The following is a 60948-nucleotide window of genomic DNA, read 5'->3' on the forward strand; positions in this document are numbered from 1 at the left end:
TCATCCTCGAATTGGAAAGGGAACTTTGAAGATTTAATTAGGGGAACAAGGGGGTGCCGTAGGTCCGCTCTCACAAAGGTAATTTGAGATGTTTCTAAGATTTTCATAAGGATCATCCTCGAATTGGAAAGGGAACTTTGAAGATTTAATTTCTTCTTCCTTCGATGTTCGTGGTTTGGGAGAGGGCTCAATAGTCAAATCTTGGGATGTGGAAGGTAAAGGGTTGGATTCGGCTGATGTGGGGCTCTCATGGCACGACTTGGACTCCTACTGGGGCTTGTAATGATAGGTAAGAAAAGGAAAGTTTTCTAAGATGTGATCTATGTTTTTCCTTCCTTCTACTGAAGTTTTATGTGCAAACGAACCTCCAGCGGCAATGTTGAGATTGTCGGTCGGGTCCATATCTAAACATATGTAGAAGATGTGCAAAGATATATTATCGGGTATAGACCTGTCTGGGCTTGATGCTAAAAGGTGTGTGACTCTAGCCCATGCTGAACCTATGGAATCCTTCTCTAATTGTTCAAATGCAAGAATGTCACTTCGGATAGAGGCTTTGCGGGATAAAGAAGAGAACGAGTGACAAAAGTCATCTCGGAGCTCTTCCCAATCACCGTTCGTACTTCTCACGTTGTGAGTGTACCATTATTCTGCCTTCTCCATGAGAGAGAAAGGGAACAACTTTCACCTCAAGGTTTTCTGTGTCCTGCCTGGGATTACCAAGCACGAAAACAATTCCTTGAACTCTTGCAAATGATGTTGGGGATCTTCATTTTCTAATCTAGAAACGGTTAGTCCCGGAACATGGCAATAGCGACAGTATGGAGTTCGAAGCAAGAAGCTAGGGTAGGCTTAGGAGAGGGTGATGGCTCTAAGAACTCATTCTCGGGAGCAGAGAGTTGGTGGATAGAAAGGTGATGCAAGGAATAAGGTTAAAATAAATGACAGGATAAAAAGAAAAGGTACACAAGCAAACTAGGTTCAAAGACAACTACAACAACCGCTCCCTAGCAATGGCACCAGAAATGCTTGTTGGTATTTCTTAATGTTGGGGATTGCCCCGCGAAGGTGGCATCTTCCGAAGGTCCGCCGAAGGTTGTGGGCTGAAGGTTGACAATGAAAACTCATGAAAAACACATTTCTACCCTCTGTGAAATTGTAGGACAAACAAGGAAAAGAAACCTTCAGGGTAAACGACCCGAAGGTCGGAGAGATCAAGCCTCATCTCGTACCCTGAAGAGTGGAGCGAGAACCTTCGGGTGGCGATACGAAGGTCCAAGACCGAAGGTTTGAGATGGAAGCCTGATCATGCCACGAGGGTTCCTGGAGAAGCAGGGACCTGAGGTCGAGGATGAAGGTCTGCAGAAAGACATCGCAAAACACGTGATTCAGGTTGGAGTTTCAAACATTCCAACCGGGGAAAATTACCAAACACCCCCGCTGTAATTTTTGGACCTCCGGAAATAAACGGAGGGGCATTGTGGGAATGTTGTAATAAGGTTGGGAGTATTAATAGCCCCCTACCACGAAATTGTAAGGGGTTGAACTTTTCTGGAATTATAGTGCAATTACGATTATGCAATTGTTCCACTTGTTCTTCTACTGTTTTACCTTCGCCATTTCACTTCCTCTGTTTGGTGATCGCCAGCTAGATCCCAACAGGCGCGCCCACCCATGTTCTTAGCCCGAAAACCAGCCCACGATGGCTCCACCAAAGAAGAAGTCCACCAACCCAGGGACCTCGAACACCGAAGGTCTCAATCTCCATGACGTCGAGGTCCAATAAACCACGACAAATTGAACTGACCCTTGCTCAACTTGCTGAGCAAGAGAAATGTGAAAAGGCCCAGCGCTCCCTCCAAGCCAAGAAAGCAGCAGCAGCTCAGGGCAACCCCGAAGAATTCGAGGAAGGTTTGTTACATTTTACATATTACATTCTTCTTATTTCGTTCTTGATCGAGTCATTTTCAACATGCTCGAGGGCTGCGTCTCGGCCACCCAGCCAGCCCCCACTCGGAGTCCGACCAGTCGGACAAGAACAACCCGGTTCGCCTTTACTGAACACAGCCGAGTACGTCCAGGAACCACTCTGTGTCACCCTAACTAAATGCGCACATTGATGATCCGCTCTCAAGCGCTATCAAAAGGGCTCAGAGATCGCTTTCCACCTACTCAGCAAATTCAGAAAAGAAATCGGACTGTGGGCATAACATTAACATCAAATAAAATAAAAGCATTATTTACATAAATATTGTTTTTAGCTGGTCCACTCTGACCAACTTTCCTTGCAGCAAAATAAACAAAACAAACTCCTGGAAGATTGGCAGCCTACAGCTCGGCCACGATGCGCTCGGTGATCTCCAGGTCGGTGGCGTGGTTGGCCTCCCATTCTGCGTCAGAGTAGTCTTCGGGGACGCCGTCTCCCACCGGGTCCAGATCCGCTTCCGGGAGGTGGGTCTTCACCAGGCCCAGGGTATGCTGCACTGCATCCTTGGCAGCTCCCCTGATGCAGGCCTCCAGCCGGCCGCGGGATGCCTCTAGCCTCTCAGACAGGCTCTCGGCAGCAGCCACACCCTCGGGTTCGAACACCCCAAGCAGCGCCTCCAGCGGCCTGCTCAGGCGATCCAGTGTCGCCCGGCCCTGCGCCGCCTGCTCCTCCGCTTCTGCAAAAAGCACCTGGCTGGGTCATCCCAAGCCAAAGAAAACGATAGGCAGCACATAGTAGTATGATTTTCGGATCGTACCACGCCGAGCCTGCTGCTCCAGGCGAAGCTTCTCCTCGGTGGCGGCCACCTGCGCCTCAGCGACCTCCTGGAGCTTCTGCAGCTCCTCGTTGGCCTTGGTGCAGACCTCCAGCTCTAAACAAAAGCAAGTCAGAGACAAGATAGTGCGAAAAGGACTCGGTAGACATCGTTCCGTCTCCTTACCGCGTTTCTCCTTGCGCAGAGCATCCTCGGCGTTCACCTTGTCAGCCTCCAACTCGCGGTTCCACGCCTCCAGCTCGGCCACCCTGGCCTCGAGCCCTGCCACCCGACCGATGGCGGTGCTTCCCTCGGCCAGCTCCTGGGCGGCCTGCTTTGACAGCTCCACAAGAGCCTGAAGAACAACTACGCGTTACAAGATAACACCTGCAAGAACAAGTCAGCTTCACAAATGGAGCGAGGCAGGTGACTCACCTCAACCAGTCCCTGGGTGAGTTTGGCAGATGCCACGAGTTTGCCGGAGACCGTGCCGTCCCCCTCCTCATCCTCGTCCTCGTCCTCCTCGGCCTCCTCCTTCGCCGACGGGGGCCTGACACCCTCGGTGGGCTCGGCTCGGGTCCTCTCCGCCTCGATGGCCGGGACCTCCGTGGTCCTGACCACCTAGATGGCTGGGACCTCTAGGGCCCCGACCTCAACATTCATCGCCCCTTCATCGTGGGGCAGATCCTGCATCTCCACGTCATGGGGAGGGGGGAGACCCTGTTGCTGGACTCCTCATCCTCCTCCTTCTTCTCCTCCTCCTCGCGGCGGGGGCGGCTCTTCGCCGGACTCGCCCGTGGTGAGGTCAGCTTTGCGACATCACCGAAGCCGCCCTCGTTGGACGACTCCTCCACCTTCCTCTTGGCGCCGCTGAGCGACACCCTCCTAACCAGCGACAAGGGCGCTAAGAACATCTCCAGGGAGCAGAAATCAAGAAAGAACATAATCAAGAATGAGAAACTTACCCGCCGCTACGACGCAGCGGGAACATCAGCTTCAATGGTGCAACCGGCGGAGTCCCAGAGCTGGCGCGTGGGGGCGTCACTTCCCCCCCGTAGTTGGCCCAGCACCTGGGCCACCTCCTTCTCGACTTGGGGGCGGCCGATGCCGATCCCAGTTCAGCAGTGGCTGGGGGCGCCGATGCCCCCCGGACTTTGCTCGCCCCCTTCCGGGTCGAGCTCCTCAGCGTCTGCTGCACCGCCACCAACCCAACCCTCGACAACTGGATCTTCTTGATGGCATGGCGCGTCTTCCTCCTAAGGGCGGCCAATGGTGGCGGCCCCGAGGCTCCCGTGATCTCCAGCTCACTCCCCACGGAGGAGTCGGAGGAGAACTCGGCCTCCTCCTCCTATGGCTATAGCAGCTCGGCGGGGGCGGAGCATCCTTTCCAGGGTTCCCCTCAGGCAGAGGAGCGGGGGACCAGTACTCCAAGACCTTAGCCTACAGAAGATTCGAGTTGTTATACAACCAATGGGTGCGCTCGGAAAAATAGTGCAAAAACAGAGGAAACAACTCGGAATGCACAAAACAACTCGGAAAGTTCAAGAAGACTTACGGCATCGATTGGCCGCTTTAGGCAGTGGGCTTTCGGGCAGCCCTTGTCCCGGATCTGCCCTGCCATAATGCGGGCAACCCGGTTTGTGATCTCTTCCCGGGGGACCTTGCGATCCTGCCCCCGGGTTGTGTCCCGATGACCCCAGTACTCGAAGGCTGGGTGGACCCTCTCCTGGATCGGCTGTGTGAGCCGTCCACAGAAGGAGATGGCCACCGCGGCCCCCGTCAGACCTTGCGCCGACAAGTTGGCAATCTCCTTGAGGAGGTGCTCCACCTGCGTCATCTCCTCAGTGGTTGGCGGCTCCTCCCAGCACGCCTTGTATTCCGGCGCGCAGCCGGTGCGCGCCGGGAGGCAGGGCGCCGGGTTCGCCACAACGAACCATTCCCGCGCCCACCCCTTGTTGGTGTCGCGGAGCTCGAAGTCGGGGTAGACGCTCCCCAGACGTAGCGAGAAGGCGGCCCCGCCCACAATGTTCCGGCGAACGTTGGACGGGTGCCCCTTAAGGCGGTACAGAGCCCGCCACAGATTGAAATGGGGAGCGATCCCCAGGAACCCCTCACAGAGGTGGATGAAGATGGCGATTTGAGCAATGGAGTTGGGCTTAAGATGAGTTACCTCGAGCCATAGAAGTGAAGAAGCACGCGGAAGAAGGCCCCCGTGGGCAGCGCAAAGCCCTTCTAATAGAAGGACTTGAACACGACCACCTGGTTCGTGTCCTCCGACGGGAATTCCTCCCCGTAGCAGCACCGCCACCCGGAGATCTGCTTCTCCGGGAGGATGCCGCGCTCCACCATATCCTAGATGTTGTTCTCTTGGAGCGAGCATCTCTGCCAGGATGACAGCGGCGGCGGAGCCTCCCCGTAGCTCCCCGAAGCCAAAGACGCAGACACCGTGGGAGAGGAAATTGCGAGGAAGACGAAGACCGAGAGCTCTGGAAACTCGCCGAGTTAGCTAAGGTGGCGAAAAGCTCTGGAGCGCTCGGGAATAGGGTGGCCGCTCCGCGCCGCCTCCCCAGTTTAAATATTAGAGGCCCCGCAATGGGCAGATCCAAAATCAACGGCCGGATCAGATCGGGCCGGCGACCTCACGGCAGACGAGGCGGGAGAAATGGTAACTTTCTTTTTTACCGTTGCCTCTGATGACCCCGCTCCCTTGTCAGCCGCAACAGATCCGCACAGAGAATAACGGTTGGATTTTCACCTTAATGCGAATATGCTCCGAATATTCCTGGAAACTACCCGGCGTGTCTTCGTGACCCAGCCAGGGCCTCAGGGCCCGGACGCTGTGACGACTCGGCGCGTCCCCATGACTCCGCCAGTGACCCTGCTCGGGGGCTGGGCGCCACCTACGACCCAGCGTGTCTCCGTGACCCAGCCAGGGCCTCAGGGCTCGAACGCCGTGACGACTCGGCGTGTCTTCGTGACTCCGCCAGCAACCCTGCTCGGGGGCTGGGCGCCACCTACAACCCGGCGTGTCTCCGTGACCCAGCCAGGGCCTCAGGGCCCAGATGTCGTGATGACTCGGCGTGTCTTCATGACTCCACCAGCGTCCCTGCTCGGGGGCTGGGCACCACCTACGATCCGGCGTGTCTCCGTGACCCAGCCAGGGCCTCAGGGCCCAGACGCCGTGATGACTCGGTCCGTCTCCGTGACTCCGCCAGCGATCCTGCTCAGGGGCTGGGCGCCACCTACGACCCGCATGTCTCCGTGACCCAGCCAGGGCCTCAGGGCCCGGACGCTGTGACGACTCGGCGCGTCTCCGTGACTCTGCAAGCGACCCTGCTCGGGGGCTGGGTGCCACCTATGACCCGACGTGTCTCCGTGACATAGCCAGGGCCTCAGGGCCCGGACGCCGTGATGACTCGGCGCGTCTCCGTGACTCCGCAAGCGACCCTGCTCGGGGGCTGGGCGCCACCTACGACCCAACGTGTCTCCGTGACCCAGCCAGGGCCTCAGGGCCCGGACGCTATGACGACTCGGCGTGTCTCAGTGACTCTGCCAGCGACCCTGCTTAGGGGCTGGGTGCCACCTACAACCCGGCATGTCTCCGTGACCCAGTCGAGGCCTCAGGGCTCGGATGCCTTGACTGCGTGATGAGTCTCCGTGACTCAGCCAAGGCCTCAGGGCTCGGAAATTTGGATTACTCGGAAAGTCTCAATGACTTAACCCAGGGCTTTAGGATCAGGGTAACCGAGTCGGGTGGTTCAGCCACCGTGGCTACCTTAAGGTGGCTAAAGGCTGATACCTTCAGGAGGATCAGTATGACAGGGATATTGGCTAGACGTTCAAGCATTCGGACAGATAAGAGTTAAAGATCATTTCTTTGACCCTCGAAAAGCTTCTCCGAAACCTTCCGAGGCTCGGGGGCTATACCCAATGGGTACGCTCAGGGGCGCATCTTGTTCTGGGTCCACAACAACGACGGACATTCTTAATGAGCACCGAAGGACTTCATTCAAGTACGACAAGGTTCAACTCGGCCCTCAGGCACTCGGGGGCTTGACGGAGGTAGATCTACATACCTCCCTGCCGAGTGGGGTCCCCGAACCCGGGAGACTACCCTGCTCGGTGACTCGGCTACGACTACTCGGCGTGCAGGACTCGGCTTTGCGCAGATGGGATCCCCAGCGGATTAGGATGAGAGGCTCCAACTAGAAGCCCGGATATCTAGGGATCTTAACTGACCTCCATCCTTGTAAAACAACCCGAGCATATCATTCCTTATACCCCTACAGCTCCTAGTCTATATAAAGGAGACGTAGGCCAACCCATAGAGACCCCCTTCCTTTTCGCAGCATTCCACAAACCCTAGTAAAACCCCGAACACAGAACGTAGGGTATTACGCTTATTGCGGCCCGAACCTATCTAAGTCCCTGCGTCTTCGTGTTACCATCGAGCTCTTGGTCCTGACATCCCCATCCTGAAACTCTACCGCTGGGTACACCCCTGTTGGACTGGCCGGAATAACAATCCAACAGGCACCGAGTTCAAGAACACCAACATAGAAGAATATCTTGATGAAGAAGGAACTGGTCATGAGTTCTCGGTACCATACACACCTCAACAAAATGGAATTGGTGAGAGAAAGAATAGAAATCTCATAGAAGCCGCAAAAACAATGCTTGATGAATACAAGATCTCGGATCAATTTTGGGCGGAAGCAATCAATACGGCATGTCATGCAATCAACCGCCTCTATCTTCACAAAATCTTGAACAAGACAGCATATGAGCTACTTCTTGGTAAAAAGCCAAATGTATCATACTTTAGGGTCTTCGGGAGTAAGTGTTTCATTCTAAATAAGAAATACAAAACTTCTAAGTTTGCTCCTAAAGTAGATGAAGGGTTTCTTCTTGGATATGCCTCAAATGCTCACGGCTATCGCGTCTTTAACAAAACCTCCGGTTGCATTGAGATTGCGTGTGACGTGACATTTGATGAATCTAATGGCTCTCAAGGAGAGCAAGTTGATGATGTTGTAGGATTGGAGGAACCATCAAGCAAGGCAATCAAGAAGCTAGCTATTGGAGAGATAAAGCCTCAAGAACAAGAGGATCAAGTTGAGGATGGGATGGTGTTTCCAAGTCCATCAAGAACACATTCCGCAGCGCATCCCGGAAACTCCAGAAATCAAGCCGTAGACTCCGGGTCTCAAGTCCGGTCTACCCGGAAAGAGGACCGGAGTATCCGAGACATGGATCAAGAACCATCATCCGATCATCAAGATCAACCTCAAGTTGAAGAAGAGGCTCACCAAGTTCAACAACAAACGCAAGTTCCTCATCTAAGAGTACATCAAAGTATCCAAAAGGATCATCCAGTGGACAACATCCTTGGAAGCATCACTAAAGGGGTAACCACTCGTTCTCGTTTGGTTACCTTTTGTGAACATTACTCGTTTGTTTCTTCCTTGGAGCCATTAAAGGTAGATGAAGCCTTGGATGATTCGGATTGGGTGACAGCCATGCAAGAGGAGTTGAACAATTTCACACGGAATGAAGTCTGGTCCTTAGTAGAAAGACCCAAGCAAAATGTCATAGGAACCAAGTGGGTCTTTCGAAACAAGCAAGATGAAAATGGCGTGGTAAAAAGAAACAAAGCAAGATTGGTTGCTCAAGGATTCACGCAAATTGAAGGTTTGGATTTTGGTGAGACTTATGTTCCCATAGCTAGGCTTGAGTCAATTCGTATTTTACTTGCCTATGCTACTCACCATGATTTCAAGCTATATCAAATGGATGTGAAAAGCGTGTTTCTAAATGGACCAATTTCTGAATTAGTATATGTTGAGCAACCACCGGATTTTGAGGATCCCAAGTTTCCAAACTACGTCTTCAAGCTCCATAAGGCGCTCTATGGGCTAAAGTAAGCTCCTAGAGCACGGTATGAATGCCTTAAGGATTTTCTCTTAAGGAAGGGCTTTGAGATAGGCAAGGCCGATCCTACTCTTTTCACTCGCAAAGTTGATAAAGATGTCTTTGTGTGCCAAATATATGTCGATGACATCATATTTGGCTCTACTAATCAAACTTGGTGCGAGGATTTTAGTAGGAATATGACAAATAGATTCGAGATGTCCAAGATGGGCGAGTTGACCTTCTTTCTTGGATTTCAAATCAAACAACTAAAGGATGGCACTTTCATTAGTCAAACTAAGTACACCAAAGATATGCTAAAGAAGTTTAACATGGAAGATGCCAAGCCCATCAAAACTCCAATGTCTATTCAAGGACATCTTGATCTAAATGAAGATGGAAAGGCCGTGGATCAAAAGATATATCGCTCCATGATTGGATCTCTTCTTTACCTTTGTGCATCTATGCCCGATATCATGCATAGTGTGTGCATGTGTGCATGGTTTCAAGCTAATCCGAAAGAATGTCATTTGATGGCAGTTAAAAGAATTTTGAGATATTTAGTTTTCACTCCTAACCTTGGCTTATGGTATCCCAAAGGCTCATCTTTCGACCTACTTGGCTATTCCGATTCGGATTACGCCGGTTACAAAGTAGATCGAAAGAGCACTACGGGGACTTATCAATTTCTTGGCCGGTCCTTGGTAGCATGGAGCTCTAAGAAACAAAATTCGGTTGCTTTGTCCACGGCGGAGGTTGAATATGTCGCCGCCGGTGCTTGTTGTGCACAACTTTTGTGGATGAAGCAAACTTTGAGTGACTTTGGTTGTCATTTTAGTGTGATTCCTCTCTTATGTGATAATGAGAGCGCAATCAAACTAGCTAACAACCCGGTGCAATACTTCCGAACAAAGCACATAGATATAAGACATCATTTCTTACGGGATCATGAGGCTAAGGGAGATATTGCTTTACGACATGTAAGCACCGACAGGCAACTTGCCGATATCTTTACTAAGCCTCTAGATGAGCAAAGGTTTTGGATTCTCGTAACCTAGCTTGACTCTTGTACATACTTGTGTGAAACTAGTATAGGATATTTTGAAAAGAAAAATTTTAACTCAAAACAAACCGTTAAAGTGTGGATTTCGAAAAGTTTGGATTTATTCGTTGCTTACTTGAGGTCATTGTTCATCTTGATTGATTGTTGGCTGATCTCAAGTGAGTAATGTATCTCAGGCCACTAGATCTTCAATTTATATCTATTCCAAATCATTCTTTTACAAACACATATGCACATCTTCAGGGGGAGTCGGATTGTCCGGACTTTCACCCGGACAGTCCGGGCACCCCCGGATAGTCCGGACTTGGACCCGGATAGTCCGAACCAAGTTTTCCTAGGGTATATATACCGCGTGGGGGACGGTTTTTTTACCGTTTCCTCTTCTATTTCACCCCCACGCCGCCACACTCCACCCAGATTCGCCCTAAGGGCGATTTCCACTCTCCCACCAACATTTTCTTTCCAAATCTTAAGGGAAGGATCTCCTCCACTCCAGAATCTCTGGAGAATCATTGGATTTGAAGTTCCCGCGCGTTCTTGAAGGCCTCAAGGTATTTTGAAATTCATTTCTTTCGATCTCTAAATGTAGAAGGATTTCTAGGGTTTCCTTTAGGGCATTGTCTTCTAGCATCACTAGGAACCTGTAGATTCAATTTCATTCAAATCCCATGGAGAAATCTTTAGTTTTAATTAAGTTGGGGTTTCGGGCGCCTGTCCCGGATACTCCGGGTTTGGACCCCGGATACTCCGGACCCCGGAGTATCCGGGCTCAACTCGGGACTGTCCGGACCTAGTGATTTCGAAGCCTCAACCATCAAATCCACCCAGACTTCATATTCATTCGTTCACTACTTCTCTATCCAGGCAATGGGTAGAGAGCGCAGGGTGAAGCAGCGCCATGATCCTAGCACTCAGAGGGAGGATGATGAGTCACCTCCTAGCCCTCCTCGGCGCGAGTTGCGTCCTCGCCGTCGCCCCGGCAAGGAACTCGCGGGTAGTAGTAGTCAGGCACCCCCAACTCGTGAGCCTCACCGTGCTCCCTACATCTTGCAAAGCAGGCCCAATCCTCCTCCAGCCAGGGCCAACCCTCAGAGGCGAGGTATTGCCTATGACATTTGTCCTCAAACTCCGCCTCATTTGCAAGTAGAGTTTGCTCCAGATCAGAAAAGATACAACAACTTTCTTAGACTTGCCCCTCCACAACATGTAGAAGGTTTTGCTGTTGAGTTACCCAAAAACTACAGCGGGCAAGAAGTGGCACTAAGGGATGCTAGACAAGAAGATGTCTATAGATTGGAGAAGTGTGAGGGCCTTGAGAGACATTTTTGGTGTCAGCTTCACCATGACTTTTATATGACTATTGTGCTCAAGGGATCTGAGGCATCTATCCCGTGCAAGTATGTGGATTGGCCTTACTTTGAGAAACTGAATGATCCACACTACAATGACACCATGGTGATATGCAAGGAGTTTGGACATTATGACCTCATGGGGTTTAGGTATAATTGGAACACCGAAATCCTTGCTCCGTTTGTCTCCTCTTTATACTATGATGCACACCGAGTCAATTTCTATTGGACTACTGAGGGAGAAAAGTATGGCATTGACTACATGACCTTTTCGAGACTCCTTGGCTTGGATCAAAAGATGAGAAACGTGACCCAATTCATGTTGAGCAAGTGCTTAGGAGTCATCAAGTGCCAGAGCTATTCTTCAATCCTATGCTTGCAAATGAAGATAATGCAAGCACTCTTCTGCCATGCTACTATGGCTTGAATAGATTTTTCAAAAACACAGTTGATGCCAAGAAAGGAGATGGTACAGCCCTTCACCACTACGTAGTAAATCTCTTATCAAGGACTTTTCCCGGTGGTCAGCCTTTTTGCATCATGGATTACATGTGGAATGAGCTTCGGAGAGAGATGATAGATCCAGACAAGCATCTTTCATATGCACCGTACATCATGTATATGATTGAGAGGGTGACCAAGATCACATTCCCAAAGGATCACAAGCATGAGCCCCTTCACCTCCGTCCTCGCTCAGGTGATGCACCACCACCTCCTCCTAGGCATGCTGGAGCCACCAGGATTTCTAGGCCAGACTCAACACCGTCCTCTTCTGCTGCACCTAGCTACTCGGGCGCCTCTCGTCGTGACCGAAGTGATTCTTTCATCAAGAGGGCCCTTCGCAGCATCTTCTGCATGTGCAAGACTATGGCTTCTAAGGTAAATGAAAATCACCAAGACATTCAAGCTATCAAGGCTCATATGGGCCTTCCAGTGGATGCTCATGATGAGCTTCCAGCGTTCGACGATCCCTTCGCCGAGTGGGACGCAGCCGATGCCATTCCAGAGCCGGCCTTTGTTCCTCTTCCTCGTCAGCGTCGCCGCCAGGTCAGCCGCACCGCTCATGTTCCCCGTCGTTCCGATCAAGAAATATTCGATGAGGACGAGGAGACCGAAGAAGAAGAGCCATAGGGTTACAAGGAGCACCGCGACTTCGATGAAGACGAGGACACCTCCGATGACGTTCCTAACGTCGATGAGTGACGCTTTACTTGCTTTTTCATTCCCTTTTTAGCGCTTGTTGACAAAGGGGGAGTGAAAAGATCTCATGTACTCATTTAGCGCTTCGCGCTTGTATCGGCTTGTATGACTTATCTATCGTGTGTGTGTGGCATTCTTGGTACTCTAAGTCGTTTCGGGTCTTTTGGTTGTTCGGTTGTGAGAACTTGAACTTTATCTATCTATTCGTGTAAGGACCTTTCGTGGATTGAGAACTTATGTAATGTGTGCTACTCTGTGGCTTTGATCATCTATTTATTATGTTTTAAGGCAAATATGTGGTAGTGTGATTCTTAGAATTTGAATAGATGTTTGATGCTTTTGTGTTCTGCTCTGCCTGGTCCGGATAGTCCGGACCTCATGTTCGGATAGTCCGGGACTGAGGGTGCAAACACTCCTTTTTGTGTGCATGACTTGTCATATGCATTCACTTTTGATTCTTGAGCACACACACTCACCCCACTGCATATTATATAAAGAGCAATTTGGTTTGTATCATTTTGCCAATATTTGACATTTGAGAAGTTAAATTTGAAATTCAAATTCATGCCATACTTCTAGGGGGAGCTCTTTATATACTAGTGAGTTACATTCATTTCGATTATCAAATGAAGTACATGGAGTTGTCATCAATCACCAAAAAGGGGGAGATTAAAAGGAATCTAGGCCCCTAAGTGGGTTTTGGTGTTTGACGACATAACCATGTACATTTAATGTGTTATCTAAGCATGTGTGCAGGAGCTACGGTTGGATAAACGATCAAGAATGATGAAGTACGCCCCTCAAAAAGGAAATGAAAAAGCGGTGTTGAATATAAGTTCTAGAACTAGTTTTTCGATTTATAAATTGAGTTTAGGAATGTCGTACTATCAAGGGGGGCGTCGATCCAAAGGTTGTGACTAAGTTTTAGTGCTCAAGGAACCTCAACAAAACCAACGAGATATCTTTATCACACAAAATCCAAAAAGAAGTAGCCATGAGTGAGTTTGTGAGCTGGGTTCGGTTAGTTCGGACTTCAGCCCGGATAGTCCGGGTGTCCGGAGTGTCTGGACCATATCCTGGAGTATCCGGGAACCTTTCTGTCCAATGGCTATTTTTCAGCGTGAGGAGTATAAATACCCCTCTTACCCCCTCACTTACTCTCTCTCTTGCTCATTTCGAACCTGACCAGGTGCTAACCCTAGAACAAGCTCTCTCACTCCCTCCCCTTTGATTCTTGAGAGATTTCTTGAGGGATTCAAGTGAGAGACTTGTAAGAGAAGAGATTCGATCTAGTGAGCATCCATTCCAACCCTTGAGCACTAGTTCTTCGTCGAGCCCGTGGATTCAAGTCTTTTACTCTTGGAGCTTTGAGCTCCTAGAAGCTAGGCGTGCTCGTGAGTGCTCAAGCTGCATTGTGAGCTCCACGGGAAGTTTGTAAGCTTCATTCCACTCCGAGGAATCCATAGTAAGTAACCTCGGGCTTGAGTGTTGGTATTGCCCTTGGGTGAGGAGCATAGGGGTTCTTGAGCACCGTCTCTTGAACTCTTCCTCAACGGAGACGTAGCACCTTCGGGTGTGAACTTTGGAAAACAAATCATGCATCACTTCTTGTTGCTTTACTTGTTTTACTTGATATTTGTGTGCAAGTTGACTTTGTTAGGGTTTGAGGTCGATCTACTTGTTTACAAGGTTTTTGTCAAGCTTGTTTGGTAGAATTGTCTTAGAAGCACCTCCTGGTAACTTCAAGTTCATTTGATTCAAGCTTCACACTCTCTACTTATACTCTTTAGCATGTTGCACTGTGACCCGGAGAGTCCAGGTTTTCACCCGGACAGTCCGGAGTGTCCGGACCTAACCCCGGACAGTCCGGGCCACCTGTTACTAATCTGATTTTTTAAGTGTTTTAATTTAAGATTTAGCCTATTCATCCCCCCTCTAGGCACCTTCCTCTAGGCACCTTCAGATTCTCTCAATTGGTATCAGAGCTTGGATCTCCGTGTTTGAGCCTAACCGCTTGGAGAACGAAGGAAGATGTCGGGGGAACACTCTCCCAAGAGTCTATCCTGGGTTGGTTATGGCATCTCCGACTAGCTCATGTTAGGATTAAAAATCTCAACAAGCTTCTAAAGGTGATTCACATCCTAAGGCTAACAAATGTTTTCTTTGAGAAAAATTGTGTGTGTAGTGCATGCCAAGCGGGAAAACAAGCTGGTGTTCCTCATCCATCAAAGAGCATTGTCACCACCGTCAAGCCATTTGAGCTTCTCCATATGGATCTCTTTGGGCCGGTGGCTTATATTAGCATTGGTGGTAACAAATATGGTTTTGTCATTATTGATGATTACTCTCATTTTACTTGGGTATTCTTCTTGCATGACAAAAGTGTAGTACAAAAAACTTTCAAGAAATTTACAAAAAGAGCCCAAAATGAGTTTGAAACCAAGATCAAGAGAGTAAGAAGCGACAATGGCACCGAGTTTAAGAACACCAACATAGAAGAATATCTTGATGAAGAATGAACTGGTCATGAGTTCTCAGTACCATACACACCTCAACAAAATGGAATTGTTGAGAAAAAGAATAGAACTCTCATAGAAGCCGCAAGAACAATGCTTGATGAATACAAGATCTCGAATCAATTTTGGGCGGAAGCAATCAATACGGCATGTCATGCAATCAACTGCCTCTATCTTCACAAAATCTTGAACAAGACGGCATCTGAGCTACTTCTTGGTAAAAAGCCAAATCTATCATACTTTAGGGTCTTCGGGAGTAAGTGTTTCATTCTAAATAAGAAATACAAAACTTCTAAGTTTGCTCCTAAAGTAGATGACGGGTTTCTTCTTGGATATGCCTCAAATGCTCACGGCTATCGCGTCTTTAACAAAATCTAACCCCGGACAGTCCGGAGTGTCCGGACCTAACCCCGGACAGTCCGGGTCACCTGTTACTAATCCGATTTTTTAAGTGTTTTAATTTTAAATTTAGCCTATTCACCCCCTCCCCCCTCTAGGCACCTTCAGATCCTCTCATTAAGGAGCAAGTCCAGGATCAAACTATTTGTCTAGAACATATCAGAACAAGCAAGATGTTAGTGGATCTGCTTACAAAAGGTCTACCACCCAATGTGTTCAGAGAACACTTAGCCGGCATGGGTTTAAGGGAAAGCCTATGATCCCTGGACAAAGAGGGCCCTAGAATAAGACTCTGTTTCAGACCAGAGAGGTGATTGTGGCTGTTAATCTGACGGTAATAACTGTCATGACGAGGCACGCCCTATACACTGATCTACGATGAGATGGACCAAACTCAGATACAAAACAAGAATAAGAATAATGAGAGATCAAGGAGGAGAATGTTGGAATTGATCTCCAGGGCCAGATCCAAAGATCTATCCCAATCCCTTGATTTGCGCCCTAATCGGGGGTGCCTAGTCATTATGGCTGGAGGGCCCCGTCGCCCGTGCTATAAAGAAAAGGAGAGGGGCCGGGGCACGTTTATCCAAGTTGACCGCTGCCAAACCCCTCTCCCACAACACTACCGATCTGGGGTGAGCGCGAAACCGACGGGAAGCACCCCAGCGCCACCACGTCGTACACTGCCGCCACTCCCGTCGTCGGCCAGTGCCGGTGGAGGCCCGAAGTCTTCCGCTACCCTCACCGACCACCGTCGCCGCTGGACTTGCGCCTCAACGACCCCGAGCTCCTCGGCGCCATGGCCTCCGGCACCTCTGCATCCACGCCCGTGGACTGTCTGCGCCTCCTACACCTCCCCCCCCCCCCTCTCTCTCTCTTGTGATCAGGGATGAACACTTGTATTTACTACTCAGAACCATGTACCCCAACCCGGTTTGTACACCTAGATGTGATCCTTTTAATGAAACAGAGAAGAATAGAATTTAACAACAGTAGTTGCTCGCCTTTCCAATGCTAAAATTTTGGGCATAACTTCATGGGGGGTGCACCTAGTATCTTTAATTCTACAGACGCAGGAACTCTCCCTAGGACATACTTCTTGATAGCAACGTGAGAAAGGTAAGCCTCCCAATATGGAATTGGATGTGTCCCCCTCCTCATGTACTGAAGAAATTCTTCATTGCTCCTGAAATTATTCCTCCACTGTTCGAAATCACGGGTTTCGGTATCCTGTGGATTGCTTGCAACCAAATCCTTCTCAAAACCACAGATTCTGTTGTCCAGTATGAGGCATTAAAGCATCACTGCGTTCTCAAGGACATAGAATATCAGCTCCATCAATCTTGTTATGGGGCAAAAACCAGTGATGGTCACATGCTTGATGCTTTCATGATGATGCCTTGGAAGCTTCATCAGTTTTGCAGGGTCAATTACCAAATGAGATTGCTGCACTGCAGACTGCTCCACCTGTACAAAACAAATATTAAGCTATTTATTCTGATGATACAATACCAGGGAAATAACTGAAAAATGGTGCTTTGAGAGATAATATGTCATACATGCAAGATAAAAGTTTCCAATGCCGGACAAGCGATGAGAAAAGGAACCAGAGACAGGTATCTATGGAAAAAGGTGATTTCAGTCCTTGGTCCAACAATTGCAAGCTCCAGGTGCTTGAGATGGAAGAATTTTTGTGGTGGCAAATTGCTTACTACACCATAAAAAGGAACGACCATAAAAAGTTTCCTCGAATGGAGTTATCTCTTTATTCTTTGTAGGAACACGATTTAGGACATGACATGCAGTCAATATAGCCTCACCCCACCATTCCTTGGAAAGCCCCGCTGTATCTAACATGGCGTTAACCAAATCCGTTAGAGTGCGGTTCTTTCTTTCGGCAACCCCATTTGACTGAGGTGAATAGGGAGGCGTCCTCTCATGAATAATACCATGTTCCTCGCAGAATAAAGTAAATAAATTTGAGAAATACTCGCCACCACGATCTGACCTAACTCTTTTGATCTTTCTCTCAAGTTGGTTTTCTACTTCAGCTTTATAGATTTTAAAGTAGTATAAAGCTTCATCTTTTGACTTCAACAAATAGATGTAACAAAATCTAGTACTATCATCAATCAAAGTCATGAAATATTTTTTACCACCTTTTGTCAACACTCCATTCATTTCGCACAAATCGGAATGAATTAATTCTAAGGGTGTCAAGCTCCTTGCCTCCGCGGTCTTATGAGTCTTACGAGTTTGTTTTGATTCAACACATACATGACACTTAGAATTTTTGACAAAAGTGAACTTTGGAATTAAGCTCAAATTAGCTAAGCGCATCATACAACCAAAATTAACGTGACAAAGCCTCGAATGCCAAACATTTGTTTCATCAACGTTAATAACATTGTATGCAATTTTATTACAAACATCTGACAAAGAAAGACGGAACAAGCCTCCGCTTTCATAACCTTTTCCAACAAAAGTACCAAACTTAGACAAGATACATTTATTAGACTCAAAGACTAATTTGAAACCATCTCTACACAGTAGAGAGCCGCTGACTAAATTCTTCTTGATGGTGGGGACATGCTGTACGTTCTTCAGCTGCACGGTCTTCCCCGAAGTAAACTTCAGATTTACCGTACCAACACCAAGAACACGCGCATGTGATCCGTTCCCCATCAGCAAGGAGGAAGTCCCGCCGGTCTGGTAAGAAGAGAACAAAGAAGCATCAGCACAAACATGAATATTAGCACCAGTGTCAACCCACCACTCGGGTGAACCAAAGACTGAAAGAACAGTAGGTAATAAATTACCGTACCCCGATGTTCCTCCAGGCTCGCTAATAACCATGTTGGCGGAGTCGTTGCCTTTGCGGTTCGGACACTTTGCAGCAAAGTGATCCGTACTAGCGCACACATAGCAAGCTCCCGTCTTCTTCTTCTTCTTAAAAGTGGTTGTCTTCTTAGTCTTTGGTTGGTTCTGCGGTGGCTTTTTCTTGTTCTTGTGGGAGTTGTTCTTCTGAACAAGATTGGCACTTGAAGCACCAACAACTCCTTTCCCACGTATGTCCTTTGCTCTCGCCTTCTCCTCAACATCAAGAGTCCCTATGAGTCCATCTATTGTGAACTCCTGTCTCTTGTGTTTTAGAGAAGTAGCAAAGTCCCTCCAAGAAGGTGGCAGCTTAGAGATTATACCTCCAGCCACAAACTTATTGGGTAACACACATGGGGACTCTTTTCTGCAATTTTTGAGATCTTTTGCCAGAGTATGTATTTCATGAGCCTGTTCCACTACAGAACGGTCTTCGACCATCCTGTACTCAAGGAACTGCTCCATGATATACAACTCACTCCCGGCGTCAGATACTCCATATTGAGCCTCAAGAGCATCCCACAATGCTTTGCCAGTTGGCAGCCGGATATAAGAATCCACCAGGTTATCACCGAGAACACTAATGATCAAGCCTCGAAAGAGGATATCAGCCTCATCGAACGCACTCCCTTCCTCTGGAGAGAATTGTTCAGGCTTACCCTCTTTCACATGGATCACTCTCGATAGTGTTAACCACAGTATAAGCCGCTCTTGCCAACGTTTGTAATTTGAACCATCAAAAGGTGGTGGTTTGATTGATGCAGCAAAGCTAGATACCGAAAGCCTATTAACACATTCAGGTTTTTGGATTGTTAGATATCTAGGCAATTTTCGGTATATTTTAATTCCAAAATTAAATGTATAAACTAACAATATTTCTATGACTTTAAGGAGTAAAATAAAACATGTGAACATGTTTATACTTATCACACATATAAGCATAAACAATATAAATAACCAAAGTTTCAGGGAGTACCCTGAAGCGGGGCCGTTGCCGGAGGCATTGGCTGCGCTGTTACCAACTGGAGTAGACATCTACTCGGTTGGCCTCAGTCGAAGTAGTCGAACTAAATTGGTGCAGGAAGAAGTTCGCAGTGCAGTCCCGCGAACGGTCACCAAGATGTAGTCGACGTAGTCGTTCGGCCACCAGAATGTAGTCGACGTAGTCATTCGGCTCGTCCACCAGGAAGTAGTCGTACAATCAGGCAAAGCCTTAGTATTTTTGAGCAGTCACGCTAAAGCGTTACCCAAAAACCTGATTGCCCGCCTATCCCGTGCAGGATCTCAAGGCGAGCAAGGTTTCGGAGGCCTGCTCACGCTAATTCTGTGCGCGCAGAAATTAGCGTTGGGGAACTCAGTTGTTGCAACTGGAGAGGGAGAAGAGAGGAGCCGAGTTGCCTCAGTGCTCTGGTGCAGAATGGATGAGGGGAATGGCACTCCTTATATAGTGACTCAGGTGCTCAGGATCGTTGAACCTGGACACCATCAGAGTCATTTAGGTGATGCGGTTATGGCCATTAATTACAGATTTAATTACATGTTTAATCGCACGATTAATTGCTGTCAACGGCAAAATAGCCATCACATCGCACCGCGCCGCGCCGCGCCGCCCCCGCACGCGCACGCGCACCGCACCGCCCGCCCGCCCAGTCGGCCGGCCGCGCCGCGCCGCGCCGCGCCTCGCCTCGGCCACGGCCACGGCCACGGCCCGGCCCGGCGAGGCGAGCGAGCGCGCGCGCGTGTGGTTCACCGTCCTCCTCTTACCGGCTTCACAAGTGGTGTACACGAAGTCCACCTTTTAAGTCGGTTGAGATCCTCCTCAATTCCCGGTACGGAATTAAGCATTGATTTCCTAGCATTAATAGTGGGCTTTAAATTCTTTTAATGCTTTAGAATAAATGGGCCAAGCCCATTACTCCAACAATCCCCACCAAGAAATTCAAGCCACACTAGAAATACCCTCATTCCCTCATTGATATACCAGTATTCGACAGAGACTGTTAAGTTGAACTTCCATCTAGGACAAAGGCTACACTTATTCACAACTGTGCAATGGACTATGCCTTGAATTGCCAGTTTTGTGCAAACAAGTTTGACCAGAGCCCTACACTGGTACTAGGCTGCATAAGCATCCCCGCGGTTTGGAGCTTATAAGTCATACTCCAGGCCCTTCATGAGTTTCTAGAGAATACCCAATTCTCATAGACCATGACCAGTGGTCAAACTCATATAGGTGTGTTCCTTTCAGATGTTCTGTAGGACAACATCTTTGTTTCAAGAAAACAACTCATTTGTTTAAAAGAAACCACCTGGCAGAAAACAACTCATTTGTTTAAAAGAAACCACCTGGCACACATTAAGGTATAGACCAACCTGCCATACAGATTAGAAGAGAAATGCACCTTATACACGGAATGAGCCCTTTTTACAAAGGTTCTCTTCTCACTGTCAGACTTTAGTTTGTTTCACCATCCTAATTCACGGGATCTCCGATCACATAGGACAGGTTTCCACTATAGAATGACTCACGTGGGTCTCAAGCCCAATTCCATAGATGCATTGTCTATCACATTTCGTGAAAGACCCTTTGTAAACTGATCTGCCAGATTTTTAGCCGTCTGAACATAGTCCAGGGCTATAACTCCGGAGTTTCTCAATTTTCTGACAGATTTCAACCGCTTTTTTACATGTCTAGATGACTTCATGTTATCCTTTGAACTATTCACCTTGACAATTACCGTTTGATTGTCACAGTTCATTAGGATTGCCGGTAACGGTTTTTCAACTATCGGCAAGTCCATAAGGAGCTCACGAAGCCACTCAGCCTCAACAGTGGCAGTATCTAATGCTGTGAGTTCTGCTTCCATAGTTGACCTCGTTAAGATGGTCTGCTTGCAAGACTTCCAGGAAACAGCTCCACCACCAAGTGTAAACACATATCCACTTGTGGCCTTTATCTCATCAGCATCAAAAATCCAATTTGAATCACTATACCCTTCTAGTACCCTTGGGTACCCGGTGTAGTGAATTCCATAGTTCATTGTCCCCTTCAGATAGCGCATTACTCTTTCAAGAGCCTTCCAATGATCATCTCCCGGGTTTGAAACAAACCGGCTCAGTTTGCTTACAGCAAACGAGATGTCAGGTCTTGTAGCGCTCGCTAAATACATTAATGAACCAATGATCTGAGAATATCTCAGCTGATCTCGCATTATCCTTTTGTTCTTTCTAAGAATTAAACTGGCATCATATGGTGTTGAGACAGGTTTATAGTTGCTATAACCAAAGCGACTTAACACCTTCTCCACATAGTGAGACTGTGTAAGAATCACCCCACCATTGATCTCTTTTACCAGTTTTATATTAAGGATAACATCAGCTTCTCCCAGATCCTTCATCTCAAAATTTTGAGATAAAAACTCTTTGACTTCCTTAATCACATTAAGGCTAGTGCCAAAGATCAGTATGTCATCCACATACAAGCACAAAATCACTCCTTCAGCCCCACCATAGCGATAGTACACACATCTGTCAGCTTCGTTCACAACAAAGCCAGAAGAGGTCAAAGTTCTATCAAACTTTTCATGCCACTGCTTAGGCGCTTGCTTGAGACCATATAAAGATTTTAACAACTTACAAACCATTCCTTCTTGACCCTTTGATACAAACCCATCCGGCTGATCCATATGGATCTCCTCTTCTAACTCTCCATTGAGGAAAGCCGTCTCAACGTCCATCTGATGAACGAGAAGACCATAAGAGGCTGCCAGGGAAAGTAACACCCGAATTGTGGTCAATCGGGCAACTGGTGAATAAGTGTCAAAGAAATCTTCTCCTTCTTTTTGGGTATAACCCTTGGCCACAAGCCTAGCCTTGTACTTTTCAATAGTACCATCTGGCCTAAGCTTTTTCTTGAACACCCACTTGCATCCAACTGGTTTACATCCATAAGGACGTTCAACGACCTCCCAGGTTCCATTAGACATAATAGAATCCATCTCACTCCTTACTGCTTCCTTCCAATAGTCAGCATCAGGAGATGAATATGCCTCTTCAATGGTTCTGGGTGTATCATCTATGAGGTATACAATGAAATCATCACCAAAAGACTTTACAGTCCTTTGTCTCTTGCTCTTTCTCGGAGCATCATTGTTATTCTCCTCAGGATTTTCTACAAGTGTATGTTCATTGTATTCTATCGGCTCAGCAGAGCCATCATCCTCGATGAACTCTTGTCTAGATGAACTTGTTTCATCTCTCATGGGAAAAATGTTTTCAAAAAATGTAGCATCTCTGGACTCCATTATAGTACCAACATGCATGTCAGGTACTCCAGATTTCACTATTAAAAATCTATATCCAACGCTGTGAATAGCATAACCTAGAAAGATACAATCCACAGTTTTAGGTCCAAACTTACGTTTCTTGGTTATTGGCACACTCACTTTTGCCAAACAACCCTATGTACGTAAGTATGACAGTGTTGGCCTTTTCTTCTCCCATTCCTCGAATGGAGTTATCTCTTTATTCTTTGTAGGAACACGATTTAGGACATGACATGCAGTCAATATAGCCTCACCCCACCATTCCTTGGAAAGCCCCGCTGTATCTAACATGGCGTTAACCAAATCCGTTAGAGTGCGGTTCTTTCTTTCGGCAACCCCATTTGACTGAGGTGAATAGGGAGGCGTCCTCTCATGAATAATACCATGTTCCTCGCAGAATAAAGTAAATAAATTTGAGAAATACTCGCCACCACGATCTGACCTAACTCTTTTGATCTTTCTCTCAAGTTGGTTTTCTACTTCAGCTTTATAGATTTTAAAGTAGTATAAAGCTTCATCTTTTGACTTCAACAAATAGATGTAACAAAATCTAGTACTATCATCAATCAAAGTCATGAAATATTTTTTACCACCTTTTGTCAACACTCCATTCATTTCGCACAAATCGGAATGAATTAATTCTAAGGGTGCCAAGCTCCTTGCCTCCGCGGTCTTATGAGTCTTACGAGTTTGTTTTGATTCAACACATACATGACACTTAGAATTTTTGACAAAAGTGAACTTTGGAATTAAGCTCAAATTAGCTAAGCGCATCATACAACCAAAATTAACGTGACAAAGCCTCGAATGCCAAACATTTGTTTCATCAATGTTAATAACATTGTATGCAATTTTATTACAAACATCTGACAAAGAAAGACGGAACAAGCCTCCGCTTTCATAACCTTTTCCAACAAAAGTACCAAACTTAGACAAGATACATTTATTGGACTCAAAGACTAATTTGAAACCATCTCTACACAGTAGAGAGCCGCTGACTAAATTCTTCTTGATGGTGGGGACATGCTGTACGTTCTTCAGCTGCACGGTCTTCCCCGAAGTAAACTTCAGATTTACCGTACCAACACCAAGAACACGCGCATGTGATCCGTTCCCCATCAGCAAGGAGGAAGTCCCGCCGGTCTGGTAAGAAGAGAACAAAGAAGCATCAGCACAAATATGAATATTAGCACCAGTGTCAACCCACCACTCGGGTGAACCAAAGACTGAAAGAACAGTAGGTAATAAATTACCGTACCCCGATGTTCCTCCAGGCTCGCTAATAACCATGTTGGCGGAGTCGTTGTCTTTGCGGTTCGGACACTTTGCAGCAAAGTGATCCGTACTAGCGCACACATAGCAAGCTCCCATCTTCTTCTTCTTCTTAAAAGTGGTTGTCTTCTTAGTCTTTGGTTGGTTCTGCGGTGGCTTTTTCTTGTTCTTGTGGGAGTTGTTCTTCTGAACAAGATTGGCACTTGAAGCACCAACAACTCCTTTCCCACGTATGTCCTTTGCTCTCGCCTTCTCCTCAACATCAAGAGTCCCTATGAGTCCATCTATTGTGAACTCCTGTCTCTTGTGTTTTAGAGAAGTAGCAAAGTCCCTCCAAGAAGGTGGCAGCTTAGAGATTATACCTCCAGCCACAAACTTATTGGGTAACACACATGGGGACTCTTTTCTGCAATTTTTGAGATCTTTTGCCAGAGTATGTATTTCATGAGCCTGTTCCACTACAGAACGGTCTTCGACCATCCTGTACTCAAGGAACTGCTCCATGATATACAACTCACTCCCGGCGTCAGATACTCCATATTGAGCCTCAAGAGCATCCCACAATGCTTTGCCAGTTGGCAGCCGGATATAAGAATCCACCAGGTTATCACCGAGAACACTAATGATCAAGCCTCGAAAGAGGATATCAGCCTCATCGAACGCACTCCCTTCCTCTGGAGAGAATTGTTCAGGCTTACCCTCTTTCACATGGATCACTCTCGATAGTGTTAACCACAGTATAAGCCGCTCTTGCCAACGTTTGTAATTTGAACCATCAAAAGGTGGTGGTTTGATTGATGCAGCAAAGCTAGATACCGAAAGCCTATTAACACATTCAGGTTTTTGGATTGTTAGATATCTAGGCAATTTTCGGTATATTTTAATTCCAAAATTAAATGTATAAACTAACAATATTTCTATGACTTTAAGGAGTAAAATAAAACATGTGAACATGTTTATACTTATCACACATATAAGCATAAACAATATAAATAACCAAAGTTTCAGGGAGTACCCTGAAGCGGGGCCGTTGCCGGAGGCATTGGCTGCGCTGTTACCAACTGGAGTAGACATCTACTCGGTTGGCCTCAGTCGAAGTAGTCGAACTAAATCGGTGCAGGAAGAAGTTCGCAGTGCAGTCCCGCGAACGGTCACCAAGATGTAGTCGACGTAGTCGTTCGGCCACCAGAATGTAGTCGACGTAGTCGTTCGGCTCGTCCACCAGGAAGTAGTCGTACAATCAGGCAAAGCCTTAGTATTTTTGAGCAGTCACGCTAAAGCGTTACCCAAAAACCTGATTGCCCGCCTATCCCGTGCAGGATCTCAAGGCGAGCAAGGTTTCGGAGGCCTGCTCACGCTAATTCTGTGCGCGCAGAAATTAGCGTTGGGGAACTCAGTTGTTGCAACTGGAGAGGGAGAAGAGAGGAGCCGAGTTGCCTCAGTGCTCTGGTGCAGAATGGATGAGGGGAATGGCACTCCTTATATAGTGACTCAGGTGCTCAGGATCGTTGAACCTGGACACCATCAGAGTCATTTAGGTGATGCGGTTATGGCCATTAATTACAGATTTAATTGCACGTTTAATCGCACGATTAATTGCTGTCAACGGCAAAATAGCCATCACATCGCACCACGCCGCCCCCGCACGTCACGTCCGGCCGCGCCGCGCCGCGCCGCGCCTCGCCTCGGCCTCGGCCCGGCCCGGCGAGGCGAGCGAGCGCGCGCGTGTGGTTCACCGTCCTCCTCTTACCGGCTTCACAAGTGGTGTACACGAAGTCCACCTTTTAAGTCGGTTGAGATCCTCCTCAATTCCCGGTACGGAATTAAGCATTGATTCCCTAGCATTAATAGTGGGTTTTAAATTCTTTTAATGCTTTAGAATAAATGGGCCAAGCCCATTACTCCAACAGAAAGCGCCCTGACTCTTCCGTGGTGATTTGCACCCAGCTAAAATGCACTTTTCTCAAACTTCTGAAGGAACAAGATCCTTGTTCAGGGTGAAAACCACAGGCATAGAGGCAAAGAGACTGAATCAAGCATCCTTTTACTGAAAAAAAGGTCCTACAAGGGAATATGTATTTCCTTTTGTCATCCCGTGATAACTCCAGAGTGAGCTCCTCAATCCCTGGGGTATCTGCATCAAGCCAATGGTCGATATCACTGGATTGCACTTCGTGTAAAAACCGGAGTTCAAACTTAAGCCTCTTCACCCAAAGGCCAGCACGGTTTTGCAGAAGGGTCAGTTGGATCCATGCCACTACAATTTCACGATTTTTGATTTCATGTTGAAATCGATGCCATTGAGTGGCATGATTTTCAACGTGAAACCCAATTTCACGGAGTTGTGGTGGCATGAATCGAATTTTCCCTTTGCAGAATGCCATTGAACCTGCTGATGGTATCTACAGCGAGTTGACCTTGAATATAGCTGCTTTGTCCATCCAAAGCTAGTGTCCTGGCACTGAATGTGAGCTCAGAATAATATCTCCATGACCGTAGAAACTCCTGGGAGACGCAGGCAGCACGTGCAGCATCTTGCACTGGTAGGAGAGCAAGTATCTGGTGCAAGATATCCTGCAGAACCATAAAAAACATCTTCAACCCGGATGTGGAAAGAGGACCCAGAGTTTGATTGGACATAGAGAAAAAGAGGCATGTACCAAAGCTGAAACTGTGTGATATCGCTGTCTTTAGGATTATCAAGAGAGGGGTGCATTCTCGATCACTAGTAGTATTTTTCTTATATAATTGTAGGAGCAGCAAGGTACTGATAGATTCCTTTATGATCAAAGTGTGAACAAGTACATTGAGAAGAGCTGAATTCAGGCCTTGAATGTCTAGATTATAGCAATTGTTTTAAGCCCATTAACTGCTTGCAGGCTCATATAGCATGCAGGATGCACGGCAAAAATGTTGTGTTGATTGCCGTATGTTATGTACCTGTGGGAGCCTGTCCAGCGTGATTTGTGATCTCATCCTCTTGGCTGCTCCAGAGTTCCCAACTTTTCTGCAAGGGGAGGCGGCTTTCCTTTTACTTTTAGCCTCTGATGAAGCAATCGATCCATCTGCAGGGCAAGACAGATCTGTCAGGCACTGGGGTCTGCTTGAAAACAGAAAATTCAAAAGGAAAAAAGAAAATACGACTTCTCTGACCAAGGAACCAGAGTACATCGACGGAGGAATATTTATATGTATCTGAACAGTTAGTTTTTTGGGCACTAAGAGTCTGTTTGGAGGAGCTAAAATTAAGTTTAGCACCTATTAGCATTTAAATTTTTGTTAAAATTTTTTAATCTTGACTAAAATTTAGCCCACCCCATTAACACTCCTATTTGGATACAATAATGCTAAATTTTAGCACTTTAGGATAATAGCACTTAGATTCAAACACCCCTTAATACGCCCTCAAATTCTAGAATTTGACGTCTGTGTGACAAGAAGTGCCAACAGAGTAACAATCGAATGCTAGAGAGAGAGGGGGGAATCAAAAGGCATACCATCATGGGTTTGCCGCCGGCGGTGACGGTGGCTGCGGCGGCGTTTGGCAAAGGTGAACCTCGCCAGGGACAGTAGCCCCATGGTTCTTCGATTTCGCGAGAGCCTGGAGGTAATTTTTGGTATGTCGCTCCCCTGGGCCCAGCAAGGTTTATGTCGTCCAGTATACTTTTTAGGTAATGACTTTATTACGGATGGCCGTATGTTTGTGCTATTGTACGGCAGTCTAAGTTGACTTTCCACCACCGCGGGACAGTAGCACTCGTAAGCAATTTTAAAACTAAAAAAGTTATAGTTCTTAAACCATCCACTAAATACAAATTCCGATTGCACACTTGTATCTCTTTCGAGGAGATCTTCAAAATAAGACCCCACTTGAATGTATTTCGACGATAATTTTCAAAACACATAAATTAATTTATGTATAATGAAAAAATGCCAAAATCAATTAGTCAAAATATTCAATCGATCTGCTAAAGTCGTCTATTATTGATCATGCAATAAACATTCACCTACCTAACAAAGTTGTTTACCCCTATCCACTATTGACACTAAATATTCTATCTTCAAAATATGAACATCAATATCCACTTAACTGAACTTGGACGTGTAAAAGCAACATGATGTAAATCCATAAGCAATTTTTGCAAACATCATAAGCAAATTAGAATGCGTGAAAAAGTATTTTCTCTCAAAAAATTATATCATTAAAACATAGTGGTGTGAGATCTTGTTTTAAAGATTTTATTGAAACAAACACACATGTGCAATCGAATTTTGATTTCGATGTTTGGTGTTGAAACTATAATCATTTCTATTTTGAAATTATGTGCATGTATGTTTTTTTCTTTCTCTCCTTGCTCACATGCATGCACACATCACTACAGGGGCGGCCGTACCACCGTTCCAATTTACGGCCGGCCGTAAGTTAGCTGCGTCCTTTTAGGTAATGACTTTATTACGGATGGCGGATGGTCGTATGTTTGTGCTATTGTACGGCAGTCTAAGTTGACTTTCCACCACCGCGGGACAGTAGCACCCGTAAACAATTTTAAAACTAAAAAAGTTGTAGTTCTTAAACCATCCACTAAATACAAATTCCGATTGCACACTTGTATCTCTTTCGAGAAGATCTTCAAAATAAGACCCCACTTGAATGTATTTCGACGATAATTTTCAAAACACATAAATTAATTTATGTACAATGAAAAAATGCCAAAATCAATTAGTCAAAATATTCAATCGATCTGCTAAAGTCGCCTATTATTGATCATGCAATAAACATTCACCTACCTAACAAAGTTGTTTACCCCTATCCACTATTGACACTAAATATTCTATCTTCAAAATATGAACATCAATATCCACTTAACTGAACTCGGATGTGTAAAAGCAACATGATGTAAACCCATAAGCAATTTTTGCAAACATCATAAGCAAATTAGAATGCGTGAAAAAGTATTTTCTCTCAAAAAAATTATATCATTAAAACTTAGTGGTGTGAGATCTTGTTTTAAAGATTTTATTGAAACAAACGCACATGTGCAATCGGATTTTGATTTCGATGCTTGGTGTTGAAACTATGATCATTTTTATTTTGAAATTATGTGTATGTATGTTTTTTTTCTTTCTCTCCTTGCTCACATGCATGCACACATCACTACAGGGGTGGCCGTACCACCGTTCCAATTTACGGCCGGCCGTAAGTTAGCCGCGTCCTAGGTAATAACTTTATTACGGATGACCGTACGTTGTGCTACTGTACGGCAGTTTAAATTGACTTTCCACCGCCGCTGATTTTATTATGGATGACCCTACGTTTGTGCTACTTTTTATCCTCGTCTCTGACTCCACACGTCACGGCAACATCCCAATTCCCAACCAATCCCGACGCGGACTCCGCTTTGGTTCGCAACAGGCACAATCAGTCTCACTCACGCCTATAGGCTACTATAGCCCATGGAGTTGAAGAACATGAAACTAGGAAAGTCACATCACGGATCCATGAAGAACAAGAAGAAAGGCAACAAGTGTGCTGCCCGAGATCAAAGAAACACAAGACAAAGATGAAGTCCTAGGTTTCAACGACAGCCACAATCTTTTTTTTTTGTCTTGGATACAGTTCCCCCGCAGTTTGCAGGAGTGCCCGAGAACAATCGAGGCTACAAAGTTGTTCTCCCCTTTGGTAGAGGAAAGCGCCTTCATGAGCTCAGATTCAGCGCACGGAAAGCCGAAGGTTTTGTCGCGACTAAGACAGAAGGAGAGAGTTCGCCAATAACCTTCGAATTGTAGCTCGCCAAACAAGGTCAAGGGTCCGAAGGTTGCTGAGGAAGCGCAAGGACAGCGAACAGGAAAGCGGATGATCCTCGGACTGAAGGATAAGATCCACGGCGTAGACGCAGACAGCAAGCGAAGATTCGTTCAAGGAATATCCACTCCGCACAAAACGTCAGCACGGTCGTGTAAACATAACAACATAGTCTGAGTCATAAAAACCGAAATTCTCATCTAAGTCCAGCACAAACACTACGCACAAAATCTGAGTGCGCTCATACAAGTCTATGCCAGGTAGATTCAGCACATGTTATTTCCAGGTCGGCAGTGCTGTTAATATTATGAGTCACGACACAGTGATGCCCTTTGCTTGAAGGATACATTCAGATTAGTTCCAAAATCGCAGGAATCAACCCACAAAAGTAACCTATATTCTCATACAACTAGCTCTGCAAAATATCCACGGTTTTCTGAGAAACACAAACAATTCCCATCAAACTACCCCAGATCGACTGCTCTAATGCATCTCCCACCATCATAGGCACTCATCAGTTGGTTTAAGGAATAACTGCACGGCCAAGCGCCTCCACTGTTGCGGGGATCATCTCCCTGGCGACATTGCGGCGAAGATGCGCCGCCTCCTCCTGGAAGTGGGGTTCAGCACTGAGGAAGGCACGAGTCTCATTGTGTAGTGACTCGATTTGCTCCACTGTGAGTAAACCATGCTCATCATAGCCTCCAGCGTCAAGGGGGACGCGCAGCCTTCGCAGCAGCCTGCCCATGGCCTTGTCCTTCCGCCCTTGGCTTGCGGGTGTGGAGACAAGGGACAGGTGCCTCTTTGCGGAGCGTAGCAAGCGAAGGGTGGCCTGCAGACGACGACGACGGGCAAACCTCAGAAAGAACAGGAATCGAGCCATGGCACTGCATTTTTGTAAGACAATAAAGATCAGCTCTAAACAGTTGCACTTTTATCATAAGTTAGTGAATGAGTTGGATTTTGCAAGGAATATATTAATATAAGCTGTAACAGTGAAGTATCAACAGCAGCAACTGCATTGGTGTGAACTAACAATACCAACAACTACAATGGGCAGTGTCACTACCAAAGCAAGAAAATCACCAGAAGATAAAAGTGTTGAATTTTAATGCATGTATTACTATTACAACACGTGACTGAATTTGCACGAGCAAAACACACGTGCACCCGTGACACAGACCAGTTCCCACAAAGTACAAGCAGATCTCCCATCCATATCTATCCAAACCAATTGAAATGAAAGTAATCAAAGATACTACACATTTCCACAACAAGCATATGCCCACAAATTGCAATCAATCTGAACACAGATACCAGGACAACCAGACTTAGAGTTACCAGTTCAATCTAATGTAGCAACGAGCACAGGCACAGAAAGAGCCACCACGTTTCAGGTCTGTCACGTATAGAATCAATTGTATTTACCTTTCAGCTGCACTATTATACTATATCAGCGAAGGTGTTTAACATTATTACACAACCATCATGCCACTGATAGCAGCTAAAGTTAGTTATCAACAGCAAAAAGTACATGGATTGGTGTTGACTAACAATGGCAACAAAAACCAAAGAGGAAGGAAGAAACAAGAGGCAAAACCGGACCAGAGTTTATGAAATTTGAAATTTCATTCATGGATACTTACGACTAGGCACGAAACACAATCTGACTATAGGGGCAAGTAAAACTCAGAAAAGTGCAAAGTTACGAACAGATTCTCACCAGATACATCAAATCCAAATAAACTATTCAGAGATGCAAAAAATCAGAACAGAAAATACAAAAATATCTATCCAAGCCAATTCAATCTCTTCTCTATCTCTATCTCTTCTCTACTACTAAAATAAAATGACCCTAAACAAGATTTTTTTTGTTCGTCTTTACGCTTTCAACTACTGCGCTTTTGATGTCGCCCTCGCCCTTCCGCGTCTCCCAAGTCCCAACCGCTGCGCCGTCTCTGGTTTGACCAACTCCCGCTGGGACGCGGCGACTCAGAGCTCTGTACCGAACCTAGGGTTTCGGGTCTGTTTTCTTCCCCAAAATCCCACTACATTTTCCACAAAATCGAGTGCGGTGCTGGTCTTCCCTGCTCTATGCCAGTGGAGCGGGCTGGGGGTGCTTGGGGGTGGCTCTGTGTGGCGGCGGGTGGAGGTGGTGTTGGGGTGAGTGAGCTTTGGGGCTGGTGTGGGCGGTGCTGGTGGACGGGGTGCGGTCACTGAGTTTTGATGGGGAAGGGGAGGAAGAAGGGGGAGGTGGACCTGGAGGGGCTCATGGGTGGGCTCAAGCTTTCGGAGGAGGAGCGGAGGGCGGTCAAGGGGGCGTGGCAGGCAGGAGCGCGGGACGCGAGCGGGAATCCTCAAGCTGTTGGTAAGCTGTTCTCAACGAAAGCTGGTTATGCAGAAGGGATGGTGCAAGTTTTGGGCAAAATTTGGTGTCCGGTAAAAGGAATCAGGTGCAAGGAATTGGGGGAGAATTTATTCTTATTTACGTTCCTTCAACCGGGGGGCAAAAGAAGAGCTGTTACTGAGGGACCTTGGGAATTCGGTGGTGACTTACTTATTGTGGTCGATTTTGATGAGACAAAAAGGTTGAAGGACTTGGAGTTCACTCATATTCCGGTGTGGATCCGAGTCTTTAACCTCCCTCTGGGTCTGATGAATGAGGAAACTGGCCGGTTGATAGGAGACAAGGTGGGCAAATCATTGGAGGTGGACACTGATGAAGATGGGTCAGCTGTGGGGAGCTTCTTGAGAATAAAATCTCTAATTGATGTTCGGAAACCATTACTAAGGGGAGTGATGATGGAGAATGAAAAAGGGGAGCAGAACTGCTGGTGCAATTTCAGATATGAATTCCTTCCCAATTTTTGTTATTCCTGTGGGTTACTTGGTCACGTTGAGAGGGAGTGTGATGACATTGTCTGGAAGGAGACCGGCCCACAGTTTGGAGACTGGATGAGGGCAACCCCGGCAAAGAAGCGGGACTAGCGAAGCCGCTGGTCGGGAGGGAGCAGCGCAGGTGACAGTTTGCAAAAGAAATCGTCGGGATCCTGGAGAAGGGAGGATTCGGGGAAAAAAGCTCAATAGTTGGAGGATAGTAGGAGAGGAAAGAGTGTGGAGGATCTGGAGCTCCGGGATGATGGGTCCAGCCCTTTGAAGCTGATGCCCGGGAGCACTAAAGAAGGTGTAGTTCCGAAAAAATTATCTTTTGGAGATAGTACGAGCACGGGAAAAGAAAGCAGGGTGGAGCCGGTGGTGGGGCAAGGGGACCAGCTTAGTCCAGTGGGGGAGAAGGAGCAGGCTCATGGCATAAGAGATGGGGGAGAAAAAGAGAATAACCAGCAGGTTTGTGGTCAGGTAGAGGACACAGGTTTGGCAGGGATGGAAGTGGATGAGATGGCAGGGTTACAGGCGGGTGATGAGGTGGGTAAAGGGTCTTTTTTGGCCGACCAGTCTAAGGAGGAGGTGCCAGATCAGGTTTTGGAGGAGGGCCAGAAGCCTAAGGGGAAGAGGACTTCAACCTTCAAGAGGCGGCCACGGGACCGGGAGGCAGCAAAGGAAGGGAACATTAGCCTCCCCTCGGGGTCGCGAAAAAGAGTGAATGAGGGAGATAATATAGATGATGAATCTCAGAAAAGGGCTAAGATCCAGGATGTGAAGGTGGGTGTGGAGACGGAAGAAAATCAGTCTTTGATGGCTGGGCTGCCTGGTCAGCCTGGCCGGTCCCAATGAGGATTGTGGCGTGGAACTGCCGGGGGTTGGGGAATGGCCCGGCAGTTCGTGGTCTTCTGGATGTCCAGAAGGAGGAGGACCTCGATGTCTTGTTTCTCTCCGAAACAAAGCATGGTAAGAAATGGATGGAGGGCTTTAGGTGGAGGCTGAAGATGACAAATATGGTAGTGAAGGATAGTGAAGGGACGAGAGGCGGTTTGGCACTATTTTGGAAAAAGGAGGTGAATTTGAGGGTGTTGAGCTGGTCCAGGTATCATATTGATACTATAATTAAGGAGGGAGGCTAAACAAAAATACAAAAATGACCCTAAACAAGATTTTTTTTTGTTCGTCTTTTCGCTTTCAACTACTGCGCTTTTGATGTCGCCCTCGCCCTTCCGCGTCTCCCAAGTCCCAACCGCTGCGGCGCCCCCACGTCCCGATCCGCACGCCGCATCCCCGTCCCATCCGCTCGTCTCTCGACGGTTCCGCCGACCCGCGCCCGCCATCCCCGCATCCGCCCGCCGCAGATCCACCACGCGCGGCGCGGGCAGCCGCAGTCCCCGTCGTCGTCCTCACCGCGCGCCGATCCACCCCTGCCGTCGATTCCCCACGCGCGGCCGCCGCCCCGTCGCTGTCGGCGCCCACTCCTCACCGCTGCACCTCCTCCACGCCGCCGTGGGCCTCGCGCCGCCGCTCCTCCACGCCGCGACTGCACCTCCTCCACGCCGCGGCTGCACCTCCAGCACGCCGCCGTCCGCCTCGCACCGCCGTACGGCGCCCCCTCCCCGACGTCACGACCCGCCCCGAGATCCACCGCGACCCGTGCTGCTCACTCTACGCCGCCGCGTGCCCTTTCCCCATCGCCTCGGCTCAATGTCTGCCTCTCCTGCGCCACCGTCTTCTGCCCCTCCCACGTCGACGCGCACACCTCGACCTCCACGGGTCTCAGCCATCAGCTCGCTGGCGACCGTTCCGGCTCTTCTGCGCCACTTGCAGCGACCAGGTCTACGGTCCCGCCTTCGACCACGTCGTCTTCCTCAACCAATCCTCCTCTCCTCCCCTCTACCTCCTCGACCTTGCTGGACAGGAAGGGGCTGGAGATGCTTGCCTGCTGCACACAGTTCACCAGCGATGACCCTGCGGCCAACTGCGTGACAGGTGCGCCCCCATTCTCAATTGGTTCCCAGTTGCCAAACCCTACTGTAAATCTACAAAATTCGTTTCATAAAAGCATAAAACCATGTAGCAGTGCAATTGGGGATTCCATTCAGACCTGCTTTGTTTGCAAGACTTTAAATCAATATTAGATTAGAAATAAAGTGGAAAGGAGTGCAGGCTTCGCAGCAATAACTAACCGTGTGTTTGGATGGGGGTTCAGTGGGTTGGACCCGCTCCAACCCTCCTTTGGGGGCTGGCTCCAACCCTACATCCTGTTTGGTTGGTAGGTTGGGTTCGCTCTAGTTTGTTGTTTGGTTGAACGACCGCCGCAGGTTGGAACCAACTCATCTCCTGTTTGGATGGATGTACTAGAATGAAACCTAAATCTGATGACCTTCCACTCATTCTGGTGATCTTACCCCCTCACACAAATTCATTCAACAGCACAGTCACTTTGAATCCTACATTCAACAGCACAGTCCCTTTGAATATTTAAATCCGGTCAACATTTGAACACAAATTCCAAATTTCATCAAAATATATGTCACAAATTGAGCAACATTTCAAGCACAATTCAGCTACATTTCAGCCACCATACAAGTCTAAGTTCAAGCACAATTCAGCTACATTTCAGCCACCATACAAGTCCAAATTCAGCTACAATATATATGAAGTTCAATGCCTCCACATGGCACGATACAAGCTTACTTAGACCACAAATATAAAGTTCTATGTGGTACCAACAAAAGAACCATCCCATGCCTACAACTTACCCTTACTGCCCAGAGTAGTTTTCAGCAATATACTTTGCAACCCAGTTTAATTTATGGTCAAAAGGCAGGCTGTTGAAAGCTCTAGCTATGTGAGGTTGGGAGACCAAATGGGCATAATAGAAGGATAAGTGAGTCTCATTGAAACTACCATTGAAAGCCATCAAGTTGTCAAACAAATCTGAGGGCACATTATTGTCTGATTTGCCCACTTCCTTTATCGCCTTGGCTATCTTGTTACTTCCTCTATTAATTGCAGCAACCAATGGATCAACATCAGGCCTCGACCTCTTGTTGCTCTTCTTGCTGTTGTTGGTCTTGCCAATCTTGCTAGTCTTGCTTGCAGATAATGTTGCCCCATTGTTGCCTTCATTGGCGATGGCATCACCATCACTCTTTCTTGTTTCCTCAGACTCACAATCCTCTGCACCGCCATCCTCTGTACCTAGAGGTGCATTTGAGTCCTTTGCAAACTTGCCTGTAGCCATGGTACTTCCAAATATTGTGTTCATCTCCTCAAAGTGTTGAATAGGCTTGTTCAGAAAATAACATCAGACTTGTGATCCTACAATATTTGTACAATTTCAGCAATTACTATTATGTACATGTGGACAACAACTATGATATGTGAGAACAATAATTCCAGCCAATAATATTGATATATTATGTGAGCAAGTAAATGTGGACAGCATCCATACCTTAATATGATTGTTGTAGTGCTCATCATCAAGAGTTATAGTGCAGGTATCTTCATCCCAATTAGCAGCACTCAAACCACGAAGGTCACATATTTTACGAAACTTCTTTTGCCATGTCTTAAGGTGATTCTTAACCTGCTCACCAGTGCGCACAATGCCAAATTTCTCTTGGAGAGCCTTTGCACAGCCATTATAGTGAACCATCTTGAAGGTAGATGAAGTCTTGGTGCCATTAACCACTAAACTGGCAAGGTATTCGAGCATGTAGGCTGACCAAGTTGAAGTCCAAGTAGCATGTCCACCAATCCCTGCATTAGCCTCTGCTGGTTCCATTTACCTTCAAGAATTAACAATGCAATATACAATTAGAATGTATCAGCCCACATTTGGTCCATTTCAGCAAAGCATAGTTTCATGAGACAATAATTTCAGCAAGATAGCAAACAATAATTTCAGCAAGGTAGCAAACAATAATTTCAGCAAGGTAGCAAACAAATATGTCCTCAAATACAATTTTAGCCATCAAATACAATGATGACATTGTCCAATCAAATAAAATACAACACAGATTACATTGTCCAAACAAATAAAATACTAGTTTCCATGGCTCTGACGGCCCTGTTTTCAAGACGTCCGATTAATCGCGATTAATCGCGATTAATCGTCCTGGACGGTCCAGCAGTATCGTCCAGGGCCTCCGTCCAGGCCAGACCGTCCAGGAATCTGGACGTCTGATTAATCGTCGTCCAATCGCGATTAATCGGACGTCCAGGGTGTTTGAGCGTCCAGGCAGAAGAAATAAGAATGGGCTGCATCTGCTGAGGGAGTTGGGCCAAGCAAGCTGTAAGTTTTGGCCCAAGCCCATTAGGGTTTCTCTTATTGATATACTCCTCACTCCCTCAGCCTCTCTCTCTCTCCTCACACAGTTCGGCAGCTCCCTCTCCTCCAGAGCTCCCTTCCGGTTCCCAGCTCCTCCTCCTCCTCCCTCCCGTCCAGCTGCCTCCCTCTCTTCCTTGCGGCGGCTGCTGCTGCAGGCAAGCAGGCCTGCAGATCTAGATCGACAAGATGAGCTCCTCCTCCTCAGGTCAGTCTCAGTCATCAGTCCTCGTTCAAGATTTGTGCTTTTCCAGTGTTTGAAGCTTCAAGATCTTTTTCTCTCTGTAGATCTAGTTCGACAGAGGCAGCGTGCAGTGGAAGTGTACCTACCTGAGGAAGTTCAAGGAGAAGGAGAAGTTGGTTCCTCAGTTGCATCAACTGCTGCTGGTTCAGCAGCATCAACTGCTCCAGACATTGCATCTCTTGTTGAGAAGGCCTTAGCAAAACTGCCTCCAGAAATGGCTGCTGAAGCAAAAGATCCCAAGAGGAAGGCAAAGTCTCGAGACCCTGGATGGCAGTTTGGATGGTGGCCAGATATTGCAAAGAAGGACTCTGTGCAGTGCATTTTTTGTAAGACGATAACTCCTTCAGGAATCAGTAGGTTCAAACAACACCTTGCTGTGTTAATTTGCTTTGTTGATCACTTGATCACTTGATTGTCTTTTACCTGATTGCCTTGTTAATGTGCTTTATTTTTCTATATTTTCAGTTTGGCAGCAGCAGCCAGCAAGACAAGAAAGGGCTCTGCAGCAACCAGGTAAGTGGCCAACTGACCTATCTATAGCCTAGAAGATGTAGTATATAAGTGTGTGTGTGTGTATATATATGGTGTAATGTATGTATTGTTATAACTATAGTATATATATATATATATATTGTATATATGGTATATATAAGTTCCCCATATAGGGGACGACCAGGACGACCAGGGGACTCGTCCAGGGTCGATTAATCGTCCTGGACGACGATTAATCGTCCTGGACGTCCTGGACGGTCCCCAGGCGTCCAGACCCGTCCAGCCGTCTTGAAAACATGGTCTGACGGTCAGCCCACATTTGGTCAGCCAAGCCTTGTCTAAAAGCGAGCATAATGGCATTCTCACTTGCTGTTCCAGCATATATGGTGTCCTGGGTGTTCTCATCATTGTCATCTGGCTCATTGAATTCATCACTCACATCTTCAATCACCCAATTATGAATGATGCAGGCATGCAGCAAGCAATAACAATATCTACTTGAGTTTCATAAGGAAAAAAGGAGATGCATCATCAAGAACTTTGAATCTCCTTTTTAGTGCTCCAAAGGCTTGCTCTACTATGATTCTCAATGAACAGTGCCTACGGTTGAACAATTCCTTCTCATTTTGCACCGGATTCCTTCCCCATTCATTCAAGTGGTAGCGGACAGCCCGAAAAGGGGGTAAAAATCCAGGTTTGGCTCCATATCCAGCATCAACTAGGTAATATTTACCTAACATATGATGGGTAGTTAGGTTACATCTCAATGATCCAGTAATTTTGATGAACAAATTTATAGACAAGACATAGGTTAAACTATTACCTTGTGGCACACGAAGGCCATCCTCATGTGCTAAAGCATCACGTAAAACTAGTGCATCATGTGCTGTCCCCTCCCATCCGGCCAAGACATAGGTGAACTTTTGGTCAAAATCTACGGCTGCCAGTATATTTTGAGTACAATGCTTGTATCTACCACGAAAAGCATGCTGCATTTCCTTTGAAATAGTGGCTCTTATATGTGTACCATCAAGTGCTCCTATACAATCCTACGTGATGTTCAAAGAAGGCAAGATTAGGACAATTATAGGTTTGTCAAAAAATAAATTTAGAATGTGACATAAGGTTGAGCTGCACACCTTAAAGTAAGGATACCACCTTGTGTCTCCTTCTATTTTAGCAGGAGTGTCCAATGAAGGGGGCCTAATATAATCCTCGTAGCTCACCAATAGCATGAAGTACTTTGTTAAAATAACGACTGACCGTTTCTCCGGATCTCCCAAAATTGGTTGCAATTACTCTATTCCTAACATTATGTCCAACAGTGTGTAGAAGCATTGCCACTTGCTGCTCTACACACATATGAACGGTATCTTCAAGTAAAGCATGATCTCTAAACAACTGACAAAACCGAAAGAAACGTGCTTTGTTCATTCTCAGCATGTTTACACAAGTTGTGTCATTCCTCCAAATTTTGTCATTCAGGTACTCAATCCTCTTCCTATCCCTTTCAAACATTGGGGCATAAGTAATCCCTTCCCTTCTTGCCACTCGTTTTCTTTTCCTAGACCGACCAATAATTGCCATGACCGACAAGAACCAATATGAAGCAGCGACACAAATGAATACTTTGGTCCTCTTATCCATCTACATACCACAGATTCAAAGTGTGACTACAAATGACCTAGCAAAAAAAACATCTAGGGTTTCCATGTACTAACACAAATCCACCATGGATCTACATCAAACATCTTTGACACATGAACAAGAATGAACAATCCAGCATGGATCTACAAGAAATAGCAGTGGATTTACCTTAGCAATGGAAGGGACCTGTGGAGGGAGGGGACTGCTGGGGCGGTCGCCACGCGTCCAGGAGGGGCCATGCCGGCGCGGCCTGGAAACGAGCCCGCGGGCGGGGCCGGCAGCGAGCGGTCCTGGCCGGTCCCTTGCCCCCCGCGCGGGCCGGCGGCGTGCGGACCGACGCGGTCCCCTGCCCCTGTGCGGCCGGCGCCGTGCGCTTCGAGGCCTGCGGCGCGGGCGGGGCTGGCGGGGCCGGCCGGCGGCGTGCGGTCTGCGGGCGCTGGTGGCCGCCGCCCCCCGCGAGCGGGTCTCTGGTGAGATGCGAGAGCGGAGGGTGAGAGAGAGAGAGGTAGCGTGAAGGGATAAGGGTGAGGGTGATTTTACTCGCGTGTGACGTCTCCAACCCGAGCGGAGCGGCTCCGTCCGCCGGATTTTGACGGACCTGTCCAACCCGCATCTTGGAGGTATATTCTCCTAGGGTTGGCTCCATTCCTCACCCAACCCCTATCCAAACAACAAAAAAACGGGTCGAACCCATCCGGGTTGGTCCCAGCAGTCCAACCAAACAGACGGTAAGAACAAGTGACGCTACTCCCTTTTGTTTTCTTTTACCATTGATTTCAACTTTGCCTTCTGCCGAACCAAATGATAGATACAACCATTCAGAGATGTTTAGTCCAGTGGCTACTGATTTCTTGGTTGTTGATTGAGGATTGACATATATGTTTGGCTGCTTGTTAGTTCCCATTTTGGTATGTAGAGGTTCCATTGGACCTAAATATGTGTTTCCAGTATAGTACAATGATGCTTTATTGCGCTGTGGCACATGAGCGGCAAATAGAGCTTAAGGTATGTGAGATTAACAGTGCTTTAAACAGAGCTGATTCATTTCATAGAAGTTCAAGGAATATGTCCATTGTTCATCTGTTGCCTTAAGGTATGTAACAGTAGAGCACTTTTTATTATTTGTGTGAATTGCTATTGAAAGATTGCTCAAGCAGTTCGATTCCATGGCTCCTGTGACGATTCCTATCCTATAGGATAATTCATATTGTGGTACCTGTGCCTAGCTATTGGATCCTACCATTAGATTCATGATAACTGAAATATTTTCTGGATAGAATTGTTTTTCTTCCATTTTGTTACTCCTTCCCCGTACATACAAAAGAAATTTTAGTCAATTGCATACAAGGTGAGATCCCTTGGTGTATGCTCTTTGCTGATGATGTTGTGCTAGTTGACAAGAGTATGGCAGAGGTTAATAGGAAGTTAGAGTTGTGGAGACGCACGTTAGAGTCGAAAGGGTTCAGACTTAGTAGGACCAAGACCGAGTACATGATGTGCGATTTCAGCGCGACTAGGCATGAGCGGGGAGACGTTAGTCTAGATGGGCAAGTGGTGGTCCAGAAGGATACTTTTCGGTATTTAGGATCGGTGCTACAAAAGGATGGCGACATTGATGAAGATGTTAGGCATAGAATTTCAGCTGGCTGGTTGAAATGGCGGCAAGCTTCTGGCATCCTTTGTGACAAGAGGGTGCCACAAAAGCTAAAAGGCAAATTCTATAGGACAGCAATTCGTCCGGCGATGTTATACGGTGCTGAATGTTGGCCTACAAAAAGGCGACATGTGCAGCAACTGAGTGTAGCAGAGATGCGGATGTTGCGGTGGTTTTGCGGGCACACAAGGAGGGATAGAGTCCGGAACGAAGTTATTCGAGATAGGGTCGGGGTGGCACCAATTGAGGAGAAACTTACTCAGCATCGGCTGAGATGGTTTGGACATGTCCAACGAAGGCCTCTTGAGGCGCCGGTGCGTAATGGGGTTCTTGAGCGGGTCGATAATGTAAAGAGGGGTAGAGGTAGACCTAAACTGACGTGGGATGAGTTGGTTAAGAGAGAACTTAAGGATTGGAATATCTCTAAAGAGATAGCTTTGGATAGGAGCGCTTGGAGACTAGCTATCAATGTGCCTGAATCTTGAACTTATTTCTTTCGGGTTTCATCTCTAGCCTACCCCAACTTGATTGGGAAAAAAGGTTATGTTGTTGTTGTTGTTGTTGTTGTTGTTGTTGTTGTTGTTGTTGTTGCATACCCTTTCTGTCTCCAGTGCATGGGGGGTCTCGTTTGCTGAGGACCTCTTGGTTCCTGTGTTCAAGGTTGAATTCATTATTTAGTTATTTTTAAATCCATGGATTGGTTGCATGTTGTTGTCTAGGGTCTCCTCTCATATGCTTTGTTTCTCAATCATAGGCTTTGGTAGATAGAAAAAAGCTGAACCCTAGCGATGTTGGCATCGTTTTTGTTGGTACTGTCTTAGCTGCTGGGTCCTAGAGGGCAATCAAATATAGAATAGCGACACTTTATGCTGGTTTCCTGGTAATGACATTGTGTCTTTTGCATCATACTGCAATTCAGACCACAATTGTCCCACTTTATCAATTTGTTTGGCTGGATGCAGACACTACTCCTGTTAAGATAGATATCACGATAATTTTGATGTTGTCTACTGCATTAAAGTAGAGTGTACTCACTAACCTTCATATCACCAGAGATTCAATATAGGAATGTGCTGTGGGGGTTCTGTTTTCTGAAAGTAGAGTGTGCTCACTAACCTTCATATCGTAACACCAGAGATTCAAAATAGGAATGTGCTGTGGGGGTTCTGTTTTCTGACAACACCCTACACTAAGCACGAGCTCATCAAGATGGAGAGTGACATATTCAAGCTGCTCCAGTTCAAGTTGGGCAATCCTACAATCAAGATCTTCCTGAGGTTGTACACTGCTGAATGAAAAGTTCATTCAATTGCTCGCTTTCGATCTGAACATGTCAGCTAATGGAATGCCTGACACTATTTCTCCTTTTTTTTCGCTGATTTCAGGCGGTTCACAAGATCAGGCCATGAAGACAAAAATGTTCCGACCTTTTTAATTTATTGTATGTATTCCAATTGTTTTCCCATTTCAATGTGCATTGATGTCTGATGTTATTGTTGGCATACTTGTTGCAGCGCTCCATCTTGTTAATGGAGTTCTTGGGGAGTTACCTTCCTGAGCTGAGTCTGGTGGACTATGGCTGTCTCCGGTTCTTGCCATCAGTAGTTGCTGCTATGGTGATGTTTGTTGCTAGGCTGACCATTGATCCAGATGTCACTCCTTGGGTAAGGGGCAAGATAGATCTTCGTAGATGTCTGAATATTATGCAATGGATCTTTCTGTTTCTCAAGGCTCATTATCCTTTTTTTTTTCTGGTCACCTAGATGATTGTTAGTTCTTGACATAAGCAGTATGCCAACAATAATTTTAGAATATAATTCATTGAGAAGCAACCAACAATAATTTTAGAATATAATTCATTGAGAAGAAACTATCAAATAAGTACTGCTCAACAAAAAGAATATCAAATAAGTACAGGCATGCATATTTTTAGCAGAATTTTGAGAGACAATACATGTGTTTAGGTTCAGAATTAAATTTTATCAAATTCTTCCAAACTAAATATACATGTATGGAGCTTGAATTGCACCTTAGATCTTGAGATTTATATCATCCATGATTTTTCACCTACAATATTGTTGTAACCAAATAGAATAATTTTACGTTTTAAATTGGAGCAAAGAGATAAGCAAATGCACAGCTTGTGATACCATAAGTGGATCAGGAGAAGAGATGGGTAGGTAACACCAATATTTTATATTCATTTTCCTTTTTCATATAGAGAGAGTATCAAGATGTAGTGCTAAAGTAGTTGCATCCGGCAAACATGGTCTACATTTCCAACTTTCAAAAGTAGTGCATGCAAATATTTGGCCCTTGACAACTGCAACATCTAGATGGCAAGCATAAGTGTTCATCAAGGTAGTTCTTCAAACCAGAACTAACTACCTTGGTAGTGCAGGGCTATGGACTGGGAACAGAGTGACTCCTTTATGGAAGAACTGCATGTTGTGCCTCAATTCTTCATGTAAGTATGGATGGGTTTGCATAGAGCTTGCATAGTACTAGAGAAGACTCAAATATTGTATGCTCTTTAATATGATCTGCTTGCAATCTTTTCCATGTAATTGATTTTTTGGGTCCGTTCTTTAAAAAACATGTGATTGAAGGTCCACATGATGATAAGGAATGAAATTGCTGGATAATTATGGGTCCATCAGAAAGGTAAATTTATTAGTTATTGACATGAGCAGTGGAAGAGCAATGCTTGCATCCGATGCGTTGTCCGATAGTCTCTCTGTAGATGTGCAGCACTATACAGATGCGTCTTTTTTTTTCCATCATCAATATTTTCTATACTATGGTTGGTATCTTCCATATGGGATGGCTGGGGAAGAAACGGGTTAATATTACCACAAGTGCCTCCTTGCATCTAATAAGAGTAAGTGGGTCTGAGGTTGAATGGTATGGTATGCCAGTATGAGACAGTATCATAATTGTAAGCTTGCACATAGAGGTATTCCATTTTATTATTCGTTTTTGTTGGACATGAAAAATATCAATGAGTCCCTTCAAAAAAAGAAAAATATCAATGAGAATATGTATTGTGACAATTGGAAACCGCTTTGCAGTTGTTTGTGTTTATTTTGTGGAAACCGCTTTTCACTATAATTGCCAATGCTCTGTGTATTTTGTTGAAAATCTTTTTGCGCCTGTAGTGACTCAAGGACACAGATCTGTTATCTAATATGTCTATTGACCTTTCCATGAAGAGCTAGAGATTGAAATTTCCAGTGTAAGTAAGTTGTATATAGAAAATCTTGCATATGAGTTGAAAGCGATTTATCTGGATTTGATATCATGGTGTACCTTGGTTTGATTAATTTTAAAAGAATTATGTAAAGTTTGTTTGTGGATATCATTAAACTTGAAAATATCATGTGTTGACCATACTTTACATATTGCTATGAAATTTGTATGCCACCTGTAGCAACGCACGGGTACGAACCTAGTGGAAGTATCAGAGATACTAGAAATTTGGGCAACATACATGTCCATGCCAACAAATTGCAATCGATCCAAACACAGCAAACAGGACAGCCAGACTTAGTGTCACAGTTTGATCCAATGTAGCAACAGCACAGGCATAGAAAGAGACACCAGCTTCCAGCTCTATCAACATGTATACAACCAGTTAAACTTAGCTCTATCAGTAGCACCATTTTCCTATATTAGCGAGGACTTTAACATTACACAACAACCATGCCACTGTTAACAACTAAAGCTACATGTCAATAGCAAAACCACATGGATTGGTGTTAACTAACAATGGCAACAACAATCAACGAGGCAGAAAGAAAAACAAGCACCACCATAACAGAGTTTGTTAACTTCAAAACTTTATGGATACTTATGATTAGGCAGGAAGCACAATCTGATTGCAGGGAAAGAAAAGCTAAGAAAGTGCAAAAACACATGAACATATTCTCACGAGAGAGATCAAATTCAAGGAAACTAATCGAGATTCTAGAAATCAGGACAGGAAATTATGTTAGATAATTACCCATGCTCTAGTTTGCCTTTCAATGCTGATGGTAGCAGGAGCTCTTGCTCCTATCTTTTGGTCATGCCTGCCACTTTAATGGGCGGCAAATGACTATTGTACACTGTAGTAGCTGCTAGTTGCAGCATGGCTAGTGATAGGAATAGGAGTAGCAAGTAGTAGTAGTGGCTGCAAGGCCATACCTTGTAAATGCTCAATCTTTGACTAGCTGTGTATAAGATAGAGCAGCTGCAGCTCAGTAGTTCAAGCAGCTCCACTTCGTGTGCTCTTCCTGGTTCTTGTCTCCTTCACCTCTGTTCATCTTCCACTTCCAGTGTGTGTGTGGGTGTGATTAGTGTGAGGTGAAGCCAACAAGTGGTATTAAGAGCCTGGCTTAGAGCTAGGTGACCATGGCTTCCCTTGACCCGTGGGCGCGGGTGTGGGTGTTCCCCGGAGCGACGTCGTGGCAAGACAACGTACATTGTGAAGAAGACGGTGCGGGACGTCGACAGAACGCAGTATCCCATGCTCACGCGTACCAACTACGTTGAGTGGTCGGTGTTGATGAAGGTGATGCTCAAGGCGAGGCGGCTGTGGGCGGCGGTGACCGTGGGCACCGCTGATGAAGACGAAGACCAGTCGGCCATGGAGGCCATCTTGAAGTCGGTGCCGTCCGAGTACATCATCGCGCTCGGTGCCAAGGACTCCCGCCAAGGAGGCCTGGGAGAGCTTGGAGTCGATGCAGCTCAGTGGCGACCGCGTGTACATGGTGAAGGTGCAGCAGTTGCGGCGGGAGTACGAGGTCATCGCGTTCCGCGACGGCGAGGCCATCGAGGACTTCGCGCTGCAGCTCTCCTCCCTGGTGAGCCGGCTCGCGCAGGTCGGCGTCGCCATCGACGAGGAGGAGGCGGTGGCGAAGTACCTACACGTCGTGTCGTCCCGGTTCGCGCAGATCACACTCTCAATCGAGACGCTGCTCAACATAAGCACGCTCTCGATCGAGGACGTCATCGGGCGACTGAAGGCGGTTCAAGACCGCGCAGAGGTGCCCGCCCGCACGGCTGCCGGCGGCCAGCTGCTGCTCACGGAAGAGCAGTGGGCGGCACGCATGCGTGAGAGGAAGCAAGGGGAGGGCTACTCTGCTCCGTCCGCGGCAGCAGAGGCGGTGCGCGCGGCAGGCGGCGTGGCACGCTGCGGTGGAAGGCGGCGTGGCAAGCCATGGCGGAAGGCAGAGGGCGCCGACAAGGACCGGTGCCGCAACTGCAGCAAGGTCGGGCACTGGGCCCGCGACTGCATGGAGCCGCGGCGCCAAGAGCGTGCGCATCTGGCGCACGACGACGAAGAGGAGCCTGTGCCGCTCATGGCGCAGGTGTGTGCCATCAACATCGAATCAGATGATCAGGGCGCGTGCGCTGTGCTTAACGAAACGCGCGCGCGGGTCAACCTCAGGCGAGAAGGGGATGAAGCGGAGGAGCTGTGGTACCTCGACACCGACGCGAGCAACCACTTGAAGGGGGACCGCGAGGCCTTCTCTTCTCCGAGCTCGACACCGACATCGTTGGCACGGTGAAGTTCGGCGACAATCGGCGTCGATATCCGGTGCTGCGGCACGGTCGTGTTCCAGTGCAAGGCCGGTGAGCACAAGGCACTGACGGACGTGTACTACATCCCCAGGCTCCGCAACAACATCGTCAGCATTGGCCAGCTGGACGAGCGAGGCTGCAGGTGCTGATCAACGGCGGCGCGACCGCAAGCGCAAGCTGCTCGCCAAGGTGGAGTGCAATAGGAACCGCCTCTACACACTAGCGTTGCGCATTGCGCGCCTGGTGTGTCTGACGGCAAGGCGCGACGACGAGGCGTGGCGCTGGCATGCACGTTTCGGCCACCTGAGCTTTGAAGCACTGGCGACGATGGCGCGGTCAAAGTTGTTCTAATGACTAGCGTAGCACAAACCAAACAGAGTCATTAGTGGTATGGCGTTGTAGTCTGGTCTTAGAGACCATTGTTCAAACGCCATATCCTCTCATTCTTCTAATTTTTTTATCGTTATTTTTTTGGTGAGCGGCTATTTGATTTTTTTATCATCAATTTTTTTTATCACATATTGATTTTTTATCCTCTCCTAATCCCTGTGCGAGCCTTTTTTTTCTTTTTGTATTTTTGTTTTCTCACCTTGTGATGCCTTTTTTTCTTTTTGTATTTTTTTCCCACCTTGTGCTATGACAATAATTCTAAATTTATTAATTGCGATGAATTTGCTAAAACATCATAGGTTTTTGGTTCGTTCATGACGAAATCAATAAATTGTCACAGATTAAATTTCGAAAACGTTACGAAAAAATTTAGTGATAACCCCACGATGGCAGTGCATTATAGTGTTGCCGGGGCATTTTGTCATTAGCATTTTAACCCAATCCAACAAGAGCCAATAGCCACACGATTCTTGCTCCCGTTTGGATCGGATCCGTACATTTTGTTTTCTCTCCTGAATCATTTGCTCAAAAAAACCTTGAGGCTCCAAACAAAAAGGCAAAAGAGGACAACGATTTACGGAGAGCAGATAGCCAGCTGGGCCCATCATCTAAACAGACAGACAGCCGGGCCCGGGCCCGGGCCCGGGCCCATGACGGGCGGACGTCACAGCCCATGCCACTCCTTTCCCTTTGCGGACGAGCACGAGCAGGAAGGAGAGAGACAGAAACCCAAACGATCCATCAGGTAATTTCCTGCCTGGCCCCCCGGATTCACCGTAGCATTTTGCAACCAAACAAACCAGTGTGGTGTGGGAGGTAAAAGAAAAAAAAATCTATCTGATATATTTAACCCCCCGCCAGTCCGCCACCGCTCGGCTTCTACTTGTAGCAGGCACGCGGCCCAAACCCCTTCCCCTTTCTCTCTCCCTTCCTCCAAATCCACATCACCTCGAGCCGGCGTGCGCCTCCAGATTTGGCGACCGCCGCCTCCGACATCGCCAGATCGGAGCGGGCGCGGCCTCGCTTCGCCTCCCCGCGCGGCCCTCGCCTGGTGAGTGAGCTGCCCGGCTCGCCGGCCGCCCCCCTGCTGCCATGCGCCTCCGAGTCGTTTGCTAGATAGATTTGGTTCCCGGGTTTGACGGGCCGGAGCTGCTCCCCTCCGCTCTGATCCGCTGGGCTGCGGCCCCGGAGGAGCGCGGGGTGGCGCAGGCGCCTCGTGATCTGCTGTGGCTGCGTTTCCTTCTGGTTTGGCGAGCGGTCGGGTTTTTTTTTTGTTGGCAATTTTTGTTGCGATTTACAGCGATCGGTTCTGTGGTGGGTTCAAATGGGTGCGGGGGAACTGGGTGGTAGATCTGGATCGGTGTGCTTGTTGGATTGGGGTTGACGATCGGAGGTAGTATGGCTGTGATCTGCGGTGCCTCGTGGATCACGCCTGGATTTGACCGGGTGGGGTGGCTATATTCTAAGTCGGATCGCTGCACGTGCTGGCAGCGCTTAAATTTTTTTGCGCCTCCGTTAGTAATCGTACTCGAGCTCTAGATTTTCATTGCATAGGAGTAGCAACTATGCAATGCGCATATTAGTGATATGACTGTCCTGGTATGTCAGTGGGCCAGTTGCCGTTGAAGGTGTGCACTGATTTCAACTCTATCAGGATCACCCTACTTTCTGCTGTTGGATTTCCAGAGTTCATGTTGGTCACTTTCACCCACTGCATGCATAAACTGCAGTGTTTCTGCTGTTGTGTTTCAGAATTAAATGATTCGAGTGGAACTTTTGCAGAATGAAGTAACAACATGACCCTCAACTATGCTAAGAAAAGATAGCCAGAAATCAGATAATGCCAGACAGTTCCTGTTTGGTGTGTCATGGGCAGATAGCATGTGGGCGTGGGCTTTGTGTGCTAATGATTCAGTTGTACACCTCACCACCTTGTCTGGGAATTTGTGAGCTGTGACTGTGTTATGAGTTGTATGTGCTTATCCAAATTTTGTGTCTGCTTGGCTACCTTATGCTGTAACATGATGCAGCACCAAATTGCAAAAGCATACTGGCCCCACTACACTTTTGTCTGACTCCCTTAGTACCTTTCCTTTTTGGGAAGCTGAAAGAAGAAATAGACACGCGATCTACCAAGCAAATGTAAAGCCACAAAAGGAAACCCTGCCTTTTATGTCAAAAACTCGGCCCTTCTCCCATATCCCTCTGATAGATATTTGAATTTGAGGATGCTGCTGCAGTCAATTCCAGGTGAGCCTACTCCTTAGGAACAACAGATGAGTATGTTTGGAAGTGGTGCTTTGGTTAGGCTTATATGGGGAATCGGATAAGAGTTGGCATTGGCCCCTTGAGTGTGAACTGCTGGAGATAACTACCCTTTTGATGATTTGATGGTGATGTGATCTGCATACCTTATATCGCACCTTAGGTTAAGTTTGGTTTACATAATTTATGTTTGATCTTTTTGTGCTTATTTGATCAACATGCCTTATTGGCTAGTTTTTGGGTGTTCTGTAACATTTGATAACCTCTGTTTGTTTCCGGCTGACTGCTTTTAGTTTGCATTTGCACTTATTTTGTAGTTGAGTAAAACCTATGTAGTTTGGAAATAAAGATTCAGCTAACTGTATGTATTGCAAGCCACGAAAAGAGGTTCCTCCGATTTTGATTTTATTTTTACTTATTGTAACCTGTTCCACTGACAGTTTTCTGTGCTGTAGCTGCAGGGTCATGGGAATGGAGGTCGTTGGAGCTGAAACAGCACCGGCAGAGGTCAAAGTATCTGATGGAGAAGTGAACCTATTCCAAGAGAAGGAAAGCAAAGCAACTGCTAAAGAACGTGAGGAGGCTGCTGTTTTTGGTTCAGAGACAACTACAAATGTTGCTGATCTGGCACCTCCAAAGGATGCGAAGGATGAGTGGCCTGAACCTAAGCAAACTTATGCCTTCTACTTCGTCAAGATCCGTTCGTTTGAGGATCCTAAGCTGAGGGCAAAACTCGAGCAAGCTGACAAAGAATTCCAGAAGAAGATCCAAGCTCGTTCTAAACATATTGAGGCACTAAGAGCCAAGAAGGTATTACTTTGACATCGGGTCTTCTTTGATGTTGCATTACTGTACATCGGCAAGCGATTTCATGCCCTGTAACTTTAAATATATGCATGTGAGATTGCCTTGATCTGCTTTTTAATTGGAGTAGGCAGCCCCAGAGTGACATGTATTCCATTTTACAACTTTCAAACTCTTTGCAGTCAGAGCGCTCTAGTATTATCTCGGAGCTGAAGCCATTGTCTGCTGAGAACAAACAATATAATGAAGTTGTGAATGAGAAGATAAAGGAGATGGAGCCTCTTCGGAACAGTTTAGGCAGGTTTCGTGAGGAAAACAATGCCATGAGGGCACAGGGTGCAGGTTTATGCTCTTCTATCGAAGAGCTTGAACAAACGGTATGCCCAGAACCTTTTTGCAAACTCATCTTCGACTCGTTCAGTGTTTAATTATATGTTGGTGTCCATTGCTCCTCCCTAGATCAAGATGCTTACTGACCGTATAGTACATGAGAGCATATCCTTAACTGAGGAGAAACGTCTGGTCAAAGAAATCAAGGACCTTGAAAAAACCAGATCAAAAGTCATATCAAATGCTGCTAACCGGGCTAAACTGCAAGATACAGTGGTTGAAAAAGAGGCCATACAGGACCAGGTCAAAGTAAGTATGCTGTACTCCAATTCATCTTTTGTGTCTGCATCTATTTCCTGAAGGAAAAAAAAAGGTAACACTAGTATAAATTCAGATAATTGGGGAGGGCATTGATGGAATAAAGAAGGAAAGACAAGCAGTCAGATCTAAGATTAAGGTCCTGGAGGATGAGCTAAAAGTTGTTGATGCTGAGATTGCATCGCTTCAAGAAGATTTAGATGCAGCAACTGCCAGAAAGGATAAGGCGTATGAATCATTGCAAGAATTGAGGGCAGTGCGCGATGCAAAAGTAAGTTTTAACGTTTATTCAAAATACAAGATGCATAGATTTTCTGTCCTTGTAATATTGCTATACTTTAAGCTAATAGGGAATTTCTTCTGTGGCTTAATACCTGTGTGTGCCAATGCAGCATGTAGCTGTTTTTGTAATGATCTTGTTTTGCTGTGTGCCTCTTAGCGATGGATGTGCTGGATACTAGTGCCTGCTCTTTTGTTTTGCTTTTCCTTGAGTATGTGTTGGCCATTTTTTGGATGTTGACTTTCTATTGTTTGAGGTGGAAACACGCTATTGTTTAGATACCATTTACAGCTCTCTTATAATTATTGATGTGTATCATCCATCTATTGCTGTGAAACAAGACATGCTAGTTCATTTAGCGGCACGATCTTATCAGCACTGTTTTAAGCTAATGATGGAGATTTGTTCCGGTCGGTCCTTAGTGTCTTAAAACTTTCTGCCTGTTGCATAACCTGAGGTGGCATGTCTTGTTTCTTTTTCTTTTTCTTTTTTTGTGTTTTATGGGAGCTTGTTGCTGACTTATGATTATGTGTGGCAATTCAATGATGTTCTTGTACACTTGATCCAGAATGCATCCTTCCTTCAAAACCGCACGGTTTTAAACAAGGCTAGGGACTATTCGTCAAGGAATATGCTGACAGAATTGCAAGAGCTCCACAAGACTGAGGTTTGCTTCTAAAATTGTTGACAGAATCTAATGTGATGCCCAATGTGTCTGTATTTAAACATTTGCTACTCTGACAGGTTGACAAGTTCATGACCCAATGGTGCGAAAGCAAGGCCTTCAGAGAGGACTATGAGAAGAGGATTCTTTCCTCCCTCAACAGCCGACTACTGAGCCGAGATGGCCGGATGAGGAATCCCGATGAGAAGCCCATATTCATCGAGTCGCAGGCACCAGCACCAGCTGCAGAACCAGAGCCTGTCCCAGTAAAAGTACCTGCAAAACAAGCCAAGGAAGTGCCTGCTCCCCAAGCAGATGAAGCTCCCAAGGTTGAAGTCCGTTCGAAAGGGTCTGTGAAGCCACCCAAGGCGAAAGCTGCACTGGATGCTGATGATGATTACGAGGCTGAGCCTCCAAAGGAAAAGGCGAAGCCGACTGAGGCAGATGTGGCAAAGTTGAAAGAGAAAAAGAGGCAGGAGGAGATTGAGAAGAACAGGCTTGCATTGGAGAGGAAGAAGAGGCAGGCTGAGAAGCAGGCAGCGAAGGCTGCGGCCCGAGCACAGAAGGACGCTGAGAAGAAGCTGAAGGTACTGGTCATCTCTCTTTCTTGTTTCTCTCAACATGTGACATGTGATCTAACTGTAACAATGCATCACCTAATTCTTTCAGAAAGAGGAGAAAAAAGCCAAGAAGAAATCCGGAGCAGCTGACACCGATGAGCCCTCAGAATCAGATGCCAAGTCTGATGAAGCCGTGGAAGCCCAGGCCGAGGAGGAAGCAGCCCCAGTTACCACCACAGGGAAGAAAGAACAGAAGGAGAATGCCCGGCACAGGAGTGTCAGCCGGATCAAGGCCCCACCACCCAAGGCGATCCTTAAGAGGAAGAAGGCGCAGTCATATTGGTCGTGGGCTGGCCCAGCCGCTGCAGTGGCAGCTGCCGTGCTGGTTGCCCTCCTCGCGGTGCTGGGCTACTACCAGTACTACCTCCCAGCGAGTGCCAGCAACTAGTTGTTGAGGGCTTGTTCCGCCGCAGCCACGCCCCTGAAAGATGTGGAGACCAATTTTGCAGGCAAGAAGGAACAGAGTGCGTGGTGGGCTTTTGAGACGTAGACCGGAGGGGTCGGTCTTGTTCGCTTTTCGTTGTGTTAGCTTATAATCTGTGGAGTCGGAGAAGGTACAGTTGATTTTGGTTGCGACTTTGCTAGATCTTATATATATACTGCCACTGATATCCGTGTACTTTTGAAGTGAAGCGTATATTGCCGTCTGGAATAGTACCTTTCTCTTTAGGTACATCACAGATACAAGTAACGGTCTATCCAGTTGGTCTCTGTTAAGTTGCACGAGGATCTCTTTTCCCCCATCTTATTGATGCCGCTGTTTGTTAGCAAGACTCCCAATCACTCACCGATTCAATGGCAGCCAGGCAGTCACTGCTCGAAGTCGATTCTCAAATGCGCGCGTGAAATCTGTAGAGTCCACGTCCAAAATTTGACGTGAAGGTGCATACGGCTAGAGAAGTTGCTCTAAATTGAACTTTGACACATCATTGAAGCCTGCGAAAGGTTTTCTACTTCAGAACACGCGAAAGTCCCAAGCGCCTGTGAACACCACACAAACCTGTGCATATCCTCACAAAGGCTTAGAAATCCCTGGTGCACACCATTGCCAGAAAAGACGGGCAAAACTGATGCTGCATGAAATAGCAGATCCTCACAAATTGGAAGTACTGCACGTTTTGTGCTAATTTAGGGAAGCTCGGCATCTAAGTACTTTTGCAGCGCCGCAAAGTATTACAGTTAAGAGCATACGCCCATCCTAAAAGTTTCCGTTTTAGCCAAGGTTACAAAAAGCACTAGTCGCTAAGCGGTGACGCTATACCTTGAGCCTAAGCCATGCTTAACAAGTACATTGTACATATACTACAAAAGGAAAAAAACAGAGATGAGTAGGTTTACTGTTGGACAGAAAGGCCCACCAAAAACAGCACAACCGTCCAAATTCAAGTTTGAACAGTCAGTACCCCACGGGACGTCTATTCCTAGCATATGTGATTGGAATTGATCCAATCGTAGATGCCGCCGCCCTCCACCGCCGCCGCTAATCACCACCGACTGCTAATCACGCCGGCTAGCAACCTGCTTTCCGCCGCCGAGCTTCCTGCCTCCCCCTCTTCTAAGGCTGCCGGTGGCCAGCACTACCCTAGCAACCCCGTTCCCCGAAGTCCGGCCGCCAGAGCTTGGGGAGAAAGATGAATAGAGGCAAGTGGCCGCGATTGGATCAACTTTACTTGCATATGCGAGGAATAGATTTCCCGCACTTTATGCATGGTTTGGTGACTCTTCTAGTAGTAACACATAGTAGCAGTTCCAGTTCGGTCACCCTCACCACCGCCAGGCCGCACTCTCAGAGTTCCCTCACCTCCACAGCCAGCCATCCATCAACTCTAGCACCGCTTCAACTCCTCTAACCTCCGGTGCCACTACGCATGCTCCCATCTTCTCCAACTCTAGCTAACTCCCCCATCACCATCCCTACCCATCTGCCTCGTCGCCATCTTGACCGCCCACCACCGGTCCAACGACCTCTTTCTTCCTTGGACAAAATCTCCTATGTTAGCTTAACCCTAACATAGGAGAGCATTAACCATTATACTCTCCTCTTTCTTACTCACTTCCTTCCAGTAGCACAACAAGAGGGTTGTGCCCAATGGCAAAGGCAGGATTGAATCTCTCTCGTCTCCCCTTCCCTCAATTTTTTTAGGGGGGGTGGGGGGAGTTGTTAGGGGGCTTGGATTTCCGGATGCTGGAGGGCTCGAGACCCACCCGACCCACCACTGGATCCGCCTTTTGGTTGTGGCAAGCTACCTGTAGCAGCCAACCTCCGCCACTCCCTGCAACCGATGATGAACTCGTCGCCATGCTGCTCCACCTAATTACAGTCGCCGCCTCTTCAGCCCCACCCTTCCTAAACAATTTCTGTTCTTGCACCCTTACTGGCACACCCTACTCGATGTCCCCGTTGTCCAGCCTTGCCACCCAGAACCTACCACCACCGCAAACCCGGCTACCACCCGTAGCTATCCTCTGTAATTGGATCCCCAAATCCCCAACCCTAACCCAACCCCAAACCCAAACATCTAATGACTCCGATTTACTGGCAAAGGAGGAACGGGCTTGCGAGAGAGATAATGTGTGCAGCAGCAGATGCCACATTGTTCGCTGCTATCGGGAGCAGCGCACGGGTGTTTCGTTGCACTAGAAGGGGCGTTTCGTTGCACTAGAAGGGCCAAAATCGGACCATACAAAAGAAAAATAACAGCATGCCAGAATTATCTGGTTTTCCGTTTTCCTTTTAACCGTTCCCAAAATCGCCTTCTCTAAGCTGCAGATCCTTGAATACCGCCCACGATTCTGCCCACAGCTTCTTGGCTACTTCTGTGTCGTACGACAGTCGGGAGGATCTGATAGTTCTCCCATTCCCTCCGAAGAAATACTTCCCAGATTCTTCCTGAAAGTAACATTGTGAATTATAGAGTTCGAAGTTAGTACCAAATCCTATTGCATCATTTGTTGTGAAACGATGAAAGCTCTACGGGATAGAATGACAAGCTTACAGGTGGCGCCAAAGCAGCATCAAGGACGGAACCAACCCCGGTATCAGGTTCCTGGAGGAGATTCAGCAAGCGCAGAACCAAGAATGCAAACCATGAAAGACACTTGGGAAGCTCTCGCATGATCTTTGTTTCCACAACACCAGGATCAGCGGCACTAGAAACAAGAAATATAGCAAGTCGTATGAAGCATGTTAGATAACAAGTTGGTACTCGTGGATGAATGAGAATATTGCTAAAGCTTTATGTTAAATGGGAGATACAGAGTACTGAAGCATTAGGATGAGCTTTCCTATCTATCTTTTTACAACAAAGATTAAAAACAATATTCTCCAATTGAACAATACACTCCAATTGTTCCATAACATCTGAAACAGATGTCACAGAAAGGTCGTCCTCTGTGGTTAAAGAACAAACATCCCGGTAAACATGGTATAATTAGAGTATGGTCCATTTAGAGTCTAATGGGTGTAGCCTAAAGGGTAGTGAGACTCTATTATCCTCAAAAGTTTCAAACAAATAAAACGGGCCCATATACCTTTAGTAATGGTAAAAAATAATGTTTGTCAGGTTAAACGGACCAATGCAGTTTTCAGATAATCAAATAAAATCAGGACAGATGATCGATGGTGCATACATGACAGAGACGGTAGATGACATGTGAAGCTGTCGATGAAGCTCATATGAGAACATCAGTATACAAACTGCAATAACTCAATGAATTTACAGAAGTTAGGATAGAATTACATGAAGCATACTAGAAAATTGGGCCAATGGACTCACGTTTGGTATACTCATAAGTAGAAGCTAAGGAGTAGCTTTCTCCTACTGAGCGCGGACCAAATTTCATCCCTCTCAATGCATCTTCAGACACATCAATACCTGATACTGCATAGGAAAAAATTGCACATTTTATCAAACAGTGTATCTTGTTCTTGGTGTGAGAGAGAGAAACAAGTACAATGTTAGTATATGATCTATCCGACATGCTAACTAAGCTTTCCATTTCCATTGAGCACCATGTATGAGTTACTGCTAGAGGGGATGTCATGGTGAGCAAATGGCACAGGTATATATAAATTTCGAGACAACAAAGCCAGTTATGCGGCCAGCAAGATTTGAACCAGGACACAACCATATACAGGAAACACTAGCAAAACAACAAAAGAAAATGTATAAAATGGAACATAACATGGAAACTTGTACAGCAGGATATCTTTTTTTAATGCAGTGCTTCAGTTGAACACAGGTTCAGAATTGTTAGAAAAAATAATAAAACTTAACACTTACCACATCTGTGTGTGAAAGATGTTAGATTAACCACTCGAGAAGGTACCGAGCTGCTCTTCAGCAATGGTAAAAGAATGCTGGTCAGGATGAAGGGACCAATGTAGTTGGTCTGTATCATCCTGAAATTTGCATGTAGTAAGGTTTAGTTAATCACTAACGGAAGAACAAAAATGTAATGCTGAAATAAAGAAAAGAACATATATTGATAGCACAACAATAATCCTTTTGCAAAAAAAGGGAAGCACCTACTCATCAAGCCCGTCCCCAGTTACTCGATGCGACTTTGCTAATATGCCAGCATTATTAATCAAAAGCTGGACAGCAGGCTCTGAACTTGTCTCCTGAATCCACTGCTTCAGAGAAGTTCCAAACTTCTCTATTGACTTGTACGATGCCAAGTCAAGTTGAAATGCTTCAAGACGGGCATCTGGTTGTTGCCTCTGAATTTCTTGAACAGTCTGTTTCACAGAGAACAACAATGACTACAGCAGTAAATAAGTATATGACTAGCACAAACACGGTATATATAATACCTCATATAACAACTGCATGGAACGTCCAGCTGAGGAAGAATAGAAAGTGCATACCGATTCAGTACACCAACATGGATGAATAAATCCGACAAGAACAAAAATCCAGGCAAATTTCTACTACACTGACTGTAGCAAGACTACAAATGAATAAACATGGAACAACGATATCAAAGACATTAGGCGTCACAGGTTCATTGAGGGCCATGGTCACCATTCCACCAAGAAAAGGAGGATAATCTCTGGTCGGGAGTTCTTACTGAAGAATCAGTGCAGAAGGTTTTGCAAATTTAGCAACCAATACAGAAACAAAAGGCAGTAAGGAAACTAGCTAAGATTTGATGTCCTTGGCAATACACAGGTGCAGCCGTGCAGTGCAGCACACCTGCTCGACGGAATGCCCAATCGACGCAACTCACTCACCGAGCACGACGTGGTAGCCCTCCCGCGCCAGCGCCGCCGCCGCCGCCCTGCCCAGCCCCGACGTCGCCTGGTATCACCGCAACAGGAGACGTCGTAAAGCGGAGGAAGACAGAGAGGGGGGGGGGGGGGGGCACACGCATGCGCGAGGGCGGTGTATTACCCCGGTGACCACGCAGATGGGGCGGCGGCCGGCGCCGGGCCGCGTTCGCCGGCGGCGAGGGGCGGCCGCGGCCCGGCCGCGGAGGAAGACGAGGCAGTAGGAGTGGAGGAGGGACATGGCCCAGAGAACGGCCATGCGCCAGAACTGCGGCGAGCAGACCATGCGGAGCGCCTCGCGGTCCATGGCGGCCGCGGTCGGTTTACCGTGGACTCGATCCACGAGCGGTTGTGACGAGCTGATAGAATGTTTTCGGGGCAGGGGTTCTCGGTTCTCGGTTCTAACCGAGGAACCGAAATCTCAGAAGACGGTTGGGGGCAGGGGCCGGACGAGCGCTGGCCGGGGCTGGGAAAGGCACGCCGCCACGCCGGACAGGGGCAGCCGGGCAGGGGCTGGCCTGCGGCAGGAGCAGGCCTGCGGCAAGGGTGGCCTGGGCCGAGGCAGGTGCGGCCGGGCACCAGCCGGCAGCCGGCAGGGGCTGGCCTGCGGCAGGGGTGGCCTGGGCCGAGGCAGAGGCAGAGTCGCAGGAGGGTGGGCGTCGGACGCGGGCGGGCGCCGCCGCGCCGGGGGCAGCTTGGCGGCTTGCGGCCGGACGCGGGAGCCGGGCCTGGGCGCGGGCGGTGGCGGCTTGGGCAGGGACCGACGGCCTGGCCGGTGGGGGCGGCGACGCGGCGTGCCGGCGGCCCGCGGCCGGCGCGGTCTCGACCCTGGACCTGGAGGCCTCGAGCAGTGGCGCTCGCCGCTCGAGGGGCGCCAGGGCGGGGCGGCGGTCGCGTCAGCCGTCGGGGATGAGGGTGTCGGTCGGGTGGGAAAGAATCAGGGGGAGCCCGGAAGGGCGGAGGGGATCTGAGGACGGCGGTCGCGTCAGCCGTCGGGCATGGGGGCTCGGTTCTTCGGGCAACCGAAGCCAAGAACCGAACTTACTGAGGAATTTCGGTTCCTCGGAACGTGGAACCGAATTAGAATCGAAATTTCTAGATTCCGGTTCTTTCGGTTTCGATTTCGGTTTCGATACTCAGTCTTTTCGGTTCGGTACTCAGTTCTCGGTTATATTTGCCCAGCCCGAGCGCCAAGACTATCCACGCTGCCTCTCCCGTAGACCGTGGGGTAGCTGCGGTGGTCGCTAGATCTAAGGGGAAAACAACCAAACCGAACCAAATCATCCCGACGCCACCCTCCTAGCTACCACGCGGGCTTTCGGCGGCAAACTACGGCCAAGGCAAGACAGGGGAGGTGAGGAAGAGGGGTTGGCGACGCTAGGGTTTCGTGTCCACCCGTGTCGTCCCTGAGGAGCGACGCGGTGGGTCTAGCAAAATTAAAACCATATTCATATTGATTCTAGGAATTAAAATGGAGCTGATTTAGCAAAGTCAAATCTTTTCTTTTACATCTATAGACTACGGCATGAAGAGAAGATATGTCGGCGAGATGCTCGCCTTTCCGACGTTGTTCTCCTTCCCGGCTTTCTCCGTGTCATCAAGAACCGCCAATGCAACGGTTAGCTTTCACCATCCTGGTCGTCCTCATCGGTTGCAAGTGTAGATGTGTGTATATCATCAGTCCTCATATGTATATCATTAGTCTTTTCCATAGCTCTGGGCATTCGGTTAGTACAAAACCGATCGGTTCGGTTCTTCAGTTCCTAGAGAAGTTCGATTCCTAGAAATTGAGGACTAATTTGTTCTTTTCAAAATCAAGAACCGAGCAACATCGGTTTTGGTCGGTTCGATTCGGTTCTGGCTGTTCTAACCAAGGGAACCGAACGCTCCAACCGCTCAGCTAGCCGCATCTCTCCCCGCCATCAAGGATCTCCAGGGTAAGACGAAGGAGGCTGAGAGAGCATAGCTGGGGTAGGTGGAGCCGTGGAGGTTGGGCTTGGAGTTGGGGCGGCGTGCGGTGGGGCTGGAGAGGAAGAGGAGCAGACGGCGACGAGGTGGAGGCCCCATGGGGCATCCTTTGCGCGGACCCCTATGCCGGCCGCGGCTTCGGACCCGCTTGCGCTTGGCTCTTGGCCGATCGTGTTGGGGAGCGTCGGCGTAGGCCAGCGACGCCGGCCTCTGGGCTGGCCGTGGAAGGGGAGAGGCGGGAGGCGGAGGCTGCATGTCCCGGACAGAGTAGGGCATTGCGCGGCGGGGCTAGAAACGGAGGAGTGTTGATGCTTGTTAACGACCAATTTCAAGCGTCAATTTGATCAGAAAATCTTTAGAGTTTAAATATTTCATATGCATTTTTACCTTAAATAAAGTGAAAACCCACTATGCTCTTAGAAACTATACAATGTTGGGAAAAGGACTAAAAATGCAGGTTGTGATAGCCTTGTGATCCAAGAGAAAAATCGTCGATCAATCAGAGCGCAGAATTCAAACTCACATAGATCAAAGGGCTCACATGCAGTACCAAACCGACTTATCAGAAGGACAGACACGAGGAAAAGGGACAAGAGGACACGTGGGAAGCCACCAGAGCAGAGTGGGGCTGGTGGGGCCCACCTGCCAATCTGCCGACCACTATGGTTGACCAAGTGGGCCCTGGCGCCACCGCCTTACCCCCTCTGCAGGAAGCTTCCTCAACCCTTCCTTAAGTCGGTTCAACATGCCTGGACTGGTGAAACTCGGCGCAAGACCCCCTACTGCTAGCTCTCCCTATAAATATGAGAGCGGGGATAAGAATGAGGCAAGCACAAGTTGAAGCTCTTCTCCATTTCTCACTTTAGTAGTTCTAGGCTAGTGGAGTTTAGATGAAGTAGTTGTCGGGTCGCCGGACGTGCTTTGGAGAATAGGTATGGGTTCGCTACTAGTTCTATTTTATAATGTTTGGTCATGTATACTTGACTTATCTTATAATTATTTATATTTGCATGATTTATACCCTGCGGTGTTAGATATAAATTTTATGATTAGTTTACTTTGTTACTATATGTTTTGCCTGGTTAGAGACTTAGTTCTAATTAACTTTTACATGCTCTAGTATTCGTATGTTTGCTCTAGTATGATGTCTATCCATCCGAAGGGTGGGACTCCGCGCGGGATACTATAGTATCGCTTACTAGTGTAGACATAGTGTCTAGGTTAGATAAGTGTTGCTGGATGTCGTCCTTTCCCACGGTTTGTAGAGGTAGCCTGCAGGTGGTGACAGTCCTATTTAGTGCCATCGTAATCCTCCACGTTCGGTTAGGGGGTTAGGAGGGTTATAAAATGTTGTGATGGCTTGATAGTTATATCTGTCAACCGTTTGCACAGTTCTCACTTGTATTAGGAATAACTAGATAGAGGCTAACCACATTAAGTGCAAAGTGTAAAGTACTAGTAAACGGTATAGGTTTCTTTAAGAACATTATATAGACCATGACTAACTAACTTCTACCTAGCTCCCTGCCTCTCTTTACTTTACTAGAGCTGAGTTTGCTTGTGTTTCATACTACCTTCATCCATATTTATCTTACCCCTGTTTATGTATTTAAATATTCTATTGAGATTAGTTCATATTGCATACCTACACATTTTAGTCACCGCCTTCCCTGCGGAAATATAAATGAGACCTCGGAATACTCTCTGGGTAAAGTAATGCACCGGTGGATCTAAGGGGAAAACAACCAAACCAAACCAAATCAC

The 60948-nt window shown here is 47.1% G+C and overlaps 4 protein-coding genes and 1 pseudogene across 12 annotated transcripts; 3 read left to right on the forward strand and 2 right to left on the reverse strand.

The window, feature by feature from the left end:
* Positions 1–16192: 16192 nt before the first annotated feature.
* LOC120662605 lies at positions 16193–30203 on the reverse strand (annotated as a pseudogene).
* Positions 30204–33545: 3342 nt separating this feature from the next.
* On the forward strand, positions 33546–43770 carry LOC120660437 (cyclin-A3-2-like). 7 transcript variants are annotated; one of them, XM_039938974.1, is made up of 7 exons: positions 33546–34067; positions 34137–34327; positions 41844–41985; positions 42094–42127; positions 42223–42372; positions 43105–43175; positions 43318–43770. In XM_039938974.1, exons 2-7 carry the CDS (start codon positions 34270–34272, stop codon positions 43325–43327), a joined length of 465 nt encoding a protein of 154 aa, XP_039794908.1. In that variant the 5' UTR covers positions 33546–34067; positions 34137–34269; the 3' UTR covers positions 43328–43770. The 7 variants fall into 7 exon arrangements, 5 of the variants coding, with proteins under 5 accessions (XP_039794908.1, XP_039794910.1, XP_039794907.1 ...); XM_039938976.1 differs by having other exon boundaries at positions 33552–34067; positions 43110–43175; XM_039938975.1 differs by having other exon boundaries at positions 33555–34067; positions 43110–43761.
* On the forward strand, positions 36724–38263 carry LOC120660439. Of its 2 annotated transcripts, none has more exons than XM_039938979.1 (3): positions 36724–36879; positions 36960–37272; positions 37381–38263. In XM_039938979.1, exons 1-3 carry the CDS (start codon positions 36861–36863, stop codon positions 37430–37432), a joined length of 384 nt encoding a protein of 127 aa, XP_039794913.1. In that variant the 5' UTR covers positions 36724–36860; the 3' UTR covers positions 37433–38263. The 2 variants fall into 2 exon arrangements, with proteins under 2 accessions (XP_039794913.1, XP_039794912.1); XM_039938978.1 differs by having other exon boundaries at positions 36960–37268; positions 37381–38257.
* A 3766-nt stretch (positions 43771–47536) lies between the features above and the next one.
* Positions 47537–52628, forward strand: LOC120660440 (proton pump-interactor BIP103-like). 2 transcript variants are annotated; one of them, XM_039938980.1, is made up of 8 exons: positions 47537–47714; positions 49384–49738; positions 49915–50109; positions 50192–50371; positions 50457–50651; positions 51229–51327; positions 51405–51911; positions 51994–52628. In XM_039938980.1, exons 2-8 carry the CDS (start codon positions 49394–49396, stop codon positions 52330–52332), a joined length of 1860 nt encoding a protein of 619 aa, XP_039794914.1. In that variant the 5' UTR covers positions 47537–47714; positions 49384–49393; the 3' UTR covers positions 52333–52628. The 2 variants fall into 2 exon arrangements, with proteins under 2 accessions (XP_039794914.1, XP_039794915.1); XM_039938981.1 differs by having other exon boundaries at positions 47543–47714; positions 49390–49738.
* Positions 52629–54512: 1884 nt separating this feature from the next.
* On the reverse strand, positions 54513–57660 carry LOC120660444 (dehydrogenase/reductase SDR family member on chromosome X-like). Its single transcript, XM_039938984.1, has 9 exons — positions 57341–57660; positions 57181–57247; positions 56761–56789; positions 56477–56685; positions 56228–56346; positions 55721–55825; positions 55575–55641; positions 54941–55094; positions 54513–54834 (listed from the first exon to the last, which is right to left on the reverse strand). The coding sequence occupies exons 1-9, from the start codon at positions 57521–57523 to the stop codon at positions 54679–54681; spliced, it is 1089 nt and encodes a 362-aa protein (XP_039794918.1). The 5' UTR covers positions 57524–57660; the 3' UTR covers positions 54513–54678.
* Positions 57661–60948: the final 3288 nt, after the last annotated feature.

Source organism: Panicum virgatum, chromosome 2N, assembly GCF_016808335.1.
Source record: "Panicum virgatum strain AP13 chromosome 2N, P.virgatum_v5, whole genome shotgun sequence".
NCBI lineage: Eukaryota > Viridiplantae > Streptophyta > Magnoliopsida > Poales > Poaceae > Panicum > Panicum virgatum.

Excerpts from the sequence above, each read along its gene's own strand:
- LOC120660437 (XM_039938973.1), top strand. The coding sequence starts at position 34,270 with ATGCTTGCCTGCTGCACACAGTTCACCAGCGATGACCCTGCGGCCAAC. Across the intron at positions 41,986-42,093 it reads ACAATCAAGATCTTCCTGAG|GCGGTTCACAAGATCAGGCC; the intron begins GTTGTACACTGC and ends CGCTGATTTCAG. Across the intron at positions 42,128-42,222 it reads CAGGCCATGAAGACAAAAAT|CGCTCCATCTTGTTAATGGA; the intron begins GTTCCGACCTTT and ends TACTTGTTGCAG.
- LOC120660439 (XM_039938978.1), top strand. Across the intron at positions 37,269-37,380 it reads GATAACTCCTTCAGGAATCA|TTTGGCAGCAGCAGCCAGCA; the intron begins GTAGGTTCAAAC and ends CTATATTTTCAG.
- LOC120660444 (XM_039938984.1), bottom strand. The coding sequence starts at position 57,523 with ATGGACCGCGAGGCGCTCCGCATGGTCTGCTCGCCGCAGTTCTGGCGC. Across the intron at positions 56,686-56,760 it reads CCATGCAGTTGTTATATGAG|ACTGTTCAAGAAATTCAGAG; the intron begins GTATTATATATA and ends TCTGTGAAACAG. Across the intron at positions 55,826-56,227 it reads ATCTTTCACACACAGATGTG|TATCAGGTATTGATGTGTCT; the intron begins GTAAGTGTTAAG and ends TTTCCTATGCAG.
- LOC120660440 (XM_039938980.1), top strand. The coding sequence starts at position 49,394 with ATGGGAATGGAGGTCGTTGGAGCTGAAACAGCACCGGCAGAGGTCAAA. Across the intron at positions 50,372-50,456 it reads CCATACAGGACCAGGTCAAA|ATAATTGGGGAGGGCATTGA; the intron begins GTAAGTATGCTG and ends GTATAAATTCAG. Across the intron at positions 51,328-51,404 it reads AAGAGCTCCACAAGACTGAG|GTTGACAAGTTCATGACCCA; the intron begins GTTTGCTTCTAA and ends CTACTCTGACAG.